The 72,089-nt window shown below is 39.7% G+C and overlaps 1 protein-coding gene and 1 non-coding gene across 2 annotated transcripts; one reads left to right on the forward strand and one right to left on the reverse strand.

The window, feature by feature from the left end:
- Positions 1-20,392: 20,392 nt before the first annotated feature.
- On the forward strand, positions 20,393-20,499 carry LOC136407269 (U6 spliceosomal RNA). The gene has a single exon (XR_010751826.1). It is a non-coding gene; the product is annotated as a U6 spliceosomal RNA (small nuclear RNA).
- Positions 20,500-62,069: 41,570 nt separating this feature from the next.
- LOC136406664 (putative aldo-keto reductase family 1 member C8) lies at positions 62,070-67,070 on the reverse strand. Its single transcript, XM_066386627.1, has 3 exons — positions 66,934-67,070; positions 63,036-63,203; positions 62,070-62,161 (listed from the first exon to the last, which is right to left on the reverse strand). Exons 1-3 carry the CDS (start codon positions 67,018-67,020, stop codon positions 62,126-62,128), a joined length of 291 nt encoding a protein of 96 aa, XP_066242724.1. The 5' UTR covers positions 67,021-67,070; the 3' UTR covers positions 62,070-62,125.
- Positions 67,071-72,089: the final 5,019 nt, after the last annotated feature.

Genomic DNA, 72,089 nt, shown 5'->3' on the forward strand with positions numbered 1-72,089 from the left:
AGACTGGAAGTAGGCAGAGGGAGGTCTGGAGAGAGAAGAACCTAATTCATAAATCAGAACAGTTCTGAACCATCAGCAGGCCAGGGTCTGTTTACCAGCTTCCAGATTGAGGAACGGGCTCTGGGCGAGAACTGGCAAGGAGCTAAGAGAGCATCAGAGCCCTGCAGGTCACAGGTTTCCCGGTGATTGAGTCCCACTCCTGGCCTGTCAAACTTGATGTCTTTTTACTGAAAAGACAACAACCATACCAGCCACTATTGTAAAAGTTGTACATCTTAATATGCTCCCTAAAGTCATTTTCCAAACTCTCAGTAATTGCCTTAAAATGGACTTTTCATGAGTTTTTCTCCCTTTATCTTTATATGTCTGAGAAGTGTTAGAATGGTAAGCTCAGTTGAAGAACAAAACACAATTCTAAACTTCTCTGTCTTCATTCTTTCATTCATTCTTCATTTATTCGATGACTACCCATGAGCACTCTGTGTCAGGCACATGAAGAAGGCGAAGACATGGAGCACCTGCCCACACTGAGGGGACACCAGGCAGGACATGTGTGTCTTCTGTATGTCTCAATTTAGGGTCCCTAGAAAGACCCAGAGACAAAGAGCTACATGCAGAAGGTTTGTGGCAAATATTCTTGGGAAATACAGCTGTAAAGATATGGGGAAGACAAGATTGATCAAGGGAGGAGCTGATTCATAAAGCAGTTGCAGCTGAGGCCTCTGATAATCCTATGGAGAGCTCTTGATTGGCGTGGTCTTTCTGAGTTTCCCAGATTGAGGCAAGGGGGCTGGGCTGTTGCATACCTGCCTCAGTGGTCACTGGCAGTGAATCTCCACCACAGAGTGGGCTGCTTTCCACTTCCAGGGGCACTGCCCAGTGAGAGATACAGCTGTGAAACATCCTGCCAGCTGAGAACTTCTAGAATTTAAACAAATCATCAAATCCAGTGGCCACACCCTCCCCGCTACACTTCATGAAGAGCAAGCATTGCATCCCAGATGAATGGGCCATACTTACCCCTGACCCTTAGAAAATCTCAATGAGGAGGACAGCCTACTAGATATAGCTCCAGGAAAGTGAGAACTAGGGGACAGCCTGATCTCATGCTTCACCGTCTCTGAGAGTTTAATCACCCAGAAGAGTGTCTATTGCTTCATTAACTCTCTGACTATGACCATTACAGTCAGAAAAGCAAACAGAGCAGCTGGAGAAGGCAAATACTACCTAGCCACCTGCAGCATGAAGATGGAGGCTGCAGTGCTGCCAGGCGGTAGTTACCGGGGCAGCAAGTTGACAGCTAATCCTGCCCCACGTGAGCCTTGTTAAGAGGCCCTCTGTTCTTCAAGCAGCACTCAGAAGCCAGATTTACCACTTAAATCAATTAACTTCCCAATGGCAGCCACTAAATGTTCCCTTTCTTCTTTCAGCTGAGGAGCATCTGAAATTAGTGTCGAGTCCCAGCATACTGGTCGCACACCTGAATGTATGAGGGGACGGTATGGGCCAAGCTGGAAGGAGAGAGGGAGCGGGCTGGAGAGAGAGGGTCCTGTTACTGCAGCATAGACACTGGTGAGTAGAGCTAAGTCCAGAGTGAGCTGTCGTATGAAAGAACAGAGAGGTTAGAAGGGTTGTCAGAATTTGTCTAGTCTACTCCCTCATTCTATATTTTAAAAAAAAAACTAAACTAAAACCCAGAGAGGAGAGCTGACTTGCCCAAAGTCATGCAACTAGTTTATGATAGGATCAGATTAGAACTTGGATCTCATGATTTCCATTCCAGAATTCTGTCCACCACCCCAAAGAAATGTGGAGGAAAGGGAGAAAAGTGAGTAACAAAGCAAGTAAAGAGATGAAACTAAAATTTAAAAAGGAGAAGAAAGGCGTGAAAGATTAAACTGGGAATGATAGACACAGGCAAAGAAAAATCATCAAAACTGATGCAGGTTCTAAAATTCATGTGCAACAAAGGAGCACTGAAGCTAAATTCTCAGATGTTCACTTTCATATTTAAGCAAATGAATATATTACTTTTCACTCTTGGGGCAAAAAGATCACTTGGACCAAAAACGAGTAACCAAGCACCAGCCTGGAATTGCGGGCAGGGAAGGATGTTTGCTTCTGTTTGCATCTCAGCCCACAGGTGAGGCCAGCAGGGCACAGTCAGAGCCAGGTCCCAGGACAGAGGAGGGAGGCCAACCTGATAGTTCTCTCATTCCTCCTCCGTGGTATTCAGTGCAGCTGGCTCCCTGACTGTCCAGAAGGGTAGAACAGTTTCCCTGTCAGGTGATCTCATTTTCCACACTTTAATAATAAATCTATTCCGTTTATTATTGGCAAATGAAGCAATTAAGTTCTTGATAACAGGGTCACTTAGTGCTAAAAGAAAAGTTTGATTCTGACAGACAAGAGACTCATGTCATTACTCACACCAAGGTTCCCATATGACCACTGTCATGACCTTCATTGAAATCCTTCCTTGAGCTGACTCATTCTTGATCTTGTTTCTCTGCAGAGTTGCCAGAAAGGGGGCACTAGGGATCCAGATGGGAAGGAAAGTCACTTACATGTTGGCTACCTAGGAAATTGAAAATCTGCCATGGGACTCTGGCACAGAGTGAATTGATTTCCTGTAATGTTGGGATCTTAGTTACTGGGGAAATAATGTTAGAAATAGGTGAGGAATTGGAAAGGCTGAACAAGCAGAAGTTAACTAGCAGAGTAGTAAGAGGTCGGCATTCAGCAGAGATGAGTGTTCAAGGCCCTTATTCACTTGCATCGCTCATGAACCTGACTCTAGTTCTTTAGGTTGTTCCAACCTGAAGACCTGAATCCTGGGGTCTCTCCTGTCATGCTTACCCTGACTTTATCTCCCCTTGGCCTGATGATCTGATCCTGTGTTCCTGACCCTCCTTCTTCTTTCTATCCTAGAATTACCCTCTGTTCCTGACCCAGTAACAGTATGTCATGTACTCAGTGCTAAGCACTTGACATGTGCTATCTCATTTAATAAACTCCGGATCTCTGGCTTCAGTAGTACGTGACCATACATCCAAGGCCTGCCTCCTCTGCACAGTTGGGGCTGGTATACCATCTTACCCAAGGGGTGGGTTGCAGAATCACCAAGGGAACTTAGTCAAAATATACATAGCAGACCCATCAAAGCCTTCTGGGTAGAAGCTATTCCTAACAAGTTCCCCAGATGGTTGGAAAGATGACTCCTGATTAAAAGCTGTGGATCTGCACTCTAAAGGGCATCCTGGCTTTGACTGATCCCACCACTTCGGGAATACACTAAACTCCTTTACTTGCCATGGAGGCCCTCCTGAAGCCCCTACCTGAGTTCCTGGTGTATCTAGCTTCTTGTACACATTTCATTTCAAAAGGTTTTTTTTTTAAGTGATTTGGGGTTAAGCATTGGTTCAGATAATCCATTCTCTTTCTTACACTGCTCAGAAACTCCTTTGACAGAGACCACCTGAGTCCCTGGAAGAACTTTTGAGCATGCCACTCCTATAACTCAGTCAGCCTTCAAAATAGAAACGCTAATGACAACCAGAAATAGTATTGCTCTGCCCTCAGATTTTATGGTAAGAAGAGACAGCCTGTGAATCAGCTAGTCAAAAGGGCAAGCAAGTGGGGAACCCATAACCTGATAAAACCACCCGACCCACCAGTGCCTTGAATTAAGCATTAAATTAAGAAAGTTATTAAAAGTAATAATAATAATAGCTGGGCTATACTGCTAGGAAGTATGTATGGGAGATGAGGAAGAGATGCCCTTGACCTCATCCACTAAAAGAATAGAAAGGATTTTTCTAAATGTGGAAGCCACCCACTGAACAAGGTGTTGAGGGACAGCAGAGAAAAGAAGCAACTTCCAATGTTGCCCAATGCAAACAAATGGAGGCAAATGCCAAGACAGTAGAGCAGAGCAGTCAAGAACAATCAAGCTTTCAAACCAGACAGGCTTGAATTAAATCCCAATTTCTTCACTTCTTATCTATGTGATCTCAGGGAAAGACACAACTTCATCAACTATAAATGTCAAGAATCATCATACCTACATCACAGAGCTAATGCTGTATATTAATAACCAGACAACTTAGCTTCATAAGAAACTTTAATTAAAATCATGTGTAACCTGACCTGTGGTGGTGCAGTGGATAAAGCATCAACCTGTAATGCTGAGTCACCAGTTCAAAACCGTAGGCTTGCCTGGTCAAGGCACTATGGGAGTTGATACTTCCGCTCCTCCACCTCTCTCTCTCTCTCTCTCTCTCTCTCTCTCTCCTCTCTAAAATGAATAAATAAATTTTAAAAACCTTAAAAAAATAATATGTGTAAAGCATTTAACTTAGTGCTGAGCAATGGCTAAGAGTTCAATAGATGGTCGACAATGACTATGATGACATAGATGTCCTCTCCAGATTTTCGCTTCTGCTTCTCTGATGAATGTTAAGCAGAGACTTCATTACTCAGAACCTCATTTTCCTCCACACACAAGGAAAAGGAAATAATTACCTCTAACCTCAATCCTACTTAAGTCTTTATTTTCCAAAGGGTTAAGAAATATAGGACAATATCTAGTTAAAAACATATATTGATCTTCAGCCTTTAAAAAAGGAAATCCTGCCATTTGAGACAACATAGATAAAACTGGAGGAAACTATGCTGACTGAAATAAGTCATACATAGAAGGAAATACTGCATGACCCCATGTATACATGGAACCTATAATAGTTGAACCCAGAGAGTGAAATGGTGGTTGCGGGAGCTGGAGCGGGGACAGGGATGAAGAGATATTGGTCAGGGGTAAAAAAAGTTCCATTATACAAGATGAGTATTATCTGGTGACTTAATGTATAGCATAGTAACTATAGGTAAAAACTGTATTTGAGATTTAAATTTGCTAAGAGAGTAAATCTTGTGTTCTTACCACACACATAGAAAAATGGAAATAGTAACTATATGAGGTGATGGTTAAGAGCTGTGAATCTGTTAATGACGCTGACTGTGGTGATATTTCACAATGAATATGTTTATCAAATCATCAAAGTGTACATCTTAAATATATCCAATTTCAATTGCCAATTATATGTTAATAAAAAAGATATTGACACAGTGTGAAGTGATATTGATGTGGGAAGCAACCCAATGGAGAATAGACACTCAGATAACTTAATCAATAAAGGAATGAGAATTTATTAAGCCAGTGGAGCATGTGGGATTTCTAGCTCCAAAACACAGGCTCCCCAAAGTTGATCTTCTTACAGGTTATATACCTTTACAGTATCTAAGCAAGCAAAGTTTCCCAGAATTCAAGGATTCAAGGAGAAGGAAGGGAAAATTTTAGTGGGGTGAACAAGGGGAAGGAGTTTTTGGATCACTGGCTATAGTTATATACAGATCTTGCTGTTCTTGCTTTGTATTGTAACTATGGAATATAGTTAATTTATCCCTGGCTGACTCGGTTACCCCAACTGGCTCTTTTCCCTTGTATTATTTTTATTTCTTCCTTCTCAGGAAGGAAAGGACCTGTCCCTCCTTCCTCATCCCCCCCTTTGAGACTTCAGAATGTCTTTTATACTGGAGTCTCACATTCTTCATAGTGGTGAGTAAAGTATACATGGCCCATGGTTTGTTGCTGTATTGTGGCCTCTATCATGTTCCTTATACTGTTCATTAATAATGACAACAAACACGGACCTATTAAGCAAATACCTAGGAATAGTAATACTGCTCCTCTTAGAGTTTTAAACCCACCAAAGGCTGAGGACCATCCCCCCAAAAGGCTACAGGATTCTATCCTTGCCAAACTTGCACGGGAACATGTGCCAGTTTTGTCATCATGTGTGACATGAATACATAGTTCACACTTGCATGGGCACTTGTGCCAGGTCCTCAGCTGCCTGTTCCTGGTCATCTATTTGCAGGCAACAATTAGTGAGATTGAATTTTCTATACACTCCTCCTTCTGCTGCTAGCAGACAATCTAGTGCTAATCTGTTTTGGTAGATAGCATTTCTTATCTGAGCTTGCTGATGTGCAAGGAGAGTTAGGGCTCTCTCAGTCTCATTGGTAATGATTTCTAAATTGCCCTCAATTGGATAATCCAGTTTAACATATAAAAGGGGGTGCGGTACCCCCAAGATTCATCCTCTGCCCAGGTGGCAGGTCCATAGTATTGGATTACCCACTCTGGGGGCTACTTATCATCTTTCCAGTCTCCTATCTAGAGTTCTCTTTTTACCCATTGTAAGGGCTGTGGAGCTTGGTAGCCAAGCAGTTCCCCTGTTTTCAGAGGCACTAGGAAAAAGGAGGGCTTTATCGTACCTATTACACAGCTTCCTTCCCAATTCTTGGGAAGATGGGTATAAGCCCTATTTCCACAGATCTAATAAAGTCCATTTGGTGCTATCCAGGCTCTAGCCCTGCCTGTGTTCTCCCAGGCTCCAGTTAGCTCAGGGAATCTGGCCAATGAATTTCTCTCTGTCTGTTTTCCCCACCACATACTTTGCTTGGAGGTGGCATTATAATACCATTGTCCAAGGCAAGTCAATTTCTTCACTGATTCAGTCAGATCTCCTCCTTCTCTGGCTAAGAGTACTGCCCTATGATAGCATGTTTTAAAATAAATTGGCTGACATCAGAGGTACGGAGGGGTCATTACATTTGGCCTAGCCTCTGTGGGAACTAGTTCCATAGCTTCCCACAGCCATCTGTTCCCCATTAGAGTTCCCCCACATATACAGCAAGAGGTGACATTTAGGGAATGGGCTATTCCCTCAGCTATTCTGAGGAACAAGTTCTTAGTTGTTGGCAGGAGTGGTGGTAGGGGTCTAATGCTTCTTCATAGAAAGACTTATATACTTGGAAGGCTCAAACCAGGTGGTTCTATATCTGTACTTGGATGATGAGTTGAGCATAGGGGTCTAGGCCAGCTCTATTAAGGCCAAGGGTTAATACCTCATTTTTCCTCCAGCGGGGGTCCAGAGGATTGGTTATAACTCACCCTAAGGGATTGCAGCCATGGCTAGTGCAATTTGACAGGGCTGTTCCTTTTCTCAAGTGTATTTCCCTTTTCTTGGAGCTATCCTTTTCCCAGGTTTCCCATAAGACACATGACCAATATACACAGCTGGTTTCACAGGTGAAACAGTGTGAGCATGTATACTTTTCTTCTACCCTGTAGCTTCTCTCCTACAGGTCCTTTCTTCATCCCATATTGCCTGGCTTATGGTTGCACATGCATAAAACCTCAGTGTAACTTGTCTGAGGTTTTCTTTAACTTTGATCTGGGCTATTGTTGGTCCTTCTATCTATTTCCCCCATCCTCCTGCTGCTATTTTTATTTCAAATATTGTTGTAGTAAGAGGATCTGTAGGATTATAATAGACATAGGGCTGGTTATCTCCTGGGTCACATACTGAATATTGAGTCTGATTATAGATACAGGTCCCTTTCTGAGTTCCCTCACACTCATAGAAGCTATAGAAAAGCAAGGTGGAGACCTTTTGGCCTTCCTTGGTGACATGAATACATAGTTAACAGTCCTCTGCCCTAGCTCCCCTCCCTCCCAGAGTCCAATTATAAGAATCCCCATGGCGAGGTTCCTCGGGCTTCAAACATGCATGGACCAGCCAGCTTCCAGTTTGCGGCTGAAGCAGGGCATGTTGTCCTTCTCAGGGTCAACTTATAAGGATTGGGAGGATCAGTCTCTGCTGTCCATGAAGGTGTCTCTGCTGGGGCCACAGGCTTCAGCCAGCTATGGTAAATCCAGGAGGTATGCCTTCTACCTTGGCAGAAGTGGAAGTGATAAGGATCATGGTGTAGGGTCCCTTCCACCTGGGTCAGAGGGAAGCTGGATTCTAATCCTTGACCCTTGGTCTCTTGGAGAAAAAGAATGGGCGGGGTCAAACAGACTGATTGGAGCTCTATCTAGCACCCACTTGGATATGGTACCAGCCACCTTGCTTAAAGCTGCTAATTGCCTATGTAGTTCTGTTTCTCCTAATTCTTGGGGAGTCCCTTGCAAACTACATAATATTGGGGGAGGCCTATTGTATAATTCTTCATAAGGTGAATACCTGGTGTTCTTGGAGGGGGTGCACTAAACCTTAAACAATATTAGAGGCAAAGTTTACACCTATTTAGGACCTGTTTCCTGACATAATTTTCTAAGCCCTAACTTCAGAGTCCTATTCATATGGTCCACCTTTCCTGAGCTCTGAGGTCTGTATGCCGTGTGAAGCTTCCAGGTAATGCCCAATGCTTGAGCTGTTCCTTGTACTAGTTTAGCCACAAATGCTTGGCTATTGTCAGAGCCTTTCTGAAGTGGCAGTCTAAACCTTGGAATTACTTCTCTAAGCAATGCCCTTGTTACTTCTCTAGCATTTTCAGTCTGGGTGGGGTAGGCTTCTTCTACCCATCCTGAGTAGGTGCATACTAATACCAACAGGTACTGGTAACCTTGACTTTTGGCATCTCAGTGAAGTCCACCTGTATATCCTCAAAGGGGGCTGCCCCATAGGACTGAATACTGGGGGGTACTGAAGGTCCTTGTTTTGCATTATTCTGATAGTAGGTTGAGCAGCGCAGGCTGACCTTTTTTGCCAAGAGAGGGATATAGAAATATCTTCCTAGGAGTTTTTCTGTCTTTTCTTGTCCCAGATGGGTGGCAGCATGCAAAGCCTGGACTACTGCTGGCCCCAGCAGGTGAGGAACAACATGTCTACCATCTGGAAATTGCATCCAGCTGTCCTTTAAGTCTTTGGCCCCTTCTCTCTCTGTCCACCTTTTCTCTCCCTCAGAATATCTGGGTGCAAGTTCCCAGGCCCATGGATGAGAAGGGCTATAGTAACTTTGTGGTAGGGCAGGGTAGAAGCCCTCTTTGCCTCTGCATCTGCTCTGGCATTTCCCTGGGCTTCTACTGTTCCTCCCTTCTGCTGTCCTTGGCAGTGGATTACTGCTACTTGTTTTGGCTTCCAGACTGCTTCCAGTAGCTGGAAAATTTCTCTTAGATATTTAAGATATTTGCCCCCAACAGTTAAGAGTCCTCTCTCTTTGTAAGTTGCCCCATGTATTTGGAAAGGGAGAAAGGCAAAACAGGAATCTGTAAAGATATTCACTCTTTTCCTTTCACTGAGCTCTAAGGCTTGAGTCAGGGCAATCAGTGCTGCCTGATGAGCAGAAGTGCCTTGGGGTAGAGGCCACGCCTCTATAGTCTCTGTTAGAGTCACTACTGCATACCCTACCTGCCTTTCTCCCCTTGAGTTGACAGAGCTGCTTCCATCCACATACAGCTCCCAGTGGGTCTCACTTAGGGGTTGATCTAGCAAGTCCTGCCGGCTGGAGTATACTGAGTCAAGTACTTCTAAGCAACTGTGCTGCGGCTTTCCCTCATTCACTGGGAGCAGTGTTGCTGGATTTAAAGTGGTATACAACTCTATTACTAGTCTTGGGTTTTCACATAATAAGCTCTGGTACTTAGTGAGGTGGGCATCAGTGAGCCAGTTATGTCCTTTGACATTCATCAGCGTCACTATTGCATGTGGCACCCACACTTTTAGGTCTTATCCTAAAGTTAGTTTGTCTGCCTCTTGTACCAGCATGGCAGTGGCTGCTAGGGCTCTCAAGCATGGTGGCTGGCCCTTTGCAACCCCGTCTAGTTGCTTGAAGAGGTAAGCTACAGGTCTAGGCCATGACCTCAAATCCTGGGTTAATACACCCACCGCTGTCTTGCTCTTCTCTGAGACATACAGCACAAAATGTTTTGCTAGGTTAGGAAGACCTAGCACTGGGGCAACTTGTAATTCCTTTTTAAGAGTCTGAAAGGCACAGCCCTGTTCTGGCCCCCAGTCCATGGTCTCCTTTTCTCTCCCCTTTGTGATTTCATAGAGGGGTTTGGCCAGTACTTCAAAGTTGGGGACCCACAAATGGCAGAATCTTACTGTACCCAGGAACTCTCTAACTTGTCTCCTCATGGTGTGGGTTGGGATGCTCTGAATAACCTGTTTTTGTTCTACCCCTAGCCTCCTTTCCCCCTGTTGGAGAATAAATCCCAAGTATTTTACTTTTCTTTGACAGATCTGGGTCTTCTTATTTGAGACCTTGTATCCATTCTTCTCTAAACGACATAAAAGCTTGTCCATTTCTTGAGCACATCCTTGCAGAGTCAGTCTATGAGCTAGCAACAAGTCATCCACATACTGAAGGAGGACACATCTGATGTCCTGTGCAGGAAACCTCTGGAGGTCCCGAACGAGGGCTCCCCCAAAGATGGTAAGGGAGTTCTTGAACTCTTGTGTGGGCCTAGTCCAGGTGTACTGCACCTTTGCCCCTGTAACCAGGTCCTCCCATTGGAAGGCAAACAGCTTCTGGCTTTCAGGAGCCAGTCTTATACTAAAGAAGGCATCTTTTAAGTCCAAGCAAGTGAACCATGAGACTTGAGCAGGGAGGAGGCTTAGGAGTGTATAAGGATTTGGTACTGTTGGATATAGTCACTGCTGCCTCGCTTACGACTGTCAAGTCCTGTACTGGTCGATAATCATTGGTTCCAGTTTTCTGACAGGGAACAAAAGGGTATTCCAGGGTGACTGGCACTGGATAATAATTTTGTACTCTTTGAGTCTTTGTAAATGTGCCTGGATCCCTTCCACAGTCTCCCTAGGAATTAGGTATTGTTTCTGGCTGACAGGCAGTGCCCCAGGTTTTAACTCTATCCATCCTGGCACTTGGTTTATTGCCAGCCTGGGTGGGGGGAGGTGTTCTTCAGCCCAGACTCCAGGGTATTTTTGAATTAGTTTTTGGCTTGGAGGCTTCCCGGACGCAGCAGCAAAAATCCTCCACTCCTCCTCTCTGGGGACAGTCAGAATTAGGACAAGCCTGGGCTTAGACATTTGTAGGTCCAGCTGGCCATTGTCAGCAAAAGATATAGTAGCCTTTAATTTGCTAAGCAGATTGCATTCTAATAAGGGCACTGGACAGTCAGGCATGTATTAAAACTGATGTATAAATTCATGACCTCCTTTGTACATTTACAGGGCAAACAGAACATCTGTTCAGCTGTGTTCCTGTAGTTCCTATAATGTCCACTCTACGGGTGAAGAGTGGTGCTACTGGCCAGGTCATCACTGAGTGTTCAGCCCCTGTATCAACCAGAAAGTCCATGTGCTGGCCCCCTACCTCCACGCAGACCATAGACTCAGTGAGGGTGCCTGAGTCCGGTCACCTTTAATCCAAGAGGGACTCCCCAGCTATGTTGAACAAGGTGCCTTCCCCTTGGGAGGCAGCTGGCAAGCACGCCTTCCCCTTGTCCCAGTTAGGACATTTATTTTTCCAGTGACTGGTTCCCCAGCAGATGGCACACTGATCACATTGCAGGGGGGGTCTACCTGATTGCCCTTTCTTGCCCTTGCCTGTCTTCTTTCCATTTTCGAACAGGGGAAATTTTTCTTTTCCCTTCTGTTGAAAGGCTGCCTTTTCTGTTATGAATTCTGCCTTTTTCGGCATTCAGTGCTCATCTCCCTTTCTACTTGTAATCTCCCTGTTCACATAGACTTTATTGGCTACTTCCAGGAGTTGGGATATATTCATTCCCACAAGCTTTCTAGTTTCTTTTTATATCTCCTGCACTCTGACTGACAAAGGCCATATTAACCATTCCTTGGTTCTCTGGACTCTCTGGGTCAAAAGGAGTATAGATTCTGTAGGTCTCACACAATCTTTCATAAAAGTCACCTGGACTTTCATCCTTCCTTCACAAAGCCTCTGCCACCATATTAGTGGCCTTCTGGCCTCCTTTCCATAGGTGTTGGAGGAGAGCCTCTCTATATCTCCTGAGCTGTCTCAAGCTCTCCTCTTCATTTGGGTTCAACTTAGGATCTTCTCCTGGCATTTGGACCTTTGCATATTCCTGGGGTTTCTAGTGCTCCTCAGGAGCATTCTCCTATAGCCATTTAGTTGCCACCTGCATTATACAGCATCTTTCTTCTGTGTTGAACAGAGTGAGGAGCAATTGATGGAAGTCTTCCCATGTAGGATTGTGGGTCTGGAATATGGATTGCATGAGATCTATTAGGTCCTAAGGCTTTTCTATATAAGAGGGAGTGTGGTGCTTCTAGTTGAGGAGGTTGGTGATGATGAAAGGTTCATACACCAGCACTCGCCAATCCACATATTCCCTTGCTCTGTTATTACTGTGTTTCTTACTTCTCTCAGAGGCATCAGCATACCAGGCATTGTTTTTGAGCATAACCTCCCAGCTGGGGGGGAGAGCCTGGGTCTGATTCTGGCAATGCAGAGGGAGTCACCTCTGGCTCAGGCTCAGGCAAGCTTATGCTGGGATCTGATATATCTGGTGATGATTGTCCTGAGTCAGTGGCAGTCTCTGGGGTGGACAGAGAGTCAGGTATAGATAGGTAGAGCCTCACTGGTACATAAAGTGGAGGAGCCAGAGTTTCTGCTTCTTCTGGTTTACTAAGAATTAAACTTTCTGGCTTTGGCTGCTGCAACAGCTCTCTGGGTCTGGTGGAATGCTTCCCTGCCTTAGCTACTAACTCTGTAGAAGCCTGACCTCTAAGCCAAGTGGATGGGTGCAAAACTAGTGTAAGTCAAGTATCTATGTAGGGGAACTGGTCACGGTGGCCTGGATCTCTAGTGACTACCTGCCACACCTTCTGTACAAGAGACTTATCCAAGCTTCCTTCTGGTGACCAACCTACCCTAAAAGTGGGCCATTCTAATTCACACAAGGCCCTCAATTTCCCTGGGGACATAGTAACCCTATAATCTCCTAAGAACACTTTCTTAAAATACTTGACCATTGTGACTAAAGGAGTGGGTTTTCCCTGTGAACCTCTCATACTTCCCATGACAGACAACAGTCATGCCACAAGAAGGAATTGGGGAAGGAGAGGGGAAACTTGGAAGGGACACCACTTGCTTCAGTCCATCACCAGTTGCTCCCCTCGCGGGAATGGCGGGCCCTCTTGGCTTATGGCAAGCTGATATAAACTGTCAGCATGCAATTCTGCCTCTGAGCTATATGAGACACCCTCCGGAACTGCAGTTTGGGACCCAACACTCACTTCAGCCCTGTGGGAAAGAGTCAGCACCCTCTCCTGGTTTTCGTCTCATTCACTCCACACTCACTCTCTTTCACACAACCTCCCACACACCAGTGGAGGGTGATGAGCCACAGCTACTAACCCCATGGGGTCTGTTCCCCACAACCTGTGGAAGGTGACAAGTCTGTGGGGACCACTCCCCACAACCAGTGGAGAGTGCACAGTCGCTGCTCCTAACTTATGGAGAGTGATTAGTGACTCTCCGGAGGGTGATCAGGCCTTCCTTCTGTCCAGTAGGGCAGGACCTCAGCTAGTTACCCTTGCCCAGTATGCCTTACCATGCTTCAGACATGCCTCTGTTCTGTTCCTTTATCTGAATCATGCTGGGACTAGCAGATGGGAAATCCCCTTTCTGCCTTGTGAGGTGTCCACATGGGAATATTCCCAGTGCTCACTCAGCAGGCATGTCTACAGGACGGTTTAAGGGCTCCCCAGTAGGGAACCTGAAGTCCACTAAATGTGGGTGTCTCTCCTCCTTGCTTCCCAGCCAATGGCCCAAAATCTGTTGCAGGAAGTGACCTGACAGAGAATATACACTCAGATAACTTAATAAATAAAGAAAGGAGAATTTATTAAGCCAGTGAAGCACATGGGACTTGTAGCTCCAAAACACGGGCTCCACGAAGTTGATCTTCTTACAGATTATACACCTTTACAGTATCTAAGCAATGGGCATGTGATTTCTTTGTTTAAGGTTTCCCTGGACTCAAGGAGAGTGGGGGGGAAGTTTCAGTAAGGTAAACAAGGGGAAGGGGTTTCTAGATCACTGGCTATAGTTACATACAGATCTTACTCTTCTTGCTTTGTATTGTAACTATGGGATATAGTTAATTTATCACTGGCTGACTCGGTTACCCAACTGGCTCTTTTCCCTTGTATTTTTTTTCATTTCTTCTTTCTCAAGGAAGAGAGGTCTTGCCCCTCCTTCCTCACTATCAGCATTCTTGCCTTTCTGTAACTTCTACCAACAAGACGTGAATCCCAATGAGCCAACAGAACAAGAATCACAGCAGATGTGAAGGATGCTGGAGCTGGAGAGAAATGGTTAAACAGTAAGAATGCTTGCCTGATGAAACACATTTCTGGAGGGGGAATAAACATCTCAATAAAAAGATATAAGAGCATTTAAAGAAATTGAAGAAAATCACAAAAAGACTACCAGGGGCTTACCTAAAACCATGCTTTGAATTATTAAATTTATCATATGAATTAAAGAAGAAGATGGTCATTTACTATTGAAACCAAGTGTAAGAAATGTGGCAAAAAAAAAAAAAACAGAAGGAAAAATATATAAGATGAAAATCAAAGGAAAAAGAGAATATACTGTTTGAGAGAAAATATTTTCCTCTACCCTTCTCAGTTTATCTGGTTGGTATAAGAAGTAAATTGACAGGAGACCCATTTACAAGAGAAAATTAAATTTGATTTTGTAGACATGGAGGCTCCATAAGAATATGAGGCCTTCAGGCAATCGGCCACTGAGGTTTCTATCCCATTCTGAGCTAGGGAGAGATGGGCAGAAATCTGGTACTTCGAAAGGAAAGAAGGCTATTTGTGGAGAGATGGAAAAAGAAAATGTTAGTGAACAAATGTTTGCCATATCTCGCACAAAGGGAGTCAGAGAGAGATGGCAGGAAACAGGTCTTGCCGAGTTCTCCCAGTTTACCACACATAGCTTGTATTTTTTGCAGATATCTCTGGCTATTGCTCTACTCTGGGAGTAGGCTCTTTATATAAATTCTTTTAGGCAATTAAAGAGGAGGTAGAAAGAAAAACTTTTGCCTAAGCCTTGTTTCTTAAAAAGAATCAGCCTAAACTAATAATCCTCATGCCATAGAAACACATTTTGGGGTGGCAAATTTTGCTCCCTTACAGTATTAAAATGACAGGAGACCTAATAGTTGACAAATAGGACTTCCAAATGAAGAAAAAGAAACATTATGGGGGAATCACAGGGACTGAATTTACTCTCTGGCCTTAAGCAACTGGGAAACCAAACAAAATACATGACCTGTACTATAGACAGTAGCTAACAGGGCTGCCAGTTTCACCTGAAGATATTCCTGATAAGACTTTAGATTACTATTAAATCTCAACCATGCCCACTCTAGGGCACAGATTGTCTTTATATTCTGTATGACAAATGGAAGTTCACCTGTGTACTGAAGCACACTCGTGAGCCCAAGGAAAACTACACATGTGAAACTGTTTCAATTGCAGACTGAATATGTCACTTTTCCCAGAGAGCATTATTTTTACCTGAAAGACCAACTGACAAACTATGGTTGGTTATTAAAACATGGGTAACTGGCAGACATTTTCTCATGTGAGGAAGTCAACTAACAATATCTGTTGCAAATGATAAAGTTTGAGCTTTCAAGAGAAAACTATAGTTTGGAAAACTTGTATAAGCCACTAAGAGCTACTCTAGAAGATTGTCTAATGTAACTATATAGTTCTATACTGATGAATGAAATCAAAGAGATAGCTAAAAATTTCCTACAAAGAAAACTTTACACCCAAGATAGCTTTATCTGTGAATTCTACCAAATATTTGAAGACAAATTAATATAGTTTATATGCAAACTCTTCCAGAAAATAAAAGAAAACACATTCCTACTCATTTTATGAGCCCATTATGTTGTTACCAAAGCCAGACAAAGATATCACAAGGAAAAAAGAAACTACAGAGCTTCCCATTAAGATGGCAGAGTAGATAAATGCAGTACTCTTATTGTCCCATGTATGGCCAGGGGCCTCCATTGTGGCCATTCACATGCAGGTTTTCATTGAATTTGGACAGACAGTAAAGAAATGGTGGAGTCAGAGCATGGTGAGCCATTCTGTTATTGGTGTCTCACCAAGATAGGCAAGCCACAAGAAAAGTCAAGGGAAAAGCAGAAAACCTGCTTTTCCCATAGAGGGTAAAGGATCAGGGAGGCTTCTGCAATGCTGATAGCAGGAACTGAGAAAGTGAGAGCCCCTGGTCTGCTTCATTTTATACTGTATAAAATTAAAGCCTTTAAGCCAATATACAAATAAGAAAGTCTCTGATACAAAGCCACTTATCTGAGGCATAATGGGATTCCTATTAAGAGGAATCCACCTCCTATCATGCAATAATCAAGGGTATGGGGAAAAGCTTAATTTTTTAAAATTTTATTTTATTTATTTATTTACTTATTTTATATTTTATTTATCCATTTTAGAGAGAGAGAACAGAGAGAGAGAGAGAGAGAGAGAGAGAGAAGGGGGAGGAGCAGAAAGCATCAACTCCAATATGTGCCTTGACCAGGGAAGCCCAGGGTTTCAAACCAGCAACCTCAGCATTCCAGGTCAACACTTTTCCCACTGCATCACCGCAGGTCAGGCTGGGAAAAACTTAGTTTTGAGAAGACCTTAGTATTAGAAAGGAGGGAACTAAGCCTTAGGCTATAATGACTTTGCTAGCTTACAGCCTGTCTCCCAAACCCAAAGCAAGCAAACATATCCATCATATTTATAAACTTATTTAATCAATATCCCAGAACAAGATTATAATTACAATTAAACTACAGAAAAACCATCATTGAGAACTACCTAAAATCTAGCTGGACAGAAGTACTATAACTAAGGGTTTATAGAAGAAGCCACATCAAGGCTAGTAGGAGGGGGGAAGACTCAGAGCAGGCTGGTTCCACACCCATATGTGGTGTTTAAAAATTAGGAGGGATATCTCAACCATGGAGGTTCCTGCTGAGTAATAAAAGATCCCAGACCCAAACCAGATTCCCCAGCCCTGGACTCCAATGTCAAGAAGAGAAATCCCTGTAACTTCTAACTGTAAAAAATAGCAGAGATTGCATCTAAGTGAGACAAAGGGCTACTGGAGTCCCAGGCATTCCTTTTAAAGGAATGTCACCTGGAATTTCTTAAACATATTTATACAAAGCTCCAATGCTGGGAGCAGCCCAAAAGATTCCAGAGACACATGAAGAAGAACTGTATTGTCTAGATTTGGTGCAAGGGCTGGAGGGGCAGCTTTATCCCAGAAAAGTGCTGGCAAAAGTCATTGTCTCTTTGCTGAACACCCTCACTTAAGGCAGAGGCAGGCATCATATCTGAGTCTCCATCAACTTAACACTGTTTTCCCCACCTTGCTGATTCCCTGAGACCCCACTCCACCCAACATGCATGCCCACCCAAGCTGCTTCCCCTAGTTTTTCCATCCAAATGACTTTTACTGGCTCATGCTGCAGACTTCCCAAATTCTCTCAAAGGTTCACAAAACTCAAACAAGTAGCATCTGGCTTTGGTGAGACCCAAACATACTGCTAAGTGGACCTGGACCCAAAATTAAGGGTAGCTGATGGACTCAATTTGCAACTTGGCTTCTCCCAGATACTTCCAAAACAAGCACAAGTAGCAGCCATTTGCAATTCACTTTGTAGGTCATGTTGGGTGGCCCTGGGCAGGGCACAGGTGCTGACCTTGGCCTGCACCTCCAAGGAGGCCAAGTACCAGCTTAGCCAGTGACCAGCTTCAGACCATGCCAGAGCACCACTAAGCTTCTGCCTAGAGTGACACAATCAAGGAGTGGAGTCAGAGGGCACCAGAGCCCTGCTGGAGTGAGTTCTGCTTCATTGGGTCAGCCTCTACACAGCAAATCCTCTGCTGTGGTTGTGGCCAGTCCTCATAGAAAATCAGCCCTGGGAATCAATCCTTCCCACTGATTTGCCAACAACAATCAAGTCTCAATTACAACAGGAAGATACACTCAGCCCACACAGGGAAGGAGCGCCCAACTCAGGTGACACCTGGAAGGCTGTGCCAATGGGCCTTACAAGACACCTACTACAAGGCCATCCTGCTAAGATGAGAAGATGTAGATCTACCTATTGCATAAAAACAGACACAGAGAGGCAGCCAAAAAGAAAGAACAGGAGAAATCTCCAGAAAAAGAACTACCAGTAAACAATAGAAGCAAGCAAACTACTAAATACAAAGTCCAAAACAATGGTTATAAGGATGCCTAAGGAACTTAGTAATAACTTCAACAGCATGAAAAAGGAATAGAAACCATAAAAAAAACTAGTAAGAAATGAAGAATACAATAAGTTAAATAAAGAATGCACTACAAGGAATCAACATCAGATTAAATGAAACAGAAAATCAGGTCAGCAATTTGGAAGACAAGGTGGCAGAACAGCAAATAACAAAAGACAATTTAAAAAATGAGGATAGTTTAAAGGATTCCTGATGCAACATCAAGTGTAACAACATTCACATTATAAGACCAGGGGCTTCTGCCATCATGGCCATTCACATGCAGGTTCTCATTGAATTGGGACAGATGGCAAAGAAACAGCAGAGCCAAAGGATGGTGAGTCATTCTGTTTATTGGTGTCTCACCAGGACAGGCAAGCCACAGAAAAACCAAGGTAAAATCAGAAACCTACTTTTCCTGTGAAGAGCAAAACATCAGAGAGGAAAAAAATATCCCACCTCACCTTTTAGTGGTGGGGGCAGAATTTCTGTTCTCCTTCTGCTCTCTCCTTTCAAAACTTTCTGCCATGAAAACCTCTCCTCCAGCAAACATTAGCAAAACAATGGCTCTTTCAAAGCAGGAAAGTAATTTGCAATTTCACAGACCACATATACTTGGCACTGCCCAGCCCCCAATGCAAACTCTAAGCAAGCAAAAATAAAAATCATATTTTACAACTTATTTGACCAATACACATTATAAGGGTACGAGAAGGAGACGATAGAGAGTGAAGGACAGAGAAAGTATTTGAAGAAATAAAGATGGAAAACTTCCCTAATCAGGTGAAGAAAAAATACAAACAATTCCAGAAAGTGCAGAGAGTCTGAAACAAGATGAACCCAAAGATGCTTACATCAAGTTACATCATAATTAAAATGACAAAAGTTAAAAACAAAATGAGAATCTTAAAAGCAGAAACAGAAAAGCAGTTAGTTTCCTACAAGGGAGCTCCCAACAGAAACATTTTAGGCCAGAAGGGATTAGCATGAAATATTCAAAGTGATGAAAAGCAAAGACCTACACCAAGATTACTCTACCCAGCAAAGCTATCATTTAGAATTGAAGGGCAATTAAAGAACTTCCCATACCAGAAAAAGCTAAAGGAGTTTAACACCACCAAAGCAGTATTACAAGAAATGTTAAAGGGTCTTCTTTGAAAGAAGAAGAAAAAATACAACATATGAATAAAATGGCAATAAATACATATCTATCAACAACTATCTTAAATTCAAATAAATTAAATGCTCCAATCAGGAGCATTTATATCTATATTATATCAGGAGATATGGGGGTTGGGGGTACTTGATGGATAAAAAAAACAAGACCTTCACATATGTTTTCTACAAAAGACTCACTTCAGACACAGATTGAAGGTAAGGGGATGGAAAAGATATTTTTAAAAATAAAAATTTTTTTTTAAAAAGCTGGAATAACAATACATACCAAACAAAATTGACTTTAAAACAAAAGATATAAGAGGAGACAAAGAAAAACCTAGCAATTCCACTTCTGGGTAGTTATCCAAAGAAACTCAAAACACTAAAAATCAAAAGGACACATGCATTTATGTGCTCACTGCAGTATTATATACACAATGAAATAAAACTCAGCCATAAAAAGAATGTAATCTTGCCATCTGCAACAATGTGGATGGACCTAGATGGTATTCTGCTGAGTGAAATCAGTCATATGGAGAAAAATAAAAGCCATATGACTTTACTTATGTGTGGGATCTAAAACACAAAATAAACAAGCAGAGGAACACGAACACTCAGCCGAGAATGTGTGCCTTGGGTGACGCAAATATTTTTTGCCACTCTGCATGTCTGCAAATGATAACAAACAAACAAACTCCACAAATATTGATTCTGGAATTAAAAATTAATCAGAGCAACTAAGAAAATTTGCAAATACAGAATCAGTGAGTAATGAGAATAGACTGCAATGATTGAAGAAAAATGTCCATGAGGTGAAGAAAACCTGAGGCTACAATTTAAAGGATTCATTGAATCCTAGTTTAGATTGATGAGAAAAGACACATCTGAGCATATCCTAAGAAAGTTCTTAAGTAATAATGATCAAGAGAGAAACTTGAAAACTTCCTGAAAAAGAATAAGTTACCAATTGGGAGAAACCTAACTTGCCTTGGACTTTTCACCTGCTCCCCAATAAGCTACAATATTGCTGCTGAAATTGTAGAGCACCCAATGGGAACTTCTTAGAAATACAGACTCTCGTGCTCACTTCAGCAGCACATATACTAAAATTGGAACAATACAGAGAAGATTAGCATGGCCCCTAGGCAAGGATGACATGCAAATTCGTGAAGCGTTCCATATTTTTTGAAAAAACCACCACAGAAGCACATGAGATAAAAAAGATAGCAACAGAGGAAAGATGTATGGAATACAACCAAATAAAAACAAAAGATAGAAAAACGAAAGAGAAGAATCAAACAAGACACAAAACTAACAGAAAGCAAGATATAAAATGGCAATAGGGAACTCACAAGTATCAATAATTACACTAAATGTAAACGGATTAAACTCACCAATAAAAAGGCACAGAGTAGCAGAATGGATTAAAAAAGAAAATCCAACTGTATGCTGCCTACAGGAAACTCATCTAAGTAACAAGGATAAAAACAAATTCAAAGTGAAAGGCTGGAAAACAATACTCTAAGCAAATAACATCCAAAAAAAAGCAGGTGTAGCAATACTCATATCTGATAATGCTGACTACAAGACAGCAAGCTTACTCAGAGACAAAAATGGCCATTTCATAATGGCTAAGGGGACACTGAATCAAGAAGACATAACAATTCTTAATATATATGCACCAAACCAAGGAGCACCAAAATATATAAGACAGCTACTTATTGATCTTAAAACAAAAACTGACAAAAATACAATCATACTTGGAGACCTCAATACACTGCTGACGGCTCTAAATCGGTCATCCAAACAGAGAATCAACAAAGACATAGTGGCCTTAAACAAAACACTAGAGCACCTGGATATGATAGACATCTACAGAACATTTCATCCCAAAGTGACTGAGTATACATTTTTCTCCAGTGTACATGGATCATTCTCAAGAATTGACCATATGTTGGGCCACAAAAACAACATCAGCAAATTCAGAAAAAGCGAAGTTGTACCAAGCATATTTTCTGATCATAAAGCCTTGAAACTAGAATTCAACTGCAAAAAAGAGGGGGAAAAACCCACAAAAATGTGGAAACTAAACAACATACTTCTAAAAAATGAATGGGTCAAAGAAGAAATAAGTGCAGAGATCAAAAGATATATACAGACAAATGAAAATGAAAATACGACATATCAGAATCTATGGGATGCAGCAAAAGCAGTGATAAGAGGGAAGTTCATATCACTTCAGGCATATATGAACAAACAAGAGAGAGCCCAAGTGAACCACTTAACTTCCCACCTTAAGGAACTAGAAAAAGAAGAACAAAGACAACCCAAAACCAGCCGAAGAAAGGAGATAATAAAAATCAGAGCAGAAATAAATGAATTAGAGAACAGAAAAACTATAGAAAAAATTAATAGAACAAGGAGCTGGTTCTTTGAAAAGATCAACAAAATTGACAAACCCTTGGCAAGACTTACCAAGGAAAAAAGAGAAAGAACTCATATAAACAAAATCCAAAATGAAAGAGGAGAAATCACCACGGACACCGTAGATATACAAAGAATTATTGTAGAATACTATGAAAAACTTTATGCCACTAAATTCAACAACCTAGAAGAAATGGATAAATTCCTAGAACAATACAACCTTCCTAGACTGAGTCAAGAAGAAGCAGAAAGCCTAAACAGACCTATCAGTAGAGAAGAAATTAAAACACCATTAAAAATCTCCCCAAAAATAAAAGTCCAGGCCCCGACGGCTATACCAGTGAATTTTATCAAACATTCAAAGAAGACTTGGTTCCTATTCTACTCAAAGTCTTCCAAAAAATTGAAGAAGAAGCAATACTTCCAAACACATTTTATGAGGCCAACATAACCCTCATACCAAAACCAGGCAAGGATGGCACAAAAAAAGAAAACTACAGACCAATATCTCTAATGAATACAGATGCTAAAATACTAAACAAAATACTAGCAAATCGAATACAACAATATATTAAAAAAATAATACATCATGATCATCAAGTGGGATTCATCCCAGAATCTCAAGGATGGTTCAACATACGTAAAACGGTTAACGTAATACACCATATCAACAAAACAAAGAACAAAAACCACATGATCTTATCAATAGACGCAGAAAAGGCTTTCGATAAAATACAACACAATTTTATGTTTAAGACTCTCAACAAAATGGGTATAGAAGGAAAATATCTCAACATGATAAAGGCCATATATGATAAACCATCAGCTAACATCATATTAAATGGCACAAAACTGAAGGCTTTTCCCCTTAAATCAGGAACAAGACAGGGTTGTCCACTCTCTCCACTCTTATTTAATGTGATACTAGAGGTTCTAGCCAGAGCAACCAGACAAGACAAAGAAATAAAAGGCATCCATATCGGAAAAGAAGAAGTAAAGGTATCACTTTTTGCAGATGATATGATCCTATACATAGAAAACCCCAAAGAATCCACAAAAAGACTACTAGAAACAATAAGCCAATACAGTAAGGTCACAGGATACAAAATTAACATACAGAAGTCAATAGCCTTTCTATATGCCAACAATGAAACAATTGAGAACGAACTCAAAAGAATAATCCCCTTCACGATTGCAACAAAAAAAATAAAATACTTAGGAATAAACATAACAAAGAATGTAAAGGACTTATATAATGAAAACTATAAACCATTGTTAAGGGAAATCGAAAAAGATATAATGAGATGGAAGAATATACCTTGTTCTTGGCTAGGAAGAATAAATATAATCAAGATGGCTATGTTACCCAAAGCAATATACAAATTTAATGCAATTCCCATCAAAATTCCAATGACATTTTTTAAAGAAATAGAACAAAAAATCATCAGATTTATATGGAACTATAAAAAACCCCAAATAGCCAAAGCAATCCTAAAGAAAAAGAATGAAGCTAGGGGCATTACAATACCTGACTTCAAACTATATTATAGGGCCACGACAATCAAAACAGCATGGTATTGGCAGAAAAGTAGACACTCAGACCAATGTAACAGAATAGAAAGTCCAGAAATAAAACCACATATATATAGTCAAATAATTTTTGATAAAGGGGCCAACAACACACAATGGAGAAAAGAAAGCCTCTTCAATAAATGGTGCTGGGAAAACTGGAAAGCCACATGCAAAAGAATGAAACTGGACTACAGTCTCTCCCCCTGTACAAAAATTAACTCAAAATGGATCAAAGATCTAAACATAAGACCTGAAACAATTAAGTACATAGAAGAAGACATAGGTACTCAACTCATGGACCTGGGTTTTAAAGAGCATTTTATGAATTTGACTCCACAGGCAAGAGAAGTGAAGGCAAAAATTAATGAATGGGACTACATCAGACTAAGAAGTTTTTGCTCAGCAAGAGAAACTGATAACAAAATAAACAGAAAGCCAACTAAATGGGAAATGATATTTTCAAACAACAGCTCAGATAAGGGCCTAATATCCAAAATATACAAAGAACTCATAAAACTCAACAACAAACAAACAAACAATCCAATAAAAAAATGGGAAGAGGATATGAACAGACACTTCTCCCAGGAAGAAATACAAATGGCCAACAGATATATGAAAAGATGCTCATCTTCTTTAGCTATTAGAGAAATGCAAATCAAAACGGCAATGAGATACCACCTCACACCTGTTCGATTAGCCATTATTAGCAAGACAGGTAATAGCAAATGTTGGAGAGGCTGTGGAGAAAAAGGAACCCTCATACACTGTTGGTGGGAATGTAAAGTAGTACAACCATTATGGAAGAAAGTATGGTGTTTCCTCAAAAAACTGAAAATGGAACTACCTTATGACCCAGCAATCCCTCTACTGGGTATATACCCCAAAAACTCAGAAACATTGATACGTAAAGACACATGCAGCCCCATGTTTATTGCAGCATTGTTCACAGTGGCCAGGACATGGAAACAACCAAAAAGCCCGTCAATAGATGACTGGATAAAGAAGATGTGGCACATATACACTATGGAATACTACTCAGCCATAAGAAATGATGACATCGGAACATTTACAGCAAAATGGTGGGATCTTGATAACATGATATGAAGCGAAATAAGTAAATCAGAAATAACCAGGAACTGCATTATTCCATACGTAGGTGGGACATAAAAGTAAAATTAAGAGACACTGATAAGAGTGTGGTGGTTACGGGGGGGGAAGGGGGAATGGGAGAGGGAAAGGGGGAGGGGGAGCGGCACAAAGAAAACAAGATAGAAGGTGACAGAGGACAATCTGACTTTGGGTGATGGGTATGCAACATAATTGAACGACAAGATAACCTGGACTTGTTATTTTTGAATATATGTATCCTGATTTATTGATGTCACCCTATTAAAAAAAATAAAATTATTAAAGAAAAAAAAAAAAGAAATACAGACTCTCCACTCCAATCCTACTGGATAAGAGTTTGCATTTTAACAAGATCCACAGTGCTCTGGAACATTGAGGAAGAAGATGGTAACAGACATCTACAGACTTTTGAGAAAGAAGTTGCCATCCAAATGCCCTTTAAGTAGTCAAGATACCATTTGCCCATCAGGATAAAAGAGAGATACTTAACAATAGTCTTGAACTTGGAGAATATACCACCTCTGGAGCTCATCAAAGAAAAATATGTGAGAAAAAAATAGTTAATACATAAACAAAAGAGAAAGACTTCAAGAAGAAGGAAGATAAAACAGGGAGCTAAAAATTTTGCATGTATAATTAAATATTTATGGTAAGAATAAATTCTGTGATAATGTATAAATGAGAACCTTTGTACCAAAAAAATAAATTATAAAGGAAATTCTAAAAAATTGAAATATGAAAAATCTCTGTACATCCTGCTCTGTTTTGTTGTAAACTAAAAATTGCTCTAAAAAAGCTGTGGTACATATACACAATAGAATACTATGTGGCCATGAAAAAGAAGAAAATCTTACCTTTTGTGACAACATAGATGGACTTGGAGACTATTATGCTAAATGAAATAAACCAGACATAGAAAAATATCATATGACTTCACTCATTTGAGGAATCTAATGAACAAGGTGAACTGAGAAATGGAATAGAGGCAGAGGTGGTATCAAAGGGACCAGAGAGAAAGCAGTCAGAGGAAAAGAGGATAAAAAGATGGGATTAGGGAAGGGAAAGACATTAATTATATATACAAAACACAGCATTATAGAGAGCAGGACAGCAAATCCTGGAGGAAAGGGGGGAAGGCAATGAGGAGAGGGGGCAACAGGGGTATCAAAAAGAATAAGAAGGAAGGGGAAGATATATTTGGTGGAACACTTGAATCTATGTGAACACAATAATTTAAAATCAATAAAAAAAGTAAAAAGTAAGATATTTTACATTTAAAAATATGTGTATTTGTAAACAAATAATTTTTTTTTATTTCAGGAGGAAAAAAGTTATTTTTTTTAATTTTTGTTTTTACCCAGTTCAGAATCCTATTCTTGTCAAATAAAATAACTGATCAAATAAAACAACTTTGAACTTTACACCTCTTTTCTATTTTTGATTTGGAGTTTGACTCTAAACCAGAGATCAGGAACCTATGGCTCGCAAGTCAGATGTGGCTCTTTTGATGGCTGCATCTGGCTCGCAGACAAATCTTCAATAAAAAAAATAATAACATTAAAAATATAAAACATTCTCATGTATTACAATCCATTCATTTCCTCCTGCTCGTGTTCATGGTTGCGGGTAGCTGGAGCCAATCACAGCTGTCCTCCAGGACAACATCAAATTTTTATTGGATAATGCATAACATACACGGGTCATTGTGAGGTCAGGAAGTAAACTTCCCTCCTTTTAATCAAATAGTCAGCTAGCTAATTGCAGAAATCCTTTTGATGAAGAAGATGGCTAAAAGAAAAAAAGATAAGGAGTATCGTACTTTTCAGCAGAAATGGACAGAGGAATTTGCCTTTGTGGAGAGAGCAGGTTCTACAGTGTGTCTGAAATGCAATGATAAAATTGCATCAATGAAATTATATATCGGTCAAATATAAAGCAGCACTTTGACACACGCTATACTACATTTGCATTGAAATATCCGGCGAGGGACAGCAGGAAGAAAGCATGTCAAGAGCTTTCTTCTGTGCAGAGTGCAAGCTAGTCAGCAGCATCTCCGTGTTTGGACCCAACAAGGTGACTGGAATTCGACTAGTTTTGCTGGTGCTTTAGCAATTGTGAGAAATGGAAAGCCATTCACATATGGGTAGTATGTCAAAACATTCATACTTGATGTTGCCAATAAACTTTTTGACAACTTTTCAGATAAAGACAAGATAATCAAAGGAATAGGAGACATGCCTCAGTCAGCAAGAACTGTTCACGATTTTACCATCATGATGGCAAATCAAATTGAGGCAACACAAGTGAAGGACATAAATGCAGCACCATTCTTTTGTCTCACTTTGGATGAGTCACAGACATAAGCCATTTATTCCAGTTCAGTGTGATTGCAAGGTAGGCTGTAAGTGGCATACTATGTGAGGAAAGTCTTGCTGTTTTGCCTATGAAAGAGACAAGAGGGGAGAATTTATTCAAGTCTTTCACTGAGTTCGCTAAAGAAAAAAATCTACCGATAGATAAAATTATTTCGGTGTGTACTGATGGTGCTCCGTGCATGGTGGGGAAAAACAGAGGATTCATAGTGCTTCTTTGTGAACATGAAAAGAGACTCATCCTAAGTTTTCACTGCATCATACATCAGGAGATGCTTTGTACTCAGATGTGTGGTGAGCAGCTTGGTAAGGTGATGTCGTTGGTCATTTCGGTGGTCAACTTTATTGTTGCCCGAACTTTAAATGATCGCCAGTTTAAAACACTGCTGGAGGCCCTGGCCGGTTGGCTCAGTGGTAGAGCATCGGCCTGGCGTGCAGAAGTCCCGGGTTTGATTCCCGGCCAGGGCACACAGGAGAAGCGCCCATCTGCTTCTCCACCCTTCCCCCTCTCCTTCCTCTCTGTCTCTCTCTTCCCTTCCCGCAGCCGAGGCTCCACTGGAGCAAAGATGGCCTGGGCACTGGGGATGGCTCCTCGGCCTCTGCCCCAGGTGCTAGAGTGGCTCTGGTCACAACAGAGCGACGCCCCAGAGGGGCAGAGCATCGCCCCCTGGTGGGCCCCCTGGTGGGCCCCCTGGTGGGCATGCCGGGTGGATCCGGGTCTGGCGCATGCGGGAGTTTGTCTGACTGTCTCTCCCCGTTTCCAGCTTCAGAAAAATACAGAAAAAAAAAACACTGCTGGATGAAGTTGGAAATTATCCTAGTCTACTTCTGCACAGCAATGTGCGTTGGTTGTCAAGAGGGAAGGTGCTCAGCCATTTCACGGCTTGTCTGAGTGAAATCCGGACTTTTCTTGAAATGGAAAACATCGAGCATCCTGAGTTAGCTAACACTGAGTAGCTCCTGAAGTTCTACTACCTTGTGGACATGACTGAACATCTGAACCAGCTCAATGTGAAAATGCAAGGCATTGGAAATACAGTCTTACCCCTTCAACAAGCAGTATTTGCATTTGAAAACAAGCTGGAACTCTTCATCGCGGATATTGAAACAGGTCATTTTCTACACTTTGAAAAACTGAGAGAGTTTAAAGATGCATGCACAGCAAGACCCTGCTCAACATCTTGATCTCCAGCAGCTAGCGGACTTCACATCTAATCTCCTGCAGTCATTCAAAGTGCACTTTGCAGAATTTTGTGAGTGCACTTGTCTTTTTAAGTTCATCACCCATCCACACGCGTGTGCAGTGGATAGCGCCGACCTGAGTTATATCCCCGGTGTCTCAGTCAGAGATTTTGAGCTACAAGCTGCTGACTTAAAGGCCTCAGACATGTGGGTGAATAAGTTCAAGTCAGTGAATGAAGATTTGAAAAGACTTGCACAACAGCAAGCAGAGTTTGCAAGCAAACACAAGTGGGGATAAATGAAAAAACTTCAACCCACGGACCAGCTGACTGTCAAAACTTGGAACACACTTCCCATCACATACCACACACTGCAGCATGTGAGTATTGCTGTACTGACAATGTTTGGCTCTACGTATGCATGTGAGCAGTCTTTCTCATATCTAAAGAACGACAAGACCAACCTACAATCACGTTTAATGGTTGGAAGTCTCAATGCCTGCATGAAGCTTAACCTCACCACATATCAACCAGGCTACAAAGCTATCAACAAAACCATGCAGCACCAGAAGTCACATTAATCAGTGGTCCCAACCTTTTTTGGGCCACAGACCAGTTTAATGTCAGAAAATATTTTCATGGACCGACCTTTAGGGTGGGACAGATAAATGTACCATGTGACAGAGACAAGCGTCAAGAGTGAGTCTTAGATGAATGTAACAGAGGGAATCTGGTCATTTTTAAAAAATAAAACATCATTCAGACTTAAATATAAATAAAATGAAAATAATGTAAGTTATTTATGCTTTCTCTGCAGACTGGTACCAAATGGCCCATGGACCAGTAATGGTCCATGGCCCGGGGGTCAGGACCACTGGCATTAATGGTAAGAAGTAATTTATTCATCATTGGTTAGCAACAGTATAACAATGTTACTAAAAAGAATTCAGAGGCTTATTGTACTTTAAAAGTGTTGGTCTTACATAAAATGCACATATTTACTTGTATTTAGTGTTAAACGTATTGTATGGCTCTCACGGAATTACATTTTAAAATATGTAGTGTTCATAGCTCTCTCAGCCAAAAAGGTTCCCAAGCCCTACTCTAAACAAAAAAACTGTGGCATATTTTAAAAAATGGTTAACTAATTTTCAAGTCACTTTGCAGTCATAACTCCCTCACCTCTGAGTTGATATGAAACATTGAAGAAATGGGCTTAGATAAAAGAAACATTTATCAACAGAGGTGAATGTAAAACTCTGCAATGGGTTGAAAGAGAATGTAAACTCTGCTTTTCTAGACATTCATGGGAAGTTTGTGAAGTAGATACGCAGAGCAGGGGGTGCTAGATGGAGCTGAAAGGGCCTGTACTTTCTCATTCCTAGGACTACAGTACCGGAACTCTCATACCTTTGGAGCTACCTATGCAGTAAATGAAGGGTGGTCTGCCCACCATGATCTAGACAGCCTGACATAAAAATGTTTTATATTTGCTCAGCAAGAGAAACTGATAACAAAATAAACAGAAAGCCAACTAAATGGGAAATGATATTTTCAAACAACAGCTCAGATAAGGGCCTAATATCCAAAATATACAAAGAACTCATAAAACTCAACAACAAACAAACAAACAATCCAATAAAAAAATGGGAAGAGGATATGAACAGACACTTCTCCCAGGAAGAAATACAAATGGCCAACAGATATATGAAAAGATGCTCATCTTCTTTAGCTATTAGAGAAATGCAAATCAAAACGGCAATGAGATACCACCTCACACCTGTTCGATTAGCCATTATTAGCAAGACAGGTAATAGCAAATGTTGGAGAGGCTGTGGAGAAAAAGGAACCCTCATCCACTGTTGGTGGGAATGTAAAGTAGTACAACCATTATGGAAGAAAGTATGGTGGTTCCTCAAAAAACTGAAAATAGAACTACCTTATGACCCAGCAATCCTTCTACTGGGTATATACCCCAAAAACTCAGAAACATTGATACGTAAAGACACATGCAGCCCCATGTTTATTGCAGCATTGTTCACAGTGGCCAGGACATGGAAACAACCAAAAAGCCCGTCAATAGATGACTGGATAAAGAAGATGTGGCACATATACACTATGGAATACTACTCAGCCATAAGAAATGATGACATCGGAACATTTACAGCAAAATGGTGGGATCTTGATAACATGATATGAAGCGAAATAAGTAAATCAGAAATAACCAGGAACTGCATTATTCCATACGTAGGTGGGACATAAAAGTAAAACTAAGAGACACTGATAAGAGTGTGGTGGTTACGGGGGGGAAGGGGGAATGGGAGAGGGAAAGGGGGAGGGAGAGCGGCACAAAGAAAACAAGATAGAAGGTGACAGAGGACAATCTGACTTTGGGTGATGGGTATGCAACATAATTGAACGACAAGATAACCTGGACTTGTTATCTTTGAATATATGTATCCTGATTTATTGATGTCACCCCATTAAAAAAATAAAATTATTAAAAAAAAAATGTTTTATATATTATAGTTCTAAGTAAACTGCATTTAATAAAATAGTTTCACTGCTTTTATAGAAAAAAAAGAGAGAGAAAGAAAGAAAAAAGAAAGAAGGAAAAGAAAAGGAGAAAGAAAGAATGAGAAAAAAAGGAAAGGAAAAGAAAGGAAAGAAAAAAGGGAGAGATAGAACAGGAAAGGAATATATTAAAAACCACTTACAATTCAATCAGCTCTTCTTTTGAACTTGAAATATTGATTTTTGTTTTTTAAGAACAATGCAAAGAAAGTGCTATAGTCCATAGTGGGCAGTCAATCTCTGGAACTTGTTTCCCTCAGAGGTGGTATGGGTTCAGAAACACAATGGCTCCCATATCTTGCTCACATATTTATTATCCACTCTGCCAGACTTGCACTGTCAATAAGATATGCATGAGTCCTACTGCTTATATTTCCAGAGTTGAAAAAAATCATAAGTAGAGGCCCACAATTAGCAAAGAAAAGAGTATCTTCCTACAAAGCATCTAAGTCTTAGAGTTTGAGCTTCCAGAGACCCAATAAACCTTACTCCTCTGATTACCCAGATCACCGACTTAGAAAACTATCATCCAGCAATGTTTGTGATTGGAGCCATCTCTGGACAAGATTGTGAACCTGACCTGCCTCATCTTGGTTTGACTCAATTCCTCTTTCTCTCCCAAATATGCCTTGTTCCACTACCTCCTAGCTTGGCCCCTGCTGTGATGGTTGAATGACTCTTTCCATGGCATGTGGATCTAAGTCTGGATTTCTGAAGCCTCAGCCTCAGAGAAGAAAATCTCCAATTCCAGACACCATGATCATCTAGTAAGAGGGATAATTTTTAGCTATATTACTAAAAGTTACACCAGCATTGTGTACTTCTGTCAACTGACCTATGATGACAACACAGAACAAAGGCACAGGTCCTCACAAGGATCAAACATTAGATCAGGGGTCCCCAAACTTTTTACACAGGGAGCCAGTTCACTGTCACTCAGACCATTGAAGGGCCGGACTATAAAAAAAACTATGAAAAAATGTAGTTTCAGTAAGCAGGCCCTCTCAGAGCCTCCTGTGTACAGTGCCACCTCTCCCCCACTCCCCACAGCCTGCCATCCTGCCTCAGGTCCAGCACAACTCCCCACTCCTTTAGCCAAGATGTTAGCCACTTGTCTCACTCCGCTTTCTGCTGCCTTTCCAGTCTGAGAATTGAACCCCAGTTTTTCATACATGTCAGTTCCTTCTATTCCAACTACAGCTGACCCATGATATTCTAAGCTACTGCTTACTCTGATGGCCATGGCACTCTGGGCAGTCTTTCCTTTGCCTCTCAAGCATGGACTCCACCTCCTTTTGCCCAATTCTGTTCACATTTTGGCTCAACTCCACAAGCTCACATAAGATCTCACTGAAGAGGATGTGAGACCATGAAAGTCAGCTAAAGTGCCCCAGCCAGCAGTCAGCTGAGCCCACACACTTGTAACTGAGCTCAGTTGAGAGCAGAAGGATCACCAGCCTAACTTGCTGACACACAGAATTGTGACCTGACAATATGGTTATGATTTTAAACCAACCGAGTTTTGAGTAAAACGTAATACGATTTGTGTAATTGGTAACTGCTAATATTATCAATATTATAATAGTCACCAACATAATGTTCAATGTTTTAATTAAATTTCCTTTTGTCTAAATGTTTCTCACAATGCTTTTGTTTTTATTGTCAACTTCTGTGCACTTTATTGCCTTCAGTGCAAGTAAGCCACACCCTATATCTTGTTCCTTTCCTTACCATCTGCTAAAATAAAAAAGGTTAATACAAGGTTTTGAAAGAATAGTTCAATAAGCTATTAGAAGAAGTGACTTATAAGTAAAAACTACTTACTGATGATCAAGAATGCATTTATTGAGTTTCAAGTTGGCCCAGCACTTCTGATAGAAACAATCAAGTTATAAAAATATATAACCCATAGTTTTGGCCCTCAAAATAGCTGAAAATCTGAGAAGCTTAAATCTGAGTAGCTTAAAATTAAAAAACAATTTTTGAGAATAAAACTAATTCACATAAAATTATTAGAAAGCAATGACATGTTGATTAGCATGATAAAGGTTAGACATAGTAAGGGTTTGAAGAGGAGCCAGATGGGTATGTGTTACAATAAGGAGAAGGACTGCTCTCTAAATGATGACAAGGGGGGGAATGTTTGTGTAGTTTGGTGGGTACATCAAGATAAAAACATAGAAAGAACAATGAATTTCAGGACAGTGAACATGGTGTGAACTGGGACCCATAGGGAGACTGTCCTACTGAAGTATGAAGCACACATCAGCAAATAGTGAGGATAGACACCCAGTTGTGAAGGTCAGATTTCCCTGAGGGGTCTGTGGTACAAAAAGAAGCCAGTGAAAAGAAGGGCAGGTCGACTGCAAGCTATCAAGATGCCATTGCATCACTAAACCCAATTTGAGAATTTACTCCCAAGCTATCAAAAACAAGGAAGCTATATGTGTAAACATACTTTGTGCCAAGGGAGTTACAGGAAAGGAGAAACTTTAAATACAATATGCCCACCAGCTGACAAGTGACAAAGCATAGGAACTTCAAGGAATGTTCTACAGCCATGTAGAACATAGATACCAGAAGAGTACAAACAGCCTGACTAGGCAGTGGCACAGTGGATAGAGTATCAGACTAGGACACAGAGGACCCACTTTTGAAACCATGAGGTCTCAGACTTTAACACAGGCTCATTCAGATTGAGCACGGGCTTACCAGTTTGTGCATGGTATTATAAACATAACCCCATGGATGCTGGCTTAAGCCCTAAGGTCGCTGGCTTGAATGAAGCCCAAGGTCTGGCTTATCCCAAGTTCACTGGCTTGAGCAAGGAGTCACTCACTCTGATATAGCCCCCTGGTCAAGGCACATATGAGAAAACAATCAATGAACAACTAAGGAGCTGCAACAGAGAATTGATGCTTCTCAGCTCTCTCCCTTTCTGTCTGTCTTCCCTGTCTGTCCCTATCTATCTCTCTGTCTCTATCACACACACACACAAAAAAAAATACAGACAAACAGCAATGTGTCTATAATTAATATTAAATATAAGCAAACTAAATTATATCTAATTTATTCAAATTTATACAAACTAAAGTCTACATAATTTGTTATAAATTATGGCATAAATAATCATATTAAAAGAATACATAAATAACTGAAAATAGCTATATGTGGGTTTGAGACAAATTTTTAATCATTTAAAATATTACACAGTTAATGGTCAGGTATTAATAGCCAGTTTTGAATTGAAAATTATGAGCTATACAAAAGAGGTGACAGAATAAAGAAGTGACACAAAAAGTTTAGCCAAACTGGACTGGACAGCTCCGTGATCATACTTTCAGTGCTACATACTTATACTAGATTGTTGTTCAACCCTCCCACTTGTGTGCCTTTATCTTAATTACCTCCATCACTTTTAATTGCTCTCTTAAACACTCTTAATATGCTGATAACTATAGTCCTGAGCTGCCATTCCTGGTGATGAGTTTGGAGGCACTAGTCCCAACCTTCTTCTTTTCTTGAACTCAGGATAAGTATCCTTTTTTCTCTTTTTTTTTAGACAATTAATTTTAACAGGGTGGCATTGATTTATTAGGGTACATAGATTCAGAGAAAACTTCTCCAGGTCATTTTGACATTTGATTATGTTGTATATCCATCACCCAAAGTCAAATTGTCTTCCATCACCTTCTATTTGGTTTTCTTTGTGCCCCTCCCCTTCCCCACAACCCCTCTCTCTTCTTCCTTTCCCCCCCAACCCCCCTGGCCGGTAACCATCATGTCCATGTCCCTGAGTCTCATTTTTGAGTCCCACCTATGTATGGAATCATACAGTTTTTAGTTTTTTCTGATTTACTTATTTCACTCAGTATAATGCTATCAAGTTCCATCCATGTTGTTGTAAATGATCCTATGTCATCATTTCTTACAGCTGAGTAGTATTCCATAGTATATATGTACCACATCTTCTTTATCCAATTATCTATTGAGGGGCTTTTTGGTTGTTTCCATGTCTTGGTCACTGTGAACAATGCTGCAATGAACATGGGGCTGCATGTGTCTTTACATACCAATGTTTTTGAGTTTTTTGGGTAGATACCCAGTAGAGAGATTGCTGAGTCAGATGGTAGTTCTATTCTTAATTTTTTGAGGTACCACCATACTTTCTTCCATAATGGTTGTATTACTTTACATTCCCACCAGCGTTCCTTTTTCTCCACAGCCTCTCCAACACTTGTTATTACCTGTCTTGTTGATACTAGCTAATCTAACAGGTGTGAGGTGATATATCATTGTAGTTTTGATTTGCATTTCTCTAATAGCTAGTGAAGATGAACATCTTTTCATATATCTATTGGATATTTGTATTTCTTCTTGAGAGAAGTATCTGTTTATGTCCTCTTCCCATTTTTATTAGATTGTTTGCTTGTTTGTTGTTGAGTTTTAAGAGTTCTTTGTATATTTTGGATATTAGACCCTTATCTGTGCTGTTGTTTGAAAATATAACCTCCCATTTAGTTGGCTGTCTATTTGTTTTGTTGTCAGTTTCTTTTGATGTGCAGAAGCTTCTTAGTCTAATGTAGTCCCATTCATTTATCTTTGCCTTCACTTCCCTTGCCTTTGGAGTCAAATTCATAAAGTGCTCTTTATGGCCAAGGTCCATAAGTTTAGTACCTATGTTTTCTTCTATGTAATGTATTGTTTCAGGTCTTATATTTAGGTCTTTGATCCATTTTGAATTAATTTTAGTACAAGGGGACAAACTGTAGTTGAGTTTCATTCTTTTGCATGTGGCTTTCCAGTTTTCCCAGCACCATTTATTGAAGAGGCTTTCTTTTCTTCACTGTGTGTTGTTGGCCCCTTTGTCAAAGATTATTTAACCATATATATGTGGTTTTATTTCTGGGCTCTCTATTCTGTTCCATTGGTCTGAGTGTCTATTTTTCTGACAATACCATGCTGTTTTGATTATCATGGCTCTATAACATAATTTGAAGTTAGGTATTGTAATGTCCCCAGCTTCATTCTTTTTCCTTAGAATTACTTTGGCTATTTGGGGTTTTTTATAGTTCTATATAAACCTGATAATTTTTTGTTCCTTTTATTTAAAAAATGACATTAGAATTTTGATGGGAATTACATTAAATTTGTATATTGCTTTGGGTAATATGGTCATTTTGACTATATTTATTCTTTCTATCCAAGAACAAGAAATATTTTTCCATTTCATTGTATATTTTTTTATTTCCCTTAACAATACTTTGTAGTTTTTATTATATAGCTCCTTTACATTCTCTGTTATGTTTATTCCTAGGTATTTTATTTTTTTGTTGCAACCATAAAAGGGATTTTTTTTTCTGAAGTTGGAAATGGGGAGGCAGTCAGACAGACTTCTGCATGCGCCCGACAGGGATCCACCCAGCATTCCCACCAGAGGGGCAATGCTCTGCCCATCTGGGGCATTGCTCTGTTGCAACCAGGGCCATTCTAGCACCTGAGGCAGAGGCCATGGAGCCATCCTCAGCACCTGGGCCAATGGAGCCTTGGCTGGGAGAGGGGAAGAGAGAGACAGAGAGGAAGGAGAGGGGGAGGGTGGAAAAGCAGATGGGCGCCTCTCCTGTGTGACCTGGCCAGGAATCAAACCTGGGACTCCTGCATGCCAGGCCAATGCTCTACCACTGAGCCAACCAACCAGGGTCAAAAGGGATTGTTTTTTTGAGTTCATTTTCTGATGTTTCATTGTTGGCATATAGGAAGGCAGGTTGGTGCTGTCCACTGCACACTCGTGTGGATGGGTGATGAACTTAAAAAGACAAGTGTGCTCACAAAATTCTGCAAAGTGCACTTTGAATGACTGCAGGAGATTAGATGTAAAGTCCGCTAGCTGCTGGAGATCAAGATGTTGAGCAGGGTCTTGCTGTGCATGCATCTTTAAACTCTCCCAGTTTTTCAAAGTGTAGAAAACAACCTGTTTCAATATCCGCAATGAAGAGTTCCAGCTTGTTTTCAAATGCAAATACTGCTTGTTGAAGGGGTAAGACTGTATTTCCAATGCCTTGCATTTTCACATTGAGCTGGTCCAGATGTTCAGTCATGTCCACAAGGTAGTAGAACTTCAGGAGCTACTCAGTGTTAGCTAACTCAGGATGCTCGATGTTTTCCATTTCAAGAAAAGTCCGGATTTCACTCAGACAAGATGCGAAATGGCTGAGCACCTTCCCTCTTGACAACCAATGCACATTGCTGTGCAGAAGCAGACCAGGATAATTTCCAACTTCATCCAGCAGTGTTTTAAACTGGCGATCATTTAAAGCTCGGGCAACAATAAAGTTGACCACCGAAATGACCAGCGACATCACCTTACCAAGCTGCTCACCACACATCTGAGTACAAAGCATCTCCTGATGTATGATGCAGTGAAAACTTAGGATGGGTCTCTTTTCATGTTCACAAAGAAGCACTATGAATCCTCTGTTTTTCCACACCATGCATAGAGCACCATCAGTACACACTGAAATAATTTTATCCATTGGTAGATTTTTTTCTTTAGCGAACTCAGTGAAAGACTTGAATAAATTCTCCCCTCTTGTCTCTTTCATAGGCAAAACAGCAAGACTTTTCTTACATAGTGTGTCACTGACAAGTATACCTTGCAATCATGCTGAACTGAGATAAATGGCTTACATCTGTTGACTCATTTAAAGTGAGACAAAAGAATGGTGCTGCATTTATGTCCTTCACTTGTGTTGCCTCAATTTGATTTGCCACCATGATGGTACGATCGTGAACAGTTCCTGCCAACAGAGGCATGTCTCTTATTCATTTGATTATCTTGTCTTTATCTGAAATGTAATCAAAAAGTACTCCCCATCTGTGAATGGCTTTTCGTTTCTCACAATTGCTAAAGCACCAGCAAAGCTAGAGGAATTCCAGTCACCTTGTTGGGTCCAAACATGGAGTTGCTGCTGACTAGCTTGCACTCTGCACAGTAGCTCTTGACATGCTTTTTTCCTACTGTCCCTTGCTGGATATTTCGATGCAAATGTAGTATGGCATGTGTCAAAGTGCTGCTTTATATTTGACCATTTCATCGATGCAATTTTATCATTGCATTTCAGACACACTGCAGAATCTGCTTTCGCCACAAAGGTGAATTCCTCTGTTCATCCCTGCTGAAAAGTACGATACTCCTCATCTTTTTTTCTTTTAGCCATCTTCTTCGTCAAAAGGGTTTCTGCAATTAGCTAGCTGACTACTTGACTAAAAGGAGGGAAGTTTACTTCCTGACCTCACAATGACTCATGTATGTTACACATTATCCAATAAAAATTTGATGTTGTCTCGGAGGACAGCTGTGATTGGCTCCAGTAATCCGCAACTATGAACATGAGCAGTAGAAAATGAATGGATTGTAATACATGAGAATGTTTTATATTTTTAACATTATTATTTTTTTATTGAAGATTTGTCTGCGAGCCAGATGCAGCCATCAAAAGAGCCACATCTGGCTCGCGAGTCATTGGTTCCCGACCCCTGGTATAGTACAATAATTTTTTATATATCTATGATATTTGTGGTGATTTCTCCTCTTTCATTTTGGATTTTGTTTATATGAGTCTTTTCTCTTTTTTCTTTAGTAAATCTTGCCAACGGTTTGTCAATTTTGGTAATATTTTCAAAGAACCAGCTCCCCGTTTTACTGATTTTTTCTATAGTTTTTTTGTTCTCTATTTTATTTATTTCTTCTCTAATTTCTATTATTTTCTTTCTTCTGCTGGTTTTGGGTTGCCTTTGTTCTTTTTTTTCTAGTTCCTTAAAATGTGAAGTTAAGTTGTTTACTTGGGCTCTCTTTTGTTTGATTATATAGTCCTGTGGTGATATGAACTTTTGTAGTGGAATAATCCATTGCATGACTTTGGATTGGAACACAGCCAACAAGAAAAGAATGTTTTGCCAAGAGAATTGTTTTGTGATTTAAAGGTGAGTCACTGAAACAAGTCTATGTGACCAGAAGCAGTTGCTAGACTCTCTTTTCAGTAAAACATTCTCATAAGATTTTACTGCTCCCTTCAAGGCTATTCCTTGAGATAAAAGAAAGGAATGTTGTGAGAACCATAGAAGCAATAGCAGTTAATGCTTTTTGATATTGTATTGTTATTAAGCTACCATGCAGATGTATTCCACATATTCTTAATTAAATGTTATGTTCAATGCTATGCCAATTTGTAAGTAAGCAAGCTTTTTGAACTCTTGTGAATAAAAATAGCACACAGTGCAAACTCGGCACCATTTACCTGAGCAAGTGGTGGTCCTATGCTAGTTCACTGACATTTTGTCTGCTATTCTATCTCTGTGCCCCTGACTGACAACAACAATCTTCCCTCTTATTACTGCTTTTGTTGCATCCCAGAGATTCTGCTATGTCGTATTGTCATTTTTGTTTATCTGTATGTATCTTTTGATCTCTGCTTTTATTTTTCCTTTGACCCACTCATTTTTTACAAGTATGTTATTTAATTTTCACATTTTTGTGGGGTTTTTTTACTACTTTTTTGTAGTTGAATTCTAGTTTCAAAGCTCTATGGTCAGAAAATATGCTTGGTATAATTTCAATCTTTCTGAACTTGTTGATGTTAGTTTTGTGGCCCAACATATGATCAATTCTTGAGAATGTTCCATGTGCACTGCAGAAAAATGTATACTCTGGAGCTTTGTAATAAAATGTCCTATAAATGTCTATCATATCCAATTATTTTAGTGTTTTGTTTAAGGCTGATATTTCTTTATTGATTTTCTGTTTGGACGAATGATCTAGAGCTGTCAGTGGTGTATTGAGGTCTTCAAGTGTGATTGTATTTTTATCGGTTTTTATTTTGAAGTCAGTTAGTAGATGTTTTATATATTTTGGTGCTCCTTGGTTTGGTGCATATATATTAAGAAGTGTTATGTCTTCTTGATTCAATGTCCCCTTTATCATTATGAAATGACCATCTTTGTCTCTGATTACCTTTGCTGTCTTGTAGTCAGCATTGTTAGATATGAGTATGGCTCTGCCTGCTTTTCTTTGGATTTTATTTGCTTGGAGATTTGTTTTCCAACCTTTCACTTTGAATTTGTTTTTATCCTTGTAGCTTAGATGTGTTCATTGAAGGCAGCATACAGTTGGATTTTTTTTAAATCCATTCTGCTACTCTGTGTCTTTTTATTGGTGAGTTCAACCCATTTATATTTAGTGTAATTATTGACACTTGAGGGTTTCCTATTTCCATTTTATATATTGCTTTCTGATAGCTCTGTATCTGTTTGGTTCTTCTCTTTTGTTTTTCAATCATTTGTTTTTGTTTGGTTGTATTCTATACTTCTTTCCTCTGTTTCTTCTTTTAAGCCATGTGTTTCTGTGGTGATTTTTTCAAGTGTGGTTACCATTGAGTAGTAGAAAGGATACATATTATATTCATTATCTCATGAGTGCTTCTGCACTCCATCCTTTTTTGCTACTGTTAATCTTTGTCCTCTTTCCTTTTCTGTTTTTGTTGTCACAGATTAATCTTGTTTTTACTGTGATCTTGATGGAGCTTTTACTTTTAGTTTTATTTTGTTTTGTTCTTTGAATCTGGTCAGATAAAACCCTTTAGTGTATCCTGAAGTGGGGGTTTTCTGGTGATAAATTTTCTCATCTTTTCTATATCTGTGAATGTTTTTATTTTTCCTTTGTATTTGAAGGATAGCTTTGATGGATACAGTATTCTTGGCTGAAAGTTTCTCTCTTTCAGAATTTTAAATATCGGGGTCCACTCTCTTCTGGCTTGTAGAGTTTCTGCTGAGAAATCTGATGATAACCCAATCGGCTTTCCTTTATATGTTGTATTCTTCTTTTCTCTGGCTGTCTTGAGGATTTTTTCTTTATCACTAGTTTATGATCATTTCATTATGATGTGCCTTGGAATAGGTTTGTTTGGGTTAAGATAACTTGGTGTTCTGTTTGCTTTTTGAATTCAAGGCTCTAATTCTTTCCACAGGCTTGGGAAGTTCTCATCTATTATTTGTTTGAATATGTTCTTCATTGCATTTTCTCTCTCTTCTCCTCCTGATATACTCATTATTCTTATGTTGCTCTTTCTGATGGAGTCAGATAATTCCTGTAGGGCTTTCTCGTTTTTTTTTTTTAATTCATGAGTCTCTCTCCTCTTCTCTTTGTAGTGTCTCTAGTTGCCTGTCTTCTATGTCGCTAATTCTCTCTTCTATCTGGCCTGTTCTATTTGCTTGTTACTTTGTTTTTCAGTTCATAAATTGAGTTTTTCATCTCTGTTTGATTCATTTTCATAGTTTTAATTTCCTTGGTGATGTATTCTTTTAGTTCATTGAATTGTTTCTTTTCTTTTCTTTTGTTTTTTTGTATTTTTCTGAAGCTGGAAACGGGGAGAGACAGTCAGAGAGACTCCCGCATGTGTCCGACCGGGATCCACCTGGCATGCCCACCAGGGGCGATGCTCTGCCCACCAGGGGGCGATGCTCTGCCCCTCTGGGGCATCGCTCTGCTGCAACCAGAGCCACTCTAGCGCCTGGGACAGAGGCCAAGGAGCCATCCCCAGCACCCGGGCCATCTTTGCTCCAATGGAGCCTTAGCTGTGGGAGAGGAAGAGAGAGACAGAGAGGAAGGAGGGGGTGGGGTGGAGAAGCAAATGGGTGCTTCTCCTATGTGCCCTGGCCGGGAATCGAACCCGGGTCCCCCGCACTCCAGGCCGACGCTCTACCGCTGAGCCAACCGGCCAGGGCCTTGAATTGTTTCTTGAGCTCTCTAAATTGCCTTTCCGTGCTATCTTGTATTTTCCTGAGTATTTTTAGGACTTCAATTTTTAATTATCTGTCATTTAACTCCAGGGTTTCCAAGCAATTGAATTTTTTTTCTAGAGCTTTCTCATTATCTATCTGAGTGACATCTCTGTCTTTTGTTTTCATGATATTTGATTTCTTTTTCCTCAATGGCATTTGAGAGAGGTATTGTTAATAACACTAATAAGTGGTGATTTTTAAAAATTAAAAAAAATGGTAAAAAAATGAAAATTCTATTGTGCTAAGTGGAACAAAAACTACATAAAATGAAAAGCCATTTGGGGGAAATGACAAAAAGATATAAAATGAAGTAAAAAACACAAAGCCACTAAAAATTTTAATCCAGAATAAAATAATTTGTTTGTAGATGATGATCAAATGAGAGAAATAGTGAAAGAGAAAAGAAGGGAAAAAAAAGAGTTAAGGTTTTTTTGTAGTGTAACACTCATAAAAAATAAGAATGGAAAATGTAACACCTATGGATAATGAAGTTCAGAATGAAAAGGAAAGAATAAGACGAAAAGAGGAAAAAATAACCAAAGTGGGGGAAAAAAGGTAAAAAATACAAGAAAAAATGGTAAAAAGTTATAAAAAATATAATTTTTCCTGGTTTTGAGAGGTATCTTCTTCATTTTTTCTTTCTTTTTCTTTTTGGTGGGTACCACAGGTTTTTCCCTTGTGGTGTTCTTGAGTAGAGATTTGCAATTGATGTGTTGCTATGATGATGACATAAGCTAGGCCTCAGTCCCATTGGTAGGTGGAACTTGTTAGGGTTTGCAGGCTCTGACAATGGGAGAGTCACTTTTCCCAGTGTCTCTCCCCAAGTCTCTCCTTCCTGGGCCAGCAGCCTGGGGACCCAGCTGTGAAATTACACCAGCCACTGCTTGCAGAGAAAGAGGTTCTAAGAGCTGCCAAGTCCCCCCTGCAGCCCAGCTCGAAGCACAGTTCTGGGTAAGGCTTTGCCAACCAGAGCCACCAGCATAAGCAGGCAGGGCAGGGAGCTGATTGCTTTTCAGGTGCCTTTCTAAGGCCCCTGAGCATATCTAGTATGCCTCAGTGTTCCACGAGTCTTTTCTCCCTTGTGCCATGTTTGGAAGCCTGCAGCCCAGCCCCCACAACTTCCTCAGTGCTCTCTGAGGTCTGCTCAGTGGGAATGCACTTTGTAATCTCTATGGGTTGGCAGAGGCGCCCCTCCTGGACAGGTCCAGGCCTAGGGATCCTGGCCCTTGTGCATTTCTAGTGCTGTTGGTCGAGGAGCTGGGACCACACAGAAACTCTAGCTGCAGCCCACGCAAAATTCCACTGCTGACAGTCTCTGGCCTAGCCTCTCCATCCACAAATATGCACACCCACGCAAGAGGCACCAGGCAGAGCCACTCACACACTTCCCACAATCACAGACCAGGAGTAAACAAAGCCCAAAGCTGCTCTGAAGCCTGCCTTTGCAGGCAACCTGCTTGGCCACCTCTGCCGGAGTCTGCCACTCATGCTAGTTTTGCATCCATGATCTCAGGCTAAGTTGCTGGCATGCTCTCTCCTCTGCTTGATCATCTTCCCTAGCCCAGCTTCTTCCTTTGTCCCTAGCACTCCCTTCCTCTCAGTTCCAAGTGAAAGTGGCCCTTCCTTAGATCAGTGAGAAAAGCAGAATACTCCATTCTCCATCTTATTTCCTTCAGAGTGGATTATATATTCAGCCACCTTTTTGCCCAATAATACCTTTGTTTAGTGTATATGTATTTCAGATGCTCCTGAGATTGTTTTTCTGTCTCTAGTTATTAAATTTGTTAAAATTTCAGGGGGAGATATCAGGAGCACCCCTCATGGTGCCATTTCTCACCACCTAATTCAGGATGAGTCTGGTCCCAACCTTCTATTGCTTCTATCTTAAAGTTTTCAGAATTAAATTTAGAGCCTTTTCTAAATTTAGACTTTGCCATTAAATGGACTTATATAAATCTATAATTTTGTGCCTACAATACAGATCCACAAAGGTAATGACTAGTAAATTCTCTCAACAAATATATATTCAATAGCAGGTAACATGTGCTGGATTCTAACCCTATAATTCTCTTTCAACAAGGTTTTTATCCATGTAACTTATAGCCCATCTAACTATCCCATCCTTCGCATCTAGCCCTAGGGCATAGGGCTAGATTCTGGAGATGTTATACAATCCCACCCCACCCTACAGCATTTACACTCTGGTTAAGAAACGAATCAAGAGAAGAGTGAGATGACAGATGTGCTAGAATTCTTGACTGCACCCCACACCCTCAGTCCACTCCTTCCTGCCCTATTCTGTGGCCTCAGAAGTGGACTCCAAAAGCAGGCTCTTTTGTCCTGACTTCCAGCTGGATTTGCCATGGTAGGCCACAGAGTCTATAAAACTGGGTAAGTCATTTAGTTCTCTGAGATTCATTTGAACACACTGCCTTATGGGATGTTGAGATGGTCAGGTGAGATAATTCATTTACTGATTCATTCAACAAATTGAGTGCCTAGTGTGTAATCTCTACATAGGATTGGCTTCATGTGTATATCATCTGTGCCTCTGTATATAGTCCTGTGCTTAAAAGGGCTCAACACTTGGTTTAATGCTCTATTGTTACCACATTGAAAATCTTAAATATTTTTTTAATAAGGAGCCCTATATTTTCATGTTGCAATTATACAGCTGGTTCTGCTCCTGTATACTATTCTAAGAGCTAAAACACAGCAATGAACAAGCAGAGACAAACCCCAGCTCACATAGAGCTTACATTCCTTATCTGTTCATTTCAGAAATGTTTATTGATTTTATGCTCCATAAGGAACATTTATGGAGAAGAATTATATAAGGTGGGAAGATGTCTGCATATTAAAAGAAGGGCAAGAAAGACAGTATGACAGTCTTCTTTTTTTTTTTTGATCTTAGACACTGACTATAACCTCTTTCCAATATAACATTGAATAAAAGTGGTAATAATAATCATTCTTGTCTTGCTCCTGATTTTAAAGGGAATGTTATTAATATTTCCCCATTTAGGATAATGATGTTTATTGATTTTTACCCTGTATTCATTTAGAGAAATTCTAATTTAATAAGATTTTTAATCAAAATTTATATTAAGTATTATTAAATGCACTTTCTGTACCTATTAAAATAATTATATCATCTTATTCTTTAATCTGTTCAGGTTATGAATTACACTTATAGATTTGTTTTTTGAGAATTCTGAATATATTTTGAAAGTCAAGTCTATATGACTTGAGACATGGGAATAAAAAAATGTCAAATATGATGCCAGAAGTTTTAGCTTAAGCATGTGAGTAAAGAAAATTGAAACTCACCTAAGCAAGGAAGACTACAGGAAGAATGTTCACTTTGAGGAGGAGAGAGGAGGGAAAGAAAAGGTCTTCTGAAGCAGAAGGTAAGTTTTACACATGTAAAATATATGATGCCTGAAAGACACTGATTGGAGATGTAAACAGACGCATGTGATACAGTGAGGTGAGAGGTACAAGCCAAAGACAGAAATTTATGAATTTGAGTGTTATCGTCATTTGTGGAAATTCAGCTGAAGAAAATATTCATAAAATATACATATACAAAAGTAAATAAATCTCAAAATTATTTGCAAAATGCTATGCCCTTCTCTTCCTCAGGAGAAGTGTGCATACAGGCAGAACACCTATCATGTGCTATTATCCAGCAGGTCCTTTTGCTCTGGATTCAATGATATTCCCCACCATACATGTAGGTTTATCTACTAGTAGTAATTTTGCCTGACAGGTTGCCTTCAGAAGTCTATCGATCTGTTCATACAAGAAAATAAATCTGTAACTATGGCAACAAATGTTAACTAGACTTACTATGGTGATCACTTCACAATATATATAAATCTCTCTGTCTGTCTGTCTCTCTCTCTCTCTCACACACACACACACAAAAAGACACATACACATTGGTTTTCTGAATGTTATTTTTTATTTTTAACATTTTTTATTATTATTAAATTTAATGCAGTCACATTGATAAATCAGGGTACATATGTTGAGAGAAAACTTCTCCATATTATTTTGATATTTGATTATACTGCATACCCCTCACCCAAAGTCAAATTGTCTTCCGTCACCTTCTATCTGGTTTTCTTTGTGCCTCTCCCCTCCCCCTACCCCCTCTCTCTCCTTACTTACCCTATTCCCCCCCACAACCCCCCCCCCGTTACCATCACATTCTTGTCCATGTCTCTGAGACTCATTTTTATGTCCCATCTATGTATGAATTCATATAGGTCTTAGTTTTTTCTGATTTCCTTATTTTACTCTGTATAATGTTATCAAGGTCCATCCATGTTATTGTAAATGATCCGATATCATCATTTCTTATGGCTGAGTAGTATTCCATAGTATATATATGTACCAAAGCTTTTTAATCCACTCATCTTCTGATGAACACTTGGGTTGTTTCCAGATGTTCGCTATTGTGAACAATGCTGCCACAAACATGGGGGTGCATTTCTCTTTTTGGAGCAGGTCTATGGTGTTCTTGGGGTATATTCCTAAAAGTGGGATAGGCAGTTTGATTTTCAATTTTTTGAGGAATCTCCATACTGTTTTCCACAGTGGCTGCACCAGTCTGCATTCCCACCAGCAGTGCAGGAGGGTTCCCTTTTCTCCATATCCTCGCCAGTACTTATTCTGTGTTGTTTTGTTGATAAGCGCCATTCTGACTGGTGTGAGGTGATATCTCATGGTGGTTTTAATTTGCATTTCTCTCATAATTAGTGATGTTGAGCATTTTCCATATGCCTATTGGCCATCTGTATGTCCTCTTTAAAGAAGTGTCTATTCATTTCTTTTTCTCATATTTTGATTGGATTGTTTGTCTTCCTGGTGTTGTTTTACAAGTTCTTTATAAATTTTGCTTATTAACCCCTTAACAGATGTATTGTCAAATATGTTCTCCCATTTTGTAGTTTGTCTTTTTGTTCTGTTCTTATTGTCTTTAGCTGTGCCAAAGCTTTTTAGTTTGATAAAGTCCCATTTTTTTATCCTGTCTTTTATTTCACTTTCCCGTGGAGATAAACTGGCAAATATATCGCTCCGAGAGAGGTCAGAGATCTTACTGCCTATCTTTACTTCTAAGATGCTTATGGTTTCCCAACTTACATTTAAGTCTTTTATCCATTTTGAGTTTACTTTTGTGAATGGTGTAAGTTGGTGGTCTAGTTTCATTTTTTGCAGGAAGCTGTCCAATTTTCCCAACACCATTTATTAAAGAGGCTGTCTTTACTCCATTGTATGCTTTCACCTCCTTTGTCAAATATCAGTTGTCCACAGAGCTGTGGGTTTATTTCTGGGTTCTCTGTTCTGTTCCATTGATCTATATGCCTGTTCTTATGCCAGTACCAAGCTGTTTTGAGTACAATGGCCTTGTAGTATAACTTGATATCAGGAAGTGTGATACCTCCCACTTTATTCTTATTTTATAAGATTGCTGAGGCTATTCATGTTCTTTTTTGGTTCCATATAAATTTTTGGAATATGTGATCTATATCTTTGAAGTATGTCATTGGTATTTTAATTGGTGTTGCATTGAATTTATAGATTGCTTTGGGTAATATAGACATTTTAATGATGTTTATTCTTCCTAACCATGAGCACGGTGTATGCTTCCACTTGTTTATATCTTCCTTGATTTCTTTTATCAATGTTTTATAATTTTCTGAGTACAAGTCTTTAGTCTCCTTGGTTAAATTTACTTCTAGGTACTTTATTTTTCTGGTTGTAATAGTGAAGGGGATTGTTTTCTTAATTTCTCTTTCTGACTGTACATTGTTGGCGTATAAAAATTTCTCTGATTTCTGAGTATTAATTACATATCCTGCCACTTTGCTGAATTCACTTATCAGGTCCAGTAGTTTTTTGACTGAGACTTTAGGGTTTTCTATATACAATATTATGTCATCTGTAAATAATGATAATTTTATTTCTTTTTTTCCAACTTGAATGCCTTTTATTTCTTCTTCTTGTCTGATTGCTGTGGCTAGGACTGCCAAAACAATGTTAAATAAGAATGGTGAAAGGGGGCACCCCTGCCTTGTTTCTGATCTTAAGGGGATTGCTTTAAATTTTTGCCATTGAGTATGATGTTGGCTGTGGGTTTGTCATAGATGGCTTTTATCATGTTGAGGTATGTTCCCTGGATTCCCACTTTGCTGAGAGTTTTGATCATGAACAGGTGCTGGATTTTTCAAATGCTTTTTCTGCATCTATTGAAATTATCATGTGGTTTTTCTCCTTCTTTTTGTTTATGTGATGAATCACATGGATTGATTTGCGAATATTGTGCCAGCCTTGCCTCCCCAGAATAAATACCACTTGATCATGGCGTATGATTTTTTTTTCATATATTGTTGGATCCAGTTTGCTAAGACTTTCTTGAGGATTTTAGCATCTAAATTCATCAGGGATATTGGTCTATAATTTTCTTTCTTTGTGTTGTCTTTGCCTGGTTTTGGAATCAGAATTATACTTGCCTCATAAAAGGTGCTTGGAAGTCTTCCTTCCTCTTGAATTTTTTGAAATAACTTGAGGAGGATAGGAATTAGTTCTTCTTTGAATATTTGGTAGAATTCACTTGTGAAGCCATCAGGCCCCGGACTTTTCTTTGTTGGGAGTTTTTTGATAACTCTTTCTATCTTATTTGGTGTAATCAGTCTGTTTAGGTTTTCTGATTCTTCCAGATTGATTTTTGGCAGATTGTATGTTTTAAGGAATTTGTCCATTTCATCTAGGTTGTCTAGTTTTTTGGCATACAGTTCTTCATAGTATTTTCTTACAATATTTTGTATTTCTGTTGTGTCAGTTGTTATTTCTCCACTCTCACTTCTAATTTTATTTATCTGAGTCCTCTCTCTTTTTTTCTTGGTGATTCTAGTTAAAGGTTCATCGATCTTGTTTACCTTTTCAAAGAACCAGCTCTTAGTTTCATTGATCCTCTGTATTGTTTATTTAGCCTCTATGTCATTTATTTCTGCTCTGACCTTTATTATTTCCTTCCTTCTACTACATTTGGGCTTTACTTGCTGTTCTTTTTCTAGTTCTTTTAGATCAGTGGTTCTCAACCTTTCTAATGCCATGACCCCGCAATACAGTTCCTCATGTTGCGGTGACCCCAAACCAAAAAATAATTTTGGTGGCTACTTCATAACTGTAATTTTGCTACAGTTATGATTCAAAATGTAAATACCTGATATGCATTATGTATTCTCATTGCTACAAATCAAAAATAATTTAAACATAGTGATTAATCACAAAAACAATATTTAGTTATATATTGAGAAATATTTATTACTAATTCCAATAAATAACATTTCACCATGGAATAGCATGGGTTTAAATATAACAACAGTAATATAACAGTAAACAACAGTGCAATATTTTGCAACAGTATGCTGCCAAATTCAGTGAGATGGTTGTGGTTGCTTCTTGCTTACCAATTCAGTAATTCTTGGGGCAGTCTTTGCAAGGGCACAGTGAAGATCATTTTCCACAAGTCTACTTCAGTATTTAGACTTGATTACCAGCAAGCTGGAAAACCCTGTTTCGCAAAAATATGTTGTTGGAAAAGGAAGAAGAAGGTGTAGCACACTCTCAGACAGAATAGGATATAACTGTAAACACTTAATCCAGAATTTTGTCAGTGGCATCGTACAGAAATCTGTTCTCGCTGCATCATTGTTAATTAGATCAATGAACTCTTCTTGCACTGTCTCTGGAACATCTTCAACTTTCACTGTGAATGGACTTCTGGCAAGTGCAAATGGGGTGTCAGGTAGATTAGTAAAGTATGATGAAATTTCATCTGCAAGCATGTGCAAATGTTCTTTCACAGAAGTCGAGTGCCTTAAACAGTCGGCTGTTTTGGCAACTGTGCAATGAGCTAGATGTGCCAAACAATGCTCTGTTATTTCACACAGAAGTCAGATGGTTGTCAAGAGGAAAAGTTTTAAGCTTCGTGATGAACTGAAAACATTTTTTAATCAGAAAGCAAGACCGCAACTCAAAGCACTTTTTAGAGATAAAACTGAGCTGCAGAAAATAGCTTACTTGGTGGACATCTTTGTCATCTTGAATGACTTAAATTTATCACTGCAAGGACCAAATGCAACGTGCCTCGATTTGTCTGGAAAATTTAAATCATTCCAAATGAAACTTCAGCTTTGGAAAAATAAAATTTACATGTTTCCTACATTATCTGCCTTCTTTGAGGAACATGACATTGATTCAGACTTCTATAGGAGGCAGATCTTTTACACTGCAGAATCCGCACAGCAGATTCCTCAGTGTGAGGCCTCTTTCAGTCTATTGGGGGTGGCGGATTCCACCTTTGGAATTCTTCTGCTCTAGGAAAAGTTCTAGCATGAAAAAAATTAAGCAACATGCTCTATATTTGAGCAGAATCTGCTGCGGCCTCCCATTGACTTGAATAGGAGAGGAAGAAATGTGTCGGAAACTGTCATTTCTCCGCCTCTTATTGAAATCAAAAGGAGGCTGTGGTGGATTGTGTGGTAACCTGAGATTCTTGGGAGCTCTCTTCCACAAAATCTGCCGCACTCCCAATGAAATCAATAGAAGGCGGATTCAATACCGGAAACTGCTGATTTCAGCAGTTTTCTCATTCAGAATATGGGAAAATAGTGGGAGATATAGGAGATAATTATACATTGGGGAACAGTGTGAACTACATCTTATAGTGGTCTCTTATAGTATAAGACTGATGTAGTTCATACTGTGGAAATGTATGTTGCTTTGTGTAAGTGTAAGCTGCTTTGTGTACTGTGTAATGATTACACACAAAGCACCTTACACTTACACAGTATTGTGTGTATGGTGTGTGTACTGTTTTTACATTATTAACGTTTTTTACACCAGCAGGCTGTCTCACAGGCTCTCTTGGCTCTCCGCCTCTTGCCTTTTTGCCTCCTAGGCTTCTGTCCTCCGGCGCTTGCTGCACCCACCCACTGATGATGTCAGCAAGCGCCGGACACACGTAATGCGCTGCTATGGATGAGCACCTGCACTGCTATGGACTGTGGAGCATTCCCTCTGCTTCCCCCACCTCTTAGGTCCTGGATGGATGATCCAATCACGTCTGCGCATGACCGCAGGCATTCAGTTTGGAATGCACATCCATAACGGCATGCGTTCAAGCTGAATAGCGCTGCTACAGATGGTAGAGCGGCTTCTCAGCAGCTAAAGCCATCGGAAATGGCTTTAGCCATTAGCTGCAGTATTTTCTGATGGCTTTAGGCGACCCTTGTGTTTTGGTCGTTCGACCACCACCGTGGTTGCGACCCACAGGTTGAGAACTGCTGTATTAGATGCAGGGTTAAGTTGTTTATTTGAGCTTTTTCTAGATTCTTAAAGTGTGCCTGTAGTGCTATGAACTTCCCTCTCAGTACTGCTTTTGCTGTGTTCCATAGATTTTGAGTTGTTGTATGCTCGTTGTCATTTGTTTCTAGGAATTTTTTTTATTTCTTCTTTGATCTCATTCTTAATCTATTTGTTATTTAACAACCTATATCGTTTCCACATGTTTGAGAGTTTTTGAGTTTTTCTGTTGTGGTTGATTTTTAGTTTCATGCCATTGTGATCAGAGAAAGTGCTCAATATGACTTCAATCTTCTTAAATTTGTTGAGACCACTTTTGTGCCCTAACATGTGGTCTATCCTAGAGAATGTACCATGAGCACTTGAAAAGAATGTATATTCTGCTGCTTTAGGGTGAAAGGTTCTGAAGATATCTATTAAATCAAGTTGATCTAGTGTCTTCTTTAAGTCTGCTCTTTCTTTGTTAATTTTCTTTCTTGAGGATCTATCCAGTGATGTTAGTGGGGTATTGAAATCCCCTACTATTATAGTATTGCTGTTGATCTCACCCTTTAAATCCATCAAAGTCTGCTTTATATATTTAGGTGCTCCCATGTTAGGTGCGTAGATATTTATAACAGTTATATCTTCCTGTTGGATTGCTCCCTTTATCATTATGTAGTGACCTTCTTTATCTCTTACTATAGTCTTTGTTTTAAAGTCCATTCTGTCTGATATAAGTATTGCTAATCCAGCTTTTTTTTCATTTCCATTTGCGTGAAATATTTTTTTTCCTTTTCTTACCTTCAATCTATCTGCATCTTTTGTTTTAAGGTGTGTCTCTTTTAAACAGCATATGTATGGGTCCTGTTTTTTTATCCATGCAGCTACCCTGTCTTTTGATTGGATCATTTAATCCATTTACATTTAAGGTTATTATTGATAGGTAATTGTTTATTGCCATTTTATTCTTTAAAACTGTATTCCTCTTTTGCTATTTTTTTTTCCTTTGATCTGTTTACAACAGGCCCCTTAGCATTTCTTGCAGCCTTGGTTTGATTGTAATGAATTCCTTGATTTTTTTTTTTTTGTCTGGAAAGCTTTTTATTTCTCCTACAATTTTAAATGATAGCCTAGCTGGATGAAGTAGTCTTGGTTGTAGGCTCTTGTTCTGCATTACTTTGAATATTTCTTGCCATTCCCTTCTAGCCTCAAGTGTTTCTTTTGAAAACTTGGAAGTCATCCTTATGCGGAATCCTTTATAGGTGATAGTATTTTTTTCTCTAGCAGCTTTTAATATTTTCTCTTTATCACTTAGCTTTGGTAAATTATAATGTGACTTGGTGTAGATTTCTTTGGGTTTCTCTTTAATGGAGTTCTCTGTGCTTCTTGAACATGTGAGATGTTTTCCTACCTTAATTGAGGGAAGTTTTCAGTTATGATATGTTTGAACAAAGTCTCTATCCCTTGTTCCTTCTCTTCTGCTTCAGGAACCCCTATGATGCAAATGTTATTTCTCTTCATGTTGTCATAGAGCTCACTTAGAGTTTCCTCAGACTTTTTGAGTCTCTTTTCTTTTTTCTGTTCTGCTTTCATGCCTTTATTTATCTTGTCCAATAACTCGCTGATTCGATTCTCAGCTTCATCCATCCTGCTTTTAATTCCTTCCATTGTGTTCTTCATTTCTGATATTGTATTTGTCAATTCTGACTGATTCTTTTTTATTATTTCAGTGTCCTTTTTTATATTTGCTTTCTCTTTATTTAGGTGTTTGTAATGACCATCTATTGTTGTTCTAATATCTTTGAGCTTCCTAACAATTGTTATTTTAAACTCTGCTTCTGGTAATTTGGTTATATCTGACTCATTCAGGTCCTTTTCTGGGGATTTCTCTTGATTAATTTGTGTTGCATTTCTCTGCTTTCTCATTTTGTCTATTTAAAAGAAGGTTTTGACCACTGGAGTCCACTGGGTGTGGCCTCTGTGTTCCCTAGGTGTGGTCTGTCTGCAGGCCCGCCACCCCCTCTGCTGTTGCTGCCTAGGGCCTTAGGGTATGTGTGTTTCCGGTGCCTTCCCACTGGGGCTGTTACTGTGGTTTTTGCCTCTCTTCATGGGAGTGGCTGTGATCACATGCTCAGGTGTACAAGCCTCGTTGGCTTTGGCCTTCACCTCACCCCCGCTGGTAGCATTATGCTTGACCCTGAGGGCAGGGGTGAGCACCTTTGCTCAGTTGTGGGTCTCTGCCTTATTCTGGGCTTTTGCCCTGCCCCTGCAGGAGAGACAGCTGCAAGCTTGGCTCCACAGGCCAGATGGAACTGCTGCCCACACTTAGCAGCGGTACTCTGCCTGCTCTGGGCTTTTGGCTCCACCCCCGCAGGAGGAGCTGGCTCCCAAGTCAGGCCACAAGCCTGGGTTCTGCAGGCAGGGCAGGGCTGTGTTCCTGCACCCTTGCTCAAGGGCAGGTCTCCACCCCTTCCGGGGCTCCTGCCCTTCCCCCACAGGCTGGATTGCAGGTGGCCTACAGCTGGGCTTGACCACTTTTGCACATTCCCTCATCCTCAGTAGGGCAAGACTGAGCTCACACCTGGACCTCAGTGATGGCCAACCGGCTTCCACCCTTGCCAACAGAACTGCGCTTCCACATCCCGCCACCGCCTGCCCTCGAGTTAGCCCTCAACCATGTGGGTGGGGGTGCTGCAGCTCAGACCCTAAGACTCAGCACTGTAGTCCCGAATGCTCCCTCCTTCTAAGCGACTCTACTCTGAGTGCCACGGTAGAGCTTGTTTGGCTTGTATCCTGCTTCCCTTTGCTGGTATTGCTGTTTCCAGGGGAAATATTCACTTCAGATTTGGGGAGTGATTTGTCCCAGAGGTTAGGGTAGTTGTCTCTCAAACTATTTCTCCCTGTGCATCCTAGATTACACTCTCTTCCTGCTAATCTAGTCCTCTCCTCTCTCCCAGTCCCCCAGAGTCCTGGGTGAGTGGTTGTTAGAGAGGTTTTCTGCACAGTCTCTTTAAGAAGAATCCTGGGTCTGAGAAATCAGTCTCTTTCTCACAAACAGTATCCTGTCTTGTTTCCAGCTAAATACTGTTCATACGCCTCTTCTAGCCTCTGAGGCTGCAGGCTGGGGCTTTGTTCCTGGGGCTCAGGACCCTCCCCTCTCTGCTAAACTCACTTCCCACCACACAAGTCTCTCCCAGCTGCTGTTCACTTCAGGGAGCTGGGCAGCCCTCTCTGCATTTCCGCTTTTCCTACCAGTCTCAGTGTGCCTTTTTCAGTGTTCCTTGTTTGAAGAGTCCTCTTAGTTTAGTCCAAAGTTAGTTTTTCCAGATGATGGTTCTTAAAATTAGCTTTTAATCCACTTTGGTTCTGAAAGGTGGAAGTTGGTATGTCTGTCTACTCCATCACCATCTTGTCTCTCTCTGAATGTAATTTTTAAGTTAAAATGTTTTTTTAAATACTTCAGCTTCAAAAGTTCTGCATTTGAAGTTTTCCAAAGGTACCAATTGGTCTAAAGAAAAGGAATGGACTCCTCACGTAAAATGGAAAATGTTGGTATTGAAAATTTGGGTGGACTATGACTACAGACTTCTTGTTATTTATATTAAACTATGGAGTTTTATTGATTTCATACTATGTCCTCCCATAGAGCTGACCAGAATGAGGGAATAATTAGTAATACTGAAGATAGCAATCTAGAAATGATGCAGAGGGAAGAATAGATAGACTTGAGTTTTCTAAAATGTGAAAGAACTTTATAAGAACAATCAGATTTAACCAGAAAATATTATAAAAAATAATAGGCATACAAAAAGAAGAAGAGTGAGAGAAAAGATTGGAGAGCTTATTCAAACAAATGATTGACAAGTTTTGGGATCTAAATTCATAGCATTAAATTGAAAGTTGTAATTGGCTTTCAAAGCTTGGACAGTTGGTTACCTATAGTCCACTCATTGCCCTGCATCCAAGGAGCACATCTAAGCCATTCTGGACTAAACAACCTTAACCATCAAAAGCATTCTTTTTTTTTCCCTCTCTGTGAATCCAAACTTACCAGTCATTTCTACCATATAGGTAAGGAACCTAAGATCATAAAGGTTATCAGGAATTAATATACTTTTTTAAATATTTAGTAGGATTACTTCAATATATTCATGGTTACTTGCCCTATAGTCCAGTCTTCAATTTATTTTGTTCCCTTTCCCCAATTCCAGCAAATTTATTGGATTCCTGATGATATTACTCTAACTCCTACATCCTTATTCAGCTTATCCTATTCCTGATTATTGTGTGACCTTTTTTGACAGTATTATTGAAATCTATTAATGGTTTTATTGTTTCTAATTGTCAGCATTTGCCAAATGTTCTGTGTCATTTATTAAGCCCTTGATAGTCTGGACAAAGATCACTTCCAGCACTGATTTAATCTCCAAAAACTGACTTTCTTTAACTAGCATCAGCTCAGCTCCAATATTCCTGAGTAACAAGCTTTTAATGAGTTTGCTATAGAGTTTGTAAAAAAAAAATTTTAAAGAATTAGTGGGTATTTAGCAAAGTTAAAAGCTATTAAACTTTCAGAAAAAAATGTTATTCATCTAGAGCCCTGACAAGATTTGGGATAGGGCGTCCAAACTACTGTTCTATATAGTGTCTTCATACAGAAGGAGGGTGGGGACAGGAAGATACTTTATACCTGGAAGGAGAAAGGAGTTGTCTCATATTCCCCTTGCCTTACTTTAACTACCTGCTATGTATGTGTTTACTGTAACTTCTGATAAATTCACAGCCCCCAAAAAGAAAAGCATTTATGTCAATGTGAAATCTTTGGAAAATAAACTCACTTGTCACCGAAACATCAAGCTAATCTCTGCACTTTATTGCTCCAATAGCTTCAGAGAGTTTGATAAAAGATACTTGCCTTAGAAGTCAGAAGATCCAAATTCTCACTGTTGGGCAAACCATTGAGCGTCTTACCCTCAGTTCAGTTACAATGAAATATGTAAGAACAATAAAAACTCTCATGTCCCCAAGAACAAAGTTTGGTCAGATAAATTCTGCCAACATCTCTTGTGTGATAAAAAGCTGGGAGCCCATGAATTTCACTCAGTTTCTATCTTAATTCCAATATTCACATCCCTCCTCATTTTCACAAGTTCTTGTGAATTATTTGTTTGAATAAGCTCTCCAATCTTTTCTCTCGCTCTTCTTCTTTTTGTATGCCTATTATTTTTTATAATATTTTCTGGTTAAATCTGATTGTTCTTATAAAGTTCTTTCACTTTTTAAAAAACTCAAGTCTATCTATTCTTCCCTTTGCATCATTTCTAGATTTCTATCTTCAGTACTACTAATTATTTCCTCCATCTGGTCAGCTCTAGTTTCTCTGCTTCTTAGTTTGCTCTTTTATCTCTTTTATTGAATTTTTCATCTCCATAATTTCTATTTGGCCTTTTAGAGTTTAAATATCCTTGGTAAAGCATTCATATTTTTAGTTGATTTTTCTCCTGAGTGTGTTAAACTGACTGTCTGAGCTTTCTCACATCTTGTTGAGTTTTGTCAGAACTGTAATCTTGAGTTCTCTGTCATTTAAATCTCATATTTCTGTGTCTTAAAGTTTATTATCTGGAGATTTTTAATTTTTTTCCTGATTACCTTGTTATCTTGGTTATTCGTGTTATGGATTCCTTCTCTGTCTGGGCATTATGTATGTATAAATGGCACTTTTCTTGTAGATTGATAAGAAGTTCTTCTATTGTTTTCCAGTAGGTGGCAATGTTTGCGAGCTTTTTAGCTTTCTTGAATGTTCCAACTTACATATCTCTTAGGGGTGATGGAAAATTAGATGTGTTTCCAGTGAAGGTGGGTGTCTCTTCTATGTCCCTGTACTTCAGACTCAGGGGACCAGCCCTAGGAGAGAATATAGTGGCAATAGGCTTCCAAATACATGAAATCCCAGTGTTTTTCCCTGCAGCCAGACACTGCCAGAAGTGCAGCTGTGATATATGAGGGTGGGGTAAACTGGAAAAATATGACTGCTTTTTTTACTGCTCTGCTCTTCCAGTAACATTGATTGCAGACCTCTGAGGCATCTTCTATGTGTCTTCACCCAACACTGGCATTTGTTGTAGAGTGTAGCTGTTGGCCAGAAAAAAATTTGTTTCAGTTGTACTTAGTTCTCTCTTTTGCAGGTAATGTTGTCTGCAACCTAACACTCACTACTACAGCTTATTTTTGGGTTTCCTCGGGGAGATTGAGGGAAAATGACCAGGCTCCATGGCTTTGCTTTGCTTTCTGGAACGTGAATTGCCAGACAACTGTAGCTACACCACTGTGCTTTGCTTCTGACCAGGGCTCTGGACTCAGCTGCAGCTCGTACTGTCTACTCCTGCAAAAATGCTCCTTGAATCTCTTTGCTCCTTGTAAAGCCAGTGGCCAAGGCCAGGGCCACCATCACAGCAGCCCGGCTTATGCAGGTTCGCATTGGATTCGGACAGTCAGTAAAGAAACAACAGAGCCAAAAACTGGTGGGCCGTCATCTTTAATCCTAGCTTGCACCCAGCGGGCAAGTAAAAACACTCACTGGGCTCCAAAACCCACTCACGTTCAGTGCTCACAAAGCTACTGACTTATCCGAGTTTCCTAGAATCAAAGGTTTCTAGCTCACCAGACTTATTCACCTCTGTTTCCCATCTTCTTCCTCCTCCCTGTACAAACTGCACAAACTGGCTTCTCACTCAACACTCCGCCATCTTGGCTGCTTCTCCTGGCCACATGGCCTCTTTCTGCTCTCTGCTCTGCTCCCTCTGCTCTCTCATGCTAATCATCCCAGGAACCAAGAGAGCAAGCTCCTATTCTGCCCCTATTTTATAGTGTAGCTTCACAACCTTTAATCCAATATACAAAATAGGGAAGTCTCTAATACAAAGTCACTTATCTAGGGCATGATGGGATTGTACCACCCCACATCAAAAAGGGTGGGAAAGGCTTAATCCCAAAACCAAGCCCCAGGCTACAACGATCCCCAACACACATTAATATCACCTGGGCAACATCATCTTTAACAAAGTGAACATAATATATTTTATCTGCCCAACACTCCTCCTGGCTAGAGGAAGTGCCAGTGGGAACTTGATTTCTCCCCTCTATGGGCTCAGCCCTACAGTGAGCTTGGAATGTGAACTCCAGGCTTCAGGTTGTGTCTTTGACTAGTCTCAGCTCTTCTCCCTTCCCACCACCCCAGTTCACTTTCACTTGCCCAGCTTCAGATGTTCCACTGTGCAGATTTCTCACACATGTTTGGGCATTGATCAGGGAGTCCTTTGTTGAATTATAAGTGTTCAAATTGTTAAAACTTCAAGAGGAGATATCAAGTGGATCTCTCATGCTGTCATTCTTCTAATGCCACAAGACAGTCTTGATTAGTGTTTTCTAACCTTGGTCATACTCAGAACTGCTGGATGAGCACTTAGAACATAGTTATCTGGTGTTGCCTGGTGTGTGGATATCTCAGCTTTAATTCCTGGTCAGGGCACACAGGAGAAGTGACAGTCTGCTTCTCTAACTGCTCCCTCCTCTTCTCTCTGTCTCTCTCTTCCACTCCTGCAGTCACTCGGTTTGAGCAAATAAGTGTCAGGTACTGAAGATGACTCTGTGGCCTTCACTTCAGGTGCTAAAAAATGACTGTTGCTGAGCAACGCAAAAACGACCCTGGATGGGGAGAATATTGCACCCTAGTGGGCTTGCGAGGTGGGTCCCGGTCAGGGCACATGCAAGAGTCTGGCTGTCTGCCTCCCCTCCTCTTACTAAAATTAAAAATATAGTAAGAAAAAACTAAAGAACATAGTGATCTGTAAGCTTTACTACAGAGCACATGAGTAAGAATCTCTGGTTGGTGTGGGTCTCAGCTTTAAATTAAAGGATCCACATAAATAAAGAAAGAGCAATTATCTAGGTTGTAAAGACATTTGTCTCACATGATTGATACAAGGACAGACTAAGAAGTGGAAAACCCAGAAAACCTCACCAAGTCTGCGCAGAATCTTCATTTCTTTAATATAATGCTTTCTCTTTTCTTTCGTTTTGATCCAAATTAACCTCATCCAATAACCTAACAACCACCTCCTTCTTCCTTGCACATGCATTCAATCATCAACCCTTAGGACAATGAGATTCTGGTAAGCATCATTTAATCTTAAGATCAAAGCCCTGGGTCTATTTACTATTGAAACAATGTTTTAGTCATCTAGAGATAATGTCTAAGCCTCAGTTGTGTTTGAATTAAAAAGTAAACTACTCTACCAACCATACCCTTGTAGAACCAAAAAGAGCAACTATGTGGCTGACTGATGACAGGACCAGGTGTAATAATCAACTATCCCCTACCCTAGTGCCCACCAATTAATAGAGACTACAGTCTTAACTCCACCATAATTGATGATTCTCCCCCTATATAACCCATACTTTAGAAGCCATCTGGGAAACATGTCTTTGAGAATGAGCATGCTCAAAATTGACTCTTGACATGGTGCCATTTCCTTAATTAATAACATTTACTTGCCTGCAAATTTTTATTTGCATTTGATTGGTGTTTTATTGATGCAGGTAAATGAACCCCTTTATTTCAATAACACCAGCAGCAAATCTGTTTAAAGAAAAAATGTAGAGAGGATGATAAATTTTTATTTAATTTATTACTTAATCTAATCTAAACAAATAAACTCCCTGGGAATTAAGAAGATAAAAAAAAGGAAAGTCTCAATGACTTCAATTCTATTTTTTTTAATGTATTGATTTTAGAGAGAGAAGAAAGTAGAGAAAGAAACATCTATTTGTTGTTCTACTTATTCTATGCATTCACTGGTTGACTTCTATATGTGTCCTGATTAGGGATTGAACCTGCAGCCTTGGTGTATTGGGAAAATGCTCTAACCAACCGAGCTAGCCTTACCAGGGCTGACTAAAATTCTTGATAAGTCAAGAACTTGATGAACCGACATGTAGTAATAAACACAGAGTAAGAAAAGTAATCAGTGTGAAATGTGATAAATTTAAGATTTCATGGCAGAATCAATTATATGTAGTAACATAACATTCAGAGTGACCCTATAAATACAGATCAGCTCGGCCTGACCTGTGGTGGCACAGAGGATAAAACGTCAACCAGTAATGGTGAGGTCACCATTTCAAAACCTCGGGCTTGCCCAGTCAAGGCACATAGGAGAAGCAACTACTATGAGTTGATGTTTCTCACTCTTTTCCTCATTTCTCTCTCTATCCTTTCTCAAAAATCAATAAATAAAATCTTTTAAACAATAGATCATCTCACATAACTACTGTGCTTAGAAATTGTAATACCATTATTTATTTCTCTCAGAATAAAAGCTTTTTCAAAAGCTACATGATAGTCCCCCATTGATCATCTAGACCTTATCTTCTACTCTACCTCTCTTGCCCCCTAAACTCTGCCCACATTGGCCTAATTGCTGTCACATAAGTATTATATGAACACATTTCTTTATTTTTTAATTTTTTTATTGATTTTACAGAGAGAGTGGGGTAGAGCAAGAAGTATCAATTCATAGTGGCTTTGCTTTAGTTGCTCATTGATTTCTCACCCTATGTGCCTTAACCAGGACACCTGGGAATTTGAACAGGCAACCTCAGCGCTCCAGGTCGACACTTTATACACTACACTACCACAGACCAGGCAGGAACACTTACTTTTTATCTTACCTTATCTGTTCCACGTCCATGAATACTCACCTACATATCCACATAGCTCATTCATTTGCCTAAATTTATGTTTGAGTCATTTTCATAGTGAAATCATTTCAAACTGTCTCATAATAGCACCGAACACTCCCACCCTCACCATTACTTACTCTCTTCTTCTGCTTTATTTTCTTCACATCACTGTCAAGGATCTTGAAGAAAATAAGATTTTAACCTGACTCACAAGCTAATAAATGAGCGTGCAGAATTTCATGGTGCTGGTAGAAGAAGGCAGTTTATTACTCACAACAATAGCTGTGGAAAAGCTAAACTTCACTAAAGGTTTGCCACACATGTTCTTTCTCCCCAGACCCTGGAGAAGTGTAAGGATGCAGGTTTAACCAAGTCCATCGGGGTGTCCAATTTCAATCGCAAGATGCTGGAGATGATCCTGAACAAGCCAGGGCTCAAGTACAAGCCCGTCTGCAACCAAGTGAGCCTGTGCCCATGGAAACTTCTTTGCTTTCTGCTCTTCACATTCTCTTTCTTTATGTTAGCTGCATAGATGATTGTTCCTTTATTGCAATAGGAAATTTCAGAGAAGGAACAGGTTGAGTGGAGTGGGAAGATCCTGCCTTCAGTCTTCCCACTGGCATCCTTTGGAAAAATCTCCTCTCCAGGCTATAATACAGAGGGGAGAGAGGATAAAGAAGAAGGATATTTTGAAAGAATGGTCTTCCTGGTGCCTAAGTAGTTGGTAATACAAACTTCAAGAGGCTGTTATTACTAAGCAGAGAGAGAGAGAGATGTGTAAGAGAAGACAGTGAAAGAAAGGAAGATCAGAATCACCTGAGAGACTATATTAAAGTACCTTGCCCCCAACCACATTCACCCTGTTACCCACATCCCCCCCAAAAAAAACTTCACTAAGAATAAGTTTCCCCTAGTCAGAATTGATTTTGTTTCACAAGGACAGGCTGTTTTGAATGATGGAACTTTCCCTTACTAGTAAGAATATGTTTTCGTTCCAATTTATGATAACCCAATTCAGAGACAGTGAGAACACCAGATGTGCTCAGCAAATGTCCACAGCCATGGGTGGCTGGACTAGCAATTCCCAGAGGAGCCCAGTTGTGCTACATGGTCCACCTCAAGTGCTTCCCTTTTGACTTGGCAGAAAGGTTCATATACAAGAGACCTTCCCCTTAAAGAGGTGTGGAATTCCCATTGTGTCTTACTATCTTTTGTAACTCTAATTTCTTAAGGACCCTCATTACCAAGGCACTACAGACTGAAGTAAGTCACCTAGACATGAGGGCAGTGTTCTCAATGCTTTGAAGTGGAGGCAGTGAGCTCATTGAATTTCCATCTTTCTGAAGACTATAGGATAAGAATAAAATGTCTTGATAGTGAAGTGACACAACTGTCAAGGAGAGTCGTAAATCTTTTAGCAGTTCTATCCAATACACTCATGTCTTCCTCTCCCAGGAGGAACCCAAAACATCTGGCTGGAGTGAGGATAAAGGTGCAATAGTTGTGAACATTCTTGATCATAACAAGGAAAACAAAAGCTGACCTTCATAGGTATTGGGAAATGAATAATGAAGAGATCTACATAGTCCTGTTGAAGTTTCTTCGGTGATCTTTCCAGTTCCTGTCAAACCAATTCTGGTTGAAAGAAAGTAGACCAAAGCTGCAGTAACCAAAAGAAACAAACAAACAAAATGGCTTACAATCCACACATTTGGAAAACAAAATTAACATCATAGTAAAGAGACACTGGTAATCTAAATATAAGTTCAGGGGCTAACTTTATGTTACTTAGTATAAATGAGGTTCTTAGTATAAATGAGAACACTGAGATTTATTTGAGTGATTGTAAGAATACTGTGAAGAAAACTTCACTGGGCCGGGAAAAGCAACCTAATTGTTTCAAGGATTAGAAAACTCATGTCTGAAAAGAGAGTCAAGGAATGTCAGGCAAGGGGAAGTAGAATCTACTGCCCTACATAATAAATGCCTGGAAACAGGGCTGCTGAAAGGTTCACATTCTGGAAACGAGTCATCATTGATGTGGACACACACAGACAGGACCAGTCACCAATCTTTATGTTGGAAGCAGGGATTTCCACCTAAGGAAATTGTTACAAACTTTGGTAAATCAGTTCTAATTTGGAAACAGTGTTTCTTGGTCTGGCTCCTCTCTTAGTATAATATGTCAACCTCACTTGGATATGTCCTGAGAGAATTTTCTGAAGAATGAAAGGCGTGGACCACTCTGCAGTGGTTCGATCAATTCACACAGCAGGGGAAAAAGGTAAATACCTTTATTCGTGCATGTGTCACAGGTGAATGCTGGCTTGTATCTGGAAAGACTGAGCAACTGTATCCCACCCTTAACACATTCTAGAGCAGAGTAATCCATTTCTGCTTTCTGTTTTTATATAATGAGACTTTACAATGTTAGGAGGTAAATAAATAATTCAAACCGAGGCCAAAGTTTGTTTCTTTTTTCAAAGTAATGCATCTGCTCTGACAGTGACTTCTTGTCACTCTGCCCACAGCACCTTGGTGGTGTAGAATATGTCCTCTCTCTTCACTGTGCCATCCGCAATCTTCTCTCGGATAGCCTTGCCGACCTCCTCCTCGTTTTCATAGACGTATGCTGAGTCGATGTGAAGGAAACCTACATCAATTGCCACTTTGAATGCCTCAGTAATCTTGCTCTTAGGAACCTGTAACATATGAATAAGTAGGGTTGGCAATTGGCCTGACTCAAAGAGAAGCAATTTATTTCCTTAAGAGCATGTTCACCTGCTGTTTCTACATGTATGTACCCTGTTCCCCTATTTGATGGAGCAAGACTTGGTAACAAACCTGTACTCTGTGGCATGGATTAAACTCCAGTATAACCTCTAATCTAAAATGAATTAGTGAAAAGGGTTTCTCCATGCAACCTGCACAATCAAACCATTCAATACAGAATTTGATCAACAGGCTCAGAAATGGAATAGCACCCAGCACAATCTCTCATCCTCACTCTCAGTTTGCCACTTGGGGGATTTATGGAGCCCATTTGCTCAATTTTAGGATCTTCCAGATTAGGAACCTGGTTCCCAGTGGGGAAAACCTTCTTAATGTAACACAGGAAAGACTCTGCATAACCAATGCCATAACTGCTCCCTAGTTCTTCAGATTTCATGTGGCAGGAGACCCTGAGTTTCAAAGGGGATGACTATATGAACAGTGGTCATTGATCCTGCTTTTCAGAAGAAGTGTGGCTCCTATAAAATGGTGTTAGGGAGGAGCATGTCTAGAGTTCAGGAAAGTCACTAGGGCAGCTCTTAGTGCTTCCATGCTTGGCAATAAGCATAAAAGAACAATGTTAGCATTTACCACCAGGCGTGGTAACCAGGTGCTCAGACCTGGTAGTGATTATCCCATTAGACAAGCAGCTTAGGCCAACAGAGCATGACTGGGATCTAGAATGGCTGGCACAGGGGGCAAGGAAAATTATAATGGCCTTAGACACAACTGGAGGAAGTCTTGGTTTTATTGTTGTTGTTGTTGTATAAATACATAGACAGATTATTAAATGACAAGATCATGAATAGCTTCTAAATAGTGTTCCTACTTTTAAATTAATTCTCCTTTTTCCTTAGGAAAACATTAGAACTCCTCTGCCTGAAGTTCATATTATTTACGTCGGGCAATGTTTTGTCCTCTGTCTTCAGTCCTCTGTGCCTTCTGTTTCACTATGGGCGGTGGTCAGGGGAGAAGCAGGCTACGTGAGGCCACCCCTTGATCAGCATCAGACCTTTTGTGAGCACACTGAAGTAGAAGCATGCTTCTTCTACTTGAATGAAGCCGATCCCACCGTTCATTAGGATGCCTATATCTGACATCAGCATTGCTTAAGCTCAGTTCACCTCCTCCTTGATGCCTCCCAGGAATACCCCAGCTCACATCACCCTCCCTCATCCTGCATATCTCCACTTCCCCTGGCATTTAGAGATATAATATCGAGCATTGTTAGGTAGCTTTTCACCTTGCAACAAGTGTCTCTATTTAGTTGTCAAAATGCCAGAGAAGCAGAACTAACTTCAGTGCAAACTCCCTCCCTGTTAGACTGGATTTTAATATCAAGTAGAAATTTACTCTTGACTGTGAAATTGGTTAGTAATTGATTTATTAATTAATAATTACATATTCTACCTGGATTATTTTGACAGTAAGACACATGAATAAAAAATATTGTTATTTTCTGCCCATCAAGTCAAACACTGGTTTATTAACTTTAATATCTATTTTAGTCTCTGAGGTCACTAAAATCAACATGTTGATTGCACATATGGGGTTCCATGAGGCTCTCCCTTGGTCAGCATGGGGACTTCTGTAAAAAGACTGAGAGGACAGGACACCTGAGCCAAATTCAGGAAAACCTAAAGCAAGAGCGGGTGGACGTGGAAGGAGATGCCCAGAGAACTGGCTGCTGCTTCTCACCTCAACACACAGGTGCTGCTGGTGGGCTGCGTCAGCCAGACATTTACACAGCCTGCCTCAATTTCTAATGGTAGATGCCTAACTGACTAAATCTGAGACACTGAGTTTGCACGTTTTCCAGAAAACACACCTGACTGAACAAAAGAAGTCACATGCAGGATCCCTGGACCATGCTTCCTGCTCCTGCCAACACTCATAGTAAATAGTTGATGAGTTGGGAGAGTTGCAATTAGAAAAAAATCTGATGAGAGTATGAAAGAAGCTTCTTTTTCACTTTTCACCTTTCATACTGTACTAAGCAGGTGTACCTGTTACTTTTATTCTTGTGAGGGGTTTATAAGATATTTTGTTCTATTCTCTGTTTTTAACAAGAGTAATAAAATTTGACTGAAACAATTATAAGACACAACCTGTGCTTAAGCTATAACTGTGGATACATAGGTAATTATATCATCAAAATTCAACTGGCCCTGTCTGACAGCTATTATTTATTGATATTTTATTTTATAGCTCTACCAAGATGGAATGGAATGGTCTCTGTCACTGATGGAGTAATCTCACCTATGCAAACCTAAAGCTTCCCCTTTCCAACCTTGACCAGAGTTTGACACTTTAAGTGTATTGCTGTCATCCATGGGGATGCGTGAATAATAAATCTGATGAGAAGCACGATTCCGTCTACATTGTAACTTATGCCTCCTCAGGTTTCCTTTCTAAATGCCTAACACTTGGAGGCCAGGCCAGGTTGTTCAGAGGATAAAGCATCGACCCTATATACCAGAGGCTTCAGGTTTAAACTTTGGTCAGGGCACATGCGAGAAGCAATCAATGAGTACACAACTAAATGGAACAACCATGCGAAACAACAAGTTGATGCTTCTCTCTCTCTCTCTCTCTCTCTCTCTCTCTCTCTCTCTCTCATCCTTCTCCATCTCTTTCACAAATCAATGGAAAAATTAAAATAAATAAATAAATAAATAAATAAATGCCTAACCCTTGGAATAATAGGGGCTTCTTATATAACAGAGATTTTAATGACAAATTCTCTGGTAAATACTTTCAGCCCCACTACCTCACAAAAGAAATCATGTTAGCTGTCCTCTCCTCCTGGGCCCCCTACCCATCAGTTCTCAGAAAGAGCAGAATGACACTGACCAAGGAGCAGATGTGTCCAAGGAGAGCATCCAAGCTTATATTCTAAACAAGGAAGAAATAAGACGAATCATGGTACTTACCTGCACTAGCTGTTGTAGAATTGAAGAAAATAATGCATGTAAAGTACTTGAAATACATGGTAAACATTCTGCATACATTAAGTTACCAAAAAGTAATAGTAATAATGGTAATGATAGAGACAGTCCACCCACAGAATTATCAACTCTGACTCCCCAGAGTCAACAGCTCATCATTTTATTTATTTTATTTTATTTTATTTCATTTTATTGATGGAAACAGAGAGAGAGTCAGAGAGAGGGGCTGATAGGGACAGACAAAAGGGGGAGAGATGAGAAGCATCAATTCTTCCTTGCAGCTCCTTAGGGGACTACAGAGGAGCGAGTGACCCCTTGCTTAAGTCAACAACTTTGGGCTTCAACCAGTAACCTTGGGCTTCAAGCCAGCTACTTGGGGCAGAGCGAGTGACCCCTTGCTCAAGACCATGCCTTTGGGCTAAAGCCAGCAACCATGAGGCTATGATCCCACGCTAAAGCCAGTGACACCCAGCTCATGTGGATGAGCCTGCGTTCAAGCCAGAGACCATGGAGTTTTAAACTTGGGTCCTCTGTGTCTCAGTATGATGAACTATCTACTGTACCACTGCCTGGTCAGGCTCATCATTTCATTTAGTACAAAATCAGAGGTGGTAAATTGGAAGCCACATGAGTCCTTCCAAATCACCCACTGTGTACTAGGCCCTTGTAGAGCTGTTTGCATTCAACCTGTGGTCCCCTGGGTTTGACTTACACCTTCAGAAGCAGCAGTGCCAAGTCCAAGCACTGGCATGAGGTGCCCATCAATCAGTTTCACAAAATGACTACGTTTGGGGTCCATCACTGTTTACAGTCCTGGTGAAGCTGACTCTGTCTTTCCTTCCTTTTCTGGACTGCAACAGAAATAGAAGACGAAGCTTCAGCATTTTTTTATTTATACCAATCACAAGCAAAGCAGGGCTAGGATCACTGCCGGCCAGGGTTATATCATGGAAGGAATAGATCCACTGACTTCCTTGTTCTTCTTCCAGCTCCCTGGAAGTGGAGTGAACACAGCTCCCACGAACAGTGTACAGAAATGTCATGCAATCTACAGGAGCTAGCATGTTCTCTCTAGCATTACTCATGCTGGATTCCTAAGTTAAAATAGAATTAAGTAAATACCCATGTGAAGTAGTAAGTGATAATCATAGCAGACTTATTCTAAGACACAAAATAGTCATTAGGTTAGTTTAACACTAATTCTACTATAGGACTTTAGTTAAGTCTCTCACCCTTCATTTGGTCAAAAAAAACATTAAAAAAGATATTATTCAGAATTTCCTGAATAGAGCTCTATGCCTTGCCCCAAGCACACATGTAAGAAAATTCCCTAGCAACCCCCAACACTTAGTTTCCTTATCTTTTTCCACTGTATCAAGATCTCATTCCACTCTCTGATTCTGTGTCTAGTTTTTTGAATTGTTTTTTTTTTCTTCTTTTTTTTATTATTAAATTTAATGCAGTGACATTGATAAATCAGGGTACATATGTTGAGAGAAAGCATCTCCAGATTATTTTGACATTTGATTGTGCTGTATACCACTCACCCAAAGTCAAATTGTCTTCTATCACCTTCTAACTGGTTTTCTTTGTGCCCCTCCCTTCTCACACCCCCTCTCTCCTTCCTCGCCGCATCCCCCCGCCCCCCATTCCCCCAACCCTGTTGCCATCACATTCTTGTTCATGTCTCTGAGTCTCATTTTCATGTCCCATTTATGTATGGACTCATATAGTTCTTAGTTTTTTCTGATTTACTTATATCACTTCGTATAATGTTATCAAGGTTCGCCCATGTTATTGTAAATGATCCAATGTCACCATTTCTTATGGCTGAGTAGTATTCCATAGTATATATTTGTACCAAAGCTTTTTAATCCACTCATCCTCTGATGAACACTTGGGTTGTTTCCAGATATTCGCTATTGTGAACAATGCTGCCACAAATATGGGGGTGCATTTCTCCTTTTGGAGCAGGTCTATGGTGTTCTTAGGGTATATTCCTAAAAGTGGCATAGCTGGGTCAAAAGGAAGTTTGATTTTCAATTTTTTGAGGAATCTCCATACTGTTTTCCACAGAGGCTGCACCAGTCTGCATTCCTACCAGCAGTGGAGAAGGGTTCCCTTTTCTCCACATCCTGGCCAGCGCTTATTCTGTGTTGTTTTGTTGATGAGCGCCATTCTGACTGGTGTGAGGTGATATCTCATGGTGGTTTTAATTTGCATTTCTCTAATAATTAGTGATGTTGAGCATTTTTTCATATGACTACTGGCCATCCCTATGTCCTCTTTAAAGAAGTGTCTATTCATTTCTTTTTCCCATTTTTGGATTGGATTGTTTGTCTTCCCGGTATTGAGATTTACAAGTTCTTTATACATTTTGGTTATTAACCCCTTATCAGACGTATTGTCAAATATGTTCTCCCATTGTGTAGTTTGTCTTTTTATTCTGTTCTTATTGTCTTTAGCTGTGCAAAAGCTTTTTAGTTTGATATAGTCCCATTTGTTTATCCTGTCTGTTATTTCACTTCCCCGTGGAGATAATCAGCAAATATATTGCTGCGAGAGATGTCCGAGAGCTTACTGCCTATGTTTTCTTCTAAGATGCTTATGGTTTCATGGCCTACATTAAAGTCTTTTATCCATTTTGAGTTTATTTTTATGAGTGGTGTAAGCTGGTGATCTAGATTCATTTTTTTCCGGTAGCTGTCCAATTTTCCCAACACCATTTGTTAAAGAGGCTGTCTTTACTCCATTGTATGCTCTTACCTCCTTTGTCAAATATCAGTTGTCCATAGAGCTGTGGGTTTATTTCTGGGTTCTCTGTTCTGTTCCATTGATCTATATGCCTGTTCTTATGCCAGTACCAGGTTGTTTTGAGTACAATGGCCTTGTAGTATAACTTGATATCAGGAAGTGTGATACCTCCCACTTTATTCTTCTTTTTTAAGAATGCTGAGGCTATTCGTGTTCTTTTTTGGTTCCATATAAATTTTTGGAATATGTGATCTATATCTTTGAAGTATGTCATTGGTATTTTCATTGGTATTGCATTGAATTTATACATTGCTTTGGGTAATGTAGACATTTTAATGATGTTTATTCTTCCTAACCATGAGCACGGTATATGCTTCCACTTGTTTGTATCTTCCTTGATTTCTTTTATCAATGCTTTGTAATTTTCCGAGTACAAGTCTTTAGTCTCCTTGGTTAAGTTTACTCCTAGGTACTTTATTTTTTTGGTTGTAATAGTGAAGGGGATTGTTTCCTTAATTTCTCTTTCTGACTGTTCATTGTTGATGTATAAAAATGCCTCTGATTTCTGAGTATTGATTTTATATACTGCCACCTTGCTGAATTCATTTATCAGGTCCAGTAGTTTTTTGACTGAGACTTAGGGTTTTCTATATACAACATCATATCATCTGCAAATAATGATAGTTATACTTCTTCTTTTCCAACTTGAATGCCTTTTATTTCTTCTTCTTTTCTGATTGCTGTAGCTAGGACTTCCAGGACTATGTTAAATAAGAGTGGTGAAAGGGGGTACCCCTGCCTTGTTCCTGATCTTTAGGGGATTGCTTTTAATTTTTGCCCATTGAATATGATGTTGGCTGTGGGTTTGTCATAGATGGCTTTTATCATGTTGAGGTATGTTCCCTGTATTTTCACTTTGCTGAGAGTTTTGATCATGAATGGGTGCTGGATTTTTTCAAATGCTTTTTCTGCATCTATTGAAATAATCATATGGTTTTTCTCCTTTTTGTTTATGTGATGAATCACATTGATTGATTTACAAATGTTGTACCAGCCTTGCCTCACCAGAATAAATACCACTTGATCATGGCGTATGATTTTTTTTATATATTTTTGGATCCGGTTTGCTAATATTTTGTTGAGGATTTTAGTATATATATTCATCAGAGATATTAACCTATAATTTTCTTTCTTTGTGTTGTCTTTGCCTGGTTTTGGAATCAGAATTATGCTCGTCTCATAAAAGGAGCTTGGAAGTCTTCCTTCCTCTTGAATTTTTTGAAATAGTTTGAGAAGGATAGGAGTTAGTTCTTTTTGAATATTTGGTAGAATTCAGTTGTGAAGCCATCAGGCCCTGGACTTTTCTTTGTTGGAAGTTTTTTGATAACTGTTTCGATCTTATTAGGTGTAATTGGTCTGTTTAGGTTTTCTGATTCTTCCAGATTGATTTTTGGCAGATTGTATGTTTCAAGGAATTTGTCCATTTCATCTAGGTTGTCTAGTTTTTTGGCATACAGTTCTTCATAGTATTTTCTTACAATATTTTGTATTTCTGTTGTGTCAGTTGTTAGTTCTCCACTCTCATTTCTAATTTTATTTATTTGAGTCCTCTCTCTCTTTTTCTTGGTGATTCTAGTTAAAGGTTCATCAATCTTGTTTACCTTTTCAAAAAACCAGCTCCTAGTTTTATTGATCCTCTGTATTGTTTCTTTAACCTCTATGTAATTTATTTCTGCTCTGACCTTTATTATTTCCTTCCTTCTACTACATTTGGGCTTTACTTGCTGTTCTTTTTCTAATTCTTTTAGATGCAGGGTTAAGTTGTTTATTTGAGCTTTTTCTACCTTCTGAAAGTGTGCCTGTAGTGCTATGAACTTCCCTCTCCGTACTGCTTTTGCTGTGTCCCATAAATTTTGAGTTGTTGTATGCTCATTGTCATTCGTTTCTAGGAATTTTTTTATTTCTTCTTTGATCTCATTCTTAATCCATTCGTTATTTAACAACCTGCTATTTAGTTTCTATGTGTTTGAGAATTTTTGAGCTTTTCTGTTGTGGTTCATTTCTAGTTTCATGCCATTGTGATCAGAGAAAGTGCTTGATATGATTTCAATCTTCTTAAACTTGTTGAATCCACTTTTGTGCCGTAACATGTGGTCTATCCTAGAGAATGTACCATGAGCACTTGAAAAGAATGTATATTCTGCTGCTTTAGGGTGAAAGGTTCTGAAGATATCTATTAAATCGAGTTGATCTAGTATGTCCAATAGGTCTGCTGTTTCTTTGTTAATTTTCCTTCTTGGGGATCTGTCTAGTGATGTTAGTGGGGTATTGAAATCCCCTACTATTATAGTATTGCTGTTGATCTCGCCCTTTAAATCCATCAAAGTCTGCTTTATATATTTAGGTGCTCCTATATTAGGTGCATAGATAATTATAATAGTTATATCTTCCTGTTGGATTTCTCCCTTTATCATTATGTAGTGACCTTCTTTATCTATTACTATATCCTTTGTTTTAAAGTCCACTTTGTCTGATATAAGTATTGCTACCCCAGCTTTTTTTTCATTTCCGTTTGCATGAAATGTTTTTTCCATCCTTTTACCTTCAATCTATGTGCATTTTTTGTATTAAGGTGTCTCTTGTAGACAGCATATGTATGGGTCCTGTTTTCTTATCCACACAGCTACCCTATGTCTTTTGATTGGATCATTTAATCCATTTACATTTACGGTTATTATTGATATGTAGTTGTTTATTGCCATTTTATTCTTTAAAGCTGTATTCCTTTTTTGCTATATTCTTTTCCCACTTCGATCTGTTTACAACAGGCCCCTTAACATTTCCTGCAGCATTGGTTTAGTTGTAATGAATTTTAAATGATAGCCTTGCTGGATAAAGTAGTCTTAGTTGTAGGTTCTTGTTCTGCATTACTTTGAATATTTCTTGCCATTTCCTTCTGGCCTCAAGTGTTTCTGTTGAGAAGTCAGATGTCATCCTTATGAGGGCTCCTTTGTAGGTGATAGCTTTTTTTTTTTCTTGCAGCTTTTAATATTTTCTCTTTACTGCTTAGCTTTGGTGTTTTAATTATGATGTGTCTTGGTGTAGGTTTCTTTG

Source organism: Saccopteryx leptura, chromosome 5, assembly GCF_036850995.1.
Source record: "Saccopteryx leptura isolate mSacLep1 chromosome 5, mSacLep1_pri_phased_curated, whole genome shotgun sequence".
NCBI lineage: Eukaryota > Metazoa > Chordata > Mammalia > Chiroptera > Emballonuridae > Saccopteryx > Saccopteryx leptura.

Coding starts and splice junctions, on each gene's coding strand:
- LOC136406664 (XM_066386627.1), bottom strand. CDS start 67,020: ATGGACCCCAAACGTAGTCATTTTGTGAAACTGATTGATGGGCACCTC. Junction 63,204..66,933: donor GCACTGCTGCTTCTGAAGGT/GTAAGTCAAACC, acceptor CATATGTTACAG/GTTCCTAAGAGCAAGATTAC. Junction 62,162..63,035: donor ACATATTCTACACCACCAAG/GTGCTGTGGGCA, acceptor TGGTTACTGCAG/CTTTGGTCTACTTTCTTTCA.